Source organism: Aulostomus chinensis, chromosome 15, assembly GCF_037954235.1.
Source record: "Aulostomus chinensis isolate RoL2024-O1b breed Wild chromosome 15, RoL_Achi_v1.0, whole genome shotgun sequence".
In the NCBI taxonomy this organism is placed as follows: domain Eukaryota; kingdom Metazoa; phylum Chordata; class Actinopteri; order Syngnathiformes; family Aulostomidae; genus Aulostomus; species Aulostomus chinensis.
Genome location: NC_141334.1, coordinates 17,880,232 through 17,951,270, shown reverse-complemented (window position 1 = coordinate 17,951,270; position 71,039 = coordinate 17,880,232). Strand labels below are relative to the sequence as shown.

The window sequence follows — 71,039 nt, the reverse complement described above, 5'->3', positions numbered from 1 at the left end:
GGGACACCCTCTCTCCTGAAGTCTGCACCATGGTGTCCTCCGACAGGATCAAATATATCCGGACCATAAGGCTTTCAGAGGAAGGTCAGTGGCTATTTGACTTACATTTAGGAACATAAACACATGAATGACAGTATTCCTGTTCCTTGTGCACTACAATTAAGAGAAGTGTTGGTCGTTGAGATTTGACCTCAGAAGATGTTACATTTCCTGTTCTATGAAGCACATATATTTCTGTTAGTTTCCATCTTTCAGTGCAGTACACTTGACAAGTTACGCCCCCAAAAACCCACAAGATGTGAGTTCTCGTAAAAAAACAACATTTTTCTATCTATCTATAAATGTTGCCTTCAACATAAAAGCAGAATCACAGACTCATGAAAATTAAGTATTAGGAACTTAGTTGACTTTGTTCGAAGGAATTGTACAAGACACCAACAAACGGAACGGCTGAAAGGTCCAAGCAGGCAGGAAGAAGCTCTTAAAAAAACTATTGAACAATCTTTGTGACAGAGGGGCAGAACCAAGGGGCAGCAGCCTCACATTATAATACATAACATTATGCTGTTATGCTATTGATGTACTTGTAACACACCTTTCTAAATGAAGAGTAAAGCTATCAAACATCTGAATTAATTTCCTTTTTGTAAAGTATGTCTAGGTGACACAGTGCAGTGTGCTACTCATGACTTGCAGGTCTACATTGTAAACTCTTGATCGTGGGGTAGAATCAAGATCATGTCTGCAGGAAGGCAGGAGGTCAGGTGGCGAGCAAAGGAGGGAACACAGGACAACTGGTGGCTCGGAAAAGGAGAGCAGGGTCTGAAATAACGGCAGATGTTAGGAAAACCAACAAACTGATCACTCATCAAAGATTCATGAGTTTGATGAGTACTGACAGAAAAGGTTCCCTGTACATGTCCTCATATTGTTCCAATGAAAACCAAGCACACTCACAGCTAAAGGGGTTGTAACACAGGCAACAGTCAAGGCTCCACAAGAGGTGAGAAAAATGACAGTGTCGGAAGCTGTGGGAGCGGTGGAACGTGGGCCGATGGAGCAAAGGTGAGGGCGCATCCTAATGTTGGGAGGTACATCTCCAAATGACCACTGTGTGGAGATGTGTTGAATGTTTCTCAAGAGAGAAACATACATTTCTACTTTTGTTTTGAAGTGAGAAGGAAGAACTATACATGTTTCTCCCAAACAAGATGGAGAGACGGGTGATAGAAAAATCCGGTTCTCGACCTGGACCTGTTCTGAAATGCACCTTTTTGGCATTCATTCATCGTCTTCTGCTTATTCCTTACTATAGTAAGGGTCGTGGGGGGGTGGAGCCTATACCAGCAGCCTTCAGATGAGAGGCAGGGTTCACCCTGGACAGGTCACCAGTCCATCACAGGACCAACACATAGAGACAGACAACCATTCACTCTCACAGTCACACCTACGGTCAATTTAGAGTATCAATCAGCCTCGTTCTCTCTTGATGTCTTTGGACTGTGGGAGGCAGCTGGAGTACCAGAGAGAACCCACACAGGAACAGGGGGAACATGCAGACTCACACAGGAAGATCCCTGATGGAGCCGGGACTCGAACCTGGAACCCTCTTGCTGTGAGGCGACAGTGCTGACCACTGCACCACCGTGCAGCCCATTACATGTTCCATACACTACTAATTTACTCACTCTTTGTCTTTGTCCATGCTAACAGTTTTGAACGTACATATTCCCCTGAGTGAATTTACATGCAACAGGGAGAATGCCTTCCTCCCACACGTTCAGACGTGGTTTTCTTTATTTAATATGGGATTTTGACAGCTCCCTTCTCCTTTTTTTAACGGAACTCCGTTCCGGCCATGAATATTTTACCAGAACTGCGTTACGGCTCACTTTCACCCCTGTATATATATGTGTGTGTGTGTGTGTGTGTGTGTGTGTGTGTATGGATGTGTTGATTCAGAGTCCGTCGGTCACATGACATGGTACCTACTTGGAAAATCAATTTATTTAGCATTCAAAATTCCTTTAAAATAAAGGGATCATGAAATTATGAAAGAAGAGGTTTGTTGTCGACTTATTTAGCGATGTTATCTAGAATTGAATTGCAGTCTCAAGGAATATCACATTAATATATAGAAGAGGAGATTAAACTCCAATACACAGGTTTGTTTCCGTGGTCCAGTCTTCTCATATCTACATGACTTGAAACAATAAAGTGAGATGTGACGGTTTCGTGAATCATGGCGAAACATCAGCATGCAGCAGCCCCTCATAAAGCTCTGCAATTTTCCATCGCTGGGGTCGCTTGTATGCAGTGACAAAAGTGAAGGAGAATCGGATGAAGCCCCTGGGAAAGATTGTTCAAGTGTAAAGTCAGTAAAGTAACTGCCAGACCACCTGGAGGAGCAACGTTTCATGAGTTTTTTTATTATGTTGATTTGTTTTGAAGAAAAAATGAATACGTTCCTGGATTTGAGCAGGGCCCCCACACTGCCCAGTGTTCGGGTCCTAACCAGGAAATATTTTAACTTCCCAATCAGGCACTGAGCTGAAACTGCTTCCTTGACTGGGCGGTGATTTGGTACCAGAAAAATCCCAAACAAAGCATTTGTTGATGACTAGAAATAAAAAGTGTGAACCCAATAGACCCAAGCAATCCAAGCTTCAGAAGGTATTTGCAGCATCAAATGATATAAGATGGGCATATTTCTAAAGTTACATGAAAAATACATGAATGCTTATTAAAAATCTTACTACTGCATGGAGGAAATTATGTCATATTTGGAAGCATGGACACCGCAGGGAGTTGAACCCCATTCCAGTCGTATGGAAGTACCTCTACCAGTGTCTTTTGCTTTTTTATGACATTTGGGGAAAGAAAACCTTCATTAGCAACAGCATTTGATGTTAATATGCAAATGTCTATTCTGGTGTAGGAGGAACTCACAAGTGTGTTAAAGCTACATAGAAAGGTGTGTGTTTTGTTGTTGAATGTCATTAAAATGGATGGAAATATGCTGTTGCAATGAAGGAAAAAAGAACCCCTGGAGTGCTAAAGGAGAAGATTTTGGAGGACTAAGTTCTTGTAGGTTTAACGTGTTTAAAACATTTCTGGTTTAATATAAAAAGATGAAATAGAAGTCAAAGGTTCTATTCATCACCTTCTGCTACTGATTGTGCTAAGCTAACTAGCAGTGAGCTGGTCTCTACTGCAGGACACAAATGTGTCTGTCTTCTTGTCCTGCTCTTTTGATGAAGGGCCATAAAGTGTATTTTCTAAAATGTTGCCATGTTACATGCAGGTGTGTATTTAGCTTGTTGCCATAGTAACATGCTAAACGTTACTTACCTGAAGAGACCTGCTCCACCAAGGCTACACCCAGATATAAAGGCTGGTCTACCTTGGTCTCTTTGCATCGGTCTCATGAGTGAACAGGGTCAAGCATCGGCAGAAGGACCCTGACGTTGCCTGACCACACCCCTGCACAAGATCTTGCTGCCACCCGAGGAGAAGAGAGGGATGAGGAGGTGGGGGGGCTCTCACGCTTGACTAGGTAGGAGAAAGACAATGCAGGGTTGAGTTTATTCCCTCATCATCCAGCATCCTCATCTCATTAAAAACATCATTCAAACAACCAACACTCCGTCCATCAATCAAATCCACACTTTAGTTAGGAGTTCCTACCTGGAGGTCCTCTGTCCCGACTTCCTCTGTCCCCATCATCAGCCACCAACACCAGTGACCTCTGGGTCTCTGAGGTCGTGGACTCTCCGTGTCCCGTCCCAGTCTGCCTCCTCCTGTGCTCCTCTCTCCACCCAGAGGTGGGCTGTACCCGTCACCTCTGGGTCTGTGAGGGACTGGATCCTGCTGGGTTGATGTCTACAGCTGCCGGTGAGCAGCTGAGACCAGCAGCTTCATCAGGATCTTCATCCCATCGCTGTCACTCAGGTGAACCTTCACAAACACCACATTCAACGTAAATGGACAAACATCAACACTGGACTTTGAAGACATGAACTTTTACTGTCAACTACAAAGAGATGCATGTCACACATTTCCTGCTGCCATCACCACATCGGGTTTACTTACGCCATCTCTGCACCACAGCTCACGGCGTTGCAGGGGGAAGTGCTCAGCAACAGGCACGTACTTCACACCTGAAATAAACATCACAATCACTAATCATTAGAATGCCTGCACAGATCGTAGAGACACTTTTGGTTCTGCAAAAGCTGATAATGTGTTTTTGAAAGATGGCTCAAAAAACAATGTAACTATGGAAATGTGACTTCCACAAACTGTAACCAGCAAAAGGCAGTAAATCATCAAATACCAGTAAGTTTGATTTCCTAGATACGTGCAGGTGTTTTTGGATGAACACATCAACTGTCACATGCAACTATTAACAAAGACTTCCTATTGATCCAGAAAAGTAACATGATTCAGTTCCACTAATCAGACACAAAGAACCCAAATCCCTCAACCAAGAAAAATCACAAATAAAAAAGTAGCACAATTTACAAACGCACTCACCCATTCGTGCAGCCACGTGCTGAAACTCCCGGCGCAGAGCTTCCTGGTGAGCCACGTCAATGTTGAGACGTGGAGGGAAGTCAAGAACAAAGACCTAAAAAAACAGCAGATGAAATCAAACTGCTCATCGTACACATTTAAATATTCTCTATGCATGTCTAAAAGTGTGTACAACCTACCACATTTAACCCTATGATAAATGACTAAAAACAAACAAACAAACATTAAAACCATCTACGTACATTCCTCCAGCGCCTGCAGACGGAGGTCAGGAGCAAGCCGAAGTCTGCTCCTGCCTGGCTGATGGTCCTGCTCCTCGTCAAATTGTTGCTAGGAGCCAGGAGGCAGACGACCTCGGGTGAACGGGGCACCACAGCGTGGAGGACCTCAGTCCTCAGCTCAGCGGCGCTGGCCCCTGGTGTTGACATCACACCGAAGGCCAGTCTTCCCTCAGGCATCCTAACGAAACCATCAACGACTCCTCGCAGGTGGGAGTCTCCAACGATCAGTCCAAACTGAAACAAAAACAACCAGTTGCTTGGAAAAATAAACACTAAATCATGTTGACTTGGACTGATTTCATTTCAATTCCACATCACTTCTACCTTCTGGTGTGGAGACTCCACTGGAAGGATCAGCTTGTGGCTTTTTCCCGTCAGCTCTGAAACTGGCCATTTCTGGACAGCGTGCCGGTAGCCAGTACCGTAGCCTATCAGGAACCAGTGGAAACACACAGATTTAACTAGGAGACATTCTTGGTAAACCAGGGCTTCTACAAACAGGGAGTATAACAGGCACCTTAAATAAAAGCAATGTTCCATGGAGTCGCTGGTACATACGTGCATCATGGTGGAAGCGAGGCTCCTGTGGCTCCCAGGTCACAGTTGACCAGGTTGTAGCCCGAGAGCGATGGCCACGGCCACGAGGCATCTAGAAGAAGAAGCCCTGACATGAAATAACTCAAGCAATCACAAAAAACTTGTTGATGCGTTTACATACTTGGTCCAAACCAAGGAGCCACAAGAAGCTACGTGACAATCACCTCAATCAAATCAATATTCATGAACCTGCATTTTAATATCATTCCTTCTGAAATTCTTCATGATCGCGCTTGTAGTGCTGCTTCAGTCACAAATTACTACATGCCATCAACAAGTCACGCTCCTGCATGTCTGTGCAAAAAATATCCCTGATTACAGATGGTTGTTTTAGAGAAATCTGCAGAGTTTCACCAGGAGCCACACATCAGCAAATCAACGGCAAGAAAGAGGCTCATCATCGAAAAGGCAACGCAATGTAGGCCCGGTAATCTACTGAGACCAAGTAGGATTCTATAGCATTGAGAAGGGTTTAAAAACAACATCCTGCTGGCACAACATGCTTGTACATTTTGGTGAATTAACTTTGTATTCATTCAATAATATTAACTTCAAACACAGGGGTACACTGAAGAGCAAACACACTCACCAAAGTCAGAACAAACCCCAACCAGCATTAACTTGCATTAATGTTTGCGTTCTACATACATTCCTCTCTGTTATTGACTCCGTTGATAGACGAAGTCAAGCAGTGTTGTCCATTATTTAACTCTACAGAAGTTCACATCTGTCCTCCCGCTGCCAGCCAACGAGAGAGAAGCGCTTCTCCCTCCATGCGCGCTTTAGGAAGCTGGAACTGCAGAGGCTAGCTAGTTAGCTTCGCGCAGGTTAGCGTTAGCGCTGGAGTTAGCACAATGGTTGATGTGAAGTTCCAAAACCAGTCGGTGCCTCTGTTGTTGTATAAGAGTTCGAATACATACATTTCTTAAATCTTTTCAGCCTCTTGAAGTGGATAAAAGTTTTGCTTTACTGGGCGCTTTTTTAGTTTGAAGGTGCTCGGTCAATCACACAGTAAAATAGCTCTCATTGTGTCTGATTATAAAATTGCATGAACACGACGCTAAAATGGAATCCTAATAAATGCAAGAAAAAATCGTTGAAGAAGAAGCTGTTTTTCGACAGTTGTTGAAGGCGCGACAACACTCACTACTGGCATTCACAGTGCTAAGCTAACCGACAGCTAATAGACTTTAGCAGGTGTCTCTGGGTATATGTCTCCTTGTTTGCTGGTAGGAGAGACAATAAATATATATTTCTCTCCAAAAATACTTTGAATGGCTTCATTATGCTAATAATTCTTCACACAAACATTTAGGGAGCTCTACACACTGGATGAGATCCAAGATTTGCACAAGCTTCTCAATTTGTTAGCCACTTACCTTGTTCAGAAAGGGTTTGGTGCTGAAGAGAGGAAGAAATAGCAAAGAATGTCTCTGTCTCTCTCAATCGTGTTCAACCAAGGTTGTAGCAAAGAAGTAGGACACTTCCCGAGCTTATATATAGCAGCTGAGTTCATAAACAAACAACTGATGTCATAGCCAATAGGTATCAAGAATCCCCGGCAGCATCCGGTGGTTTGGGCGGGGCTTACCTCCAGGGGGCGGGGCCAGAAATATGGCAGGAAGTATACATTTGAACAAATATGAATCTGGAAATTAAATGAAAATTCTGTTTTTCCCCAAGTCAGAAGTTTACACAAACAAAAAATATATAAATAAATATTTTATAGAGTTTTTTTAAAGGAATTTCTAGTTAATTATTCAATATCATTTATTCCTCATTGCACTGCTTTTTATAGAATAACAAAGCACAGTAAATGGATGAATGAGAGCCATTGCAGAAGCAAAGAGTGTAGATTTAATAAATTAAATATTCTGCATTAATTTTAATATCTAGACACTAGGACATGTCTTTCAAAATCCTTTTAATACCTCTGTCAGTGACGTAGAGTTCATTCTCCAAAACATCTGTTCACACATAAAAATAACTTATACGTGAACATGAAATCAAAGTTAAAATTTATAAGTTTTGTAGGTGAATTTTTAAGTATATTTTTTAGTGATTTAGAGTTAATTATTCAATATTTTCTATTCCTTATCACACTGCATGTCATAGAATAACTTAGTAAAGTTAATTAATGAAGGAGGACCATTAATTAATAATAGCATTAATAAATTAAAAATTAAAATTTATTTTAAAAAATCCAGGTAACAGAAAATGATTTATGAAAAAGTCTTTTTGATACCTTTGCCAGTGACTGGGTCATTCACTGCAACATCCGTTTCACATCAAAGTGAACATTAATTTTTACTTAAATTTATCTGAAGCCTTGTTGGTCAGTAGTCAATAAATGGATATTACAGTAAATTATTAATAATCCAAAAGAATTTTTCTCAAAGCCACATTTAATTTCAGACCGTAGGCTTGGGATTTGAGATGGTTTTATATTTTCTTAATGATCTTTCCTCAAGTGGAAAGTTGAGAATGAGAATCTCCAGTCCTGGAAAAGTTGAGGAAAATAGTCTTCCCAATAATCTTCCAATAAAGCATAAAATTTCACTATAATTTTACGTTCACTTATAAGTTATTCTTATGTGTAAACAAATGTTTTGGAGAATGAACTCTACGTCACTAACAGTGGTATTAAAAGGATTTTGAAATACATGTCCTAGTGTCTAGGTTTTTTAAATGAATTCAAAATATTGAATTTATTGATTCTAAACTCTCTGCCTCTGCGATGGCTCTCATTCATCCAATTACGGTGCTTGCTTATTCTAAAAAAAGCAGTGCAATAAGAAATAAATAATCTTGAATAGAATAATGAACTCCAAATTGCTAAAAAATCTCTTTCTCTGTCTTTCACACTCTCTCTCTCTTTATATATTGTTACGTCCCCTAGGGGCCTCTTGGGCCCCCATAGCCCCACCCTTCCCGCGCGACCCCTGGAAATGCTCTGACAACTGCTTTTTACAGTAACTGCCCACTGCAGTGCTAACAACAGGGAACAGGCAGACATGCAAAAACAGATCATCAGTATCACTCAATGATTCATTCTTCTTGCAGGCTCTCACTGGCAGACTCCTCAGAGACAGTCTCTCCCTGGAACTCACTCTCATCAATGAGTGGCTCTGAGTCTGAATCTTCCATGGGCAGGGGCGGATCCAGAGTTTTTCGGGGGGGGGGCGGGGCAGGGGGTACCAACACTTACTCTGGGGTGGCCAGCCTCACCTTTCCGGACGCGGTGCTGCCAAAAATTTTTGGGGGGGGTTTAAACCCCTCAGTACCCCTGAAATGCACAGTAAACTACATTTTGGCACAGTTATACTGATCCGGATGGTCTCTCCCTTGGTGCACCTGGACGTATTGATTGACATACAGTACGACTATTTTATTAAATTAATTAGCTAGATTTTTATTTCATTTATACTTCTTAAGGCATAACATGTAGATTATCAAAGGCATACTATGAAATATACTACAATGCCATCAGTTTAATTTAATTTTGTAATTAAAAGTCAGAAAATTCGCAAAACAAACTACATTTTAAAACATTTTTTCCATGCCTGTAAGTTCACCTGAGCGAGGTTGGTCCGACTCCTTATTGGTGTTTTCTTCCACACCTGATCCGGATGGTCTCTCCCTTGGTGCATCTGGAAGTATTGATTGACAAACAGTCCTACTATTTTATTAAATTGATATTTAAGTTGTATTTTCTACACTTGCACTACTGTATAAAGTGCAGATGTTAAACAAAGGCATGCAATTAAAAAGAATACAGTGCACACATCAGTTTTATTTAGTAATTAAAAGTAAGTAATTTAACAGTAAAATAATTCAGAATAACAAAGAGTAATATGGGGTAAGTATTACAAGATTTCACGTCATTTTCACCTGGAGGTCCATCGGTGCTGTCCCCGTTTTCAAGCTGTGGCGTCTCAGTCCCCCTCCTCTTGAAAAAACTTATAATGTCTCCTTGTTTTCTTTTCATTGTGGCCCCAAGACAGAGTGTCAGAGGGACCAGTCACCTGGCCAAGAAAATACTAATAGTGGCTGCTTGGCTAGGCTACTGCTACTGGTAAAAACAGACACTGAATGAATTGGTACAGTAAGGTCACTACGTTAGTTTTCAGAATCAAAACCTTGTTAACTTATAACTCAATGAGTCATAAGTTGACAATCAAAACCTTGTTAACTCATTGAGTCATGAGTTAACAAGGTTTTGATTTTGAAAACTAACGTAGTGACCTTACTGTACCTTCTTCTCTGTTGAGAGAGTGAAATGAACAGAGTTGTAGTGTATGACAACTCCGTTCATTTCATGGGGTCGCTTATGGCGGCTCTTCTACATGGACTTGTATGGAGAATGGGGACAACTCTCCGTGACAACCACAGCTGTTTTCTTCCCCCTCAACATCGCTTCTACTTGATGGTTCTGCTCTGAGAAAATGAAACGGTGTTGCCAGATTAAGAGAGAGAAACCTGCAAGCAGGTACGGAAACCTGCCCAATCGACAACATGAGCGCAGAGCCGCTTAAATAAAGTAGATTTGGCAACACCACTTGGAGCGCTACAGAGGATGATTGACGACAACCCGAGCCAATGGAAATGGGGTAGCACACGGGGTGGCCAATAATATTATAGGGGGGGGCGGGTGCCACCCTGTGTCACCCCTGACCCACCGCCACAGTCCGTGGGTCTAATTTTGCTAACTTTTTCTCTTGCTTCTTCAACTCTGTCACATTTTCGCTTAAACATGTCACTTATTCTACGTTGCATTGAGCCAAAGCAGGTCGCCAGCAGCCTACAGTAGGTCTTTGATTTTGCCCTCTGTTTTGTTTTCTTTCTCTTTTTTTCTTTCCGTGAAAGCAGAACGCGTGTGGTTTTAACCAATCAAAACTAACAATGCTGGTAACGTGACCCACGTGTCTGTCTGTCAGCCAACCAGAAACGCCTCGCATGTGGAGATGCGCTCATGGGCACGACTCCGTGTCAAGGCGGTTTCAAGCTGAACGCGAAAGACGCAGGCTGCGCGGGGGAAGTCCATTCACTGTGAATGTGGGCGCGCTGTGACGTCACATGAGCGCAAACCAAGCCCAGCAACTTGATAGCGCTGCGCGTGCTTGCGCCCCACCCCGGGCAGCGCGCCGCGTCTGCCGCGTTCAGAGTGAAACCGCCTTCAGACGTTGTTTTCTTTTTTTAATATGGGATTTTACAGCTCCCTTCTCCTCCTTTTTTTAATGGAACTCCGTTCCGGCCGTGAATATTTTACCGGAACTGCGTTCCGGCTCACTTTCACCCCTGGTTCTACCGATTTTGGATATCATATTTAAACCCCCCTCCCAACTTTACAAATGTAATTGCCCTATTTAGCCACAAGAGGGCTGCGTTGTACACTACAACTCTATCAAAGTACAGTTTAACTGTAATTAACATAAAAAAGGTTGAAAAAAAAGGAATTGTAGATCACTACACAAGTGTTTTCCAGTTTTTTCTTTGACCTCCATCATAGCAGGAGGGACGCATCCTTACACCCACTAGATAACTCTCGTCAGTATGAAAGGAAGCTGACTCGTCTCTCAAATCTCACACGCACGCCAAAGATATTGGGCAAATTGTGTCACAGGATCTTTAAACAGTCAAGTCAGTTTTGTCTGTGTCGCGTCAAATCACAGCAAAAGTTCTCTCAAGACTCTGACAAGTAGAGCAGACAGAACAGAGTAGAAACTCTTTATTGTCATTATAAACAGGACAATGAGATTTGATGAGCATCTCCATTAAGGTGTACACATAATTGGCACAATATAAAATACTGTACAGTATAAATATAAAAACACAGTAAAAGACACAAACAGAAAAACAGAACATTATGAGCACAGATTTGAGTCCAAAAGGGCGACTGAGAGAGCATTAAATGATAGCGGTAGCTGATGTCAGGTGGTGCAGTGGTCAGTGCAGTTTACATCAGAGCAAACTGGAGGTCAGCATGGTGACAGCTTTGGGGAAGAAGCTGTCCCTGAGTCTGTTTGGGTTCAGAGTTGCGGGGGGCTGGAGCCTATCCCAGCGTCTACGGAGTTCGGAGGAGCGCCATATCCTCTCTAGTTTTTGAGGTTTTTTTTATTTTAAGCTGCGTGGTTTCAGAATTGTTCCAAGGTGCTTGTTTCCTTGGATTCATAGTCTTCTTTTTTAATGGGGAAGGAGAGTCCAAAGTTGTTCCAAGGATGCCTGTTGCTCTGTCAATAAAAGGATCACTTTGGGAGGGACGAAGGTACACAACATGGTCCACTGTTAGGATGGAACATGACAATGAATTTAGCACCAATAGAATCGCTTCCCTAAAGCGACGGCGTGATCAGACATCTGGAAACTACATTTTTCCTTGGTGAAATGTAGTCAATTATTTCGGTGGTCAGATAAAAGTTCTGAGTTCTGTGGAAATACAACCAGATGTTCGTCTTTCAAAGAGCAGAGGCGCTCCCATTCTTCTGAGGACTCTCCACACAATCATTTCCACACTTGGTAAAAATAGATAATAACAATAATAAATGATAAAAACCTCTATCAAACATATGTCCAGCATCATTTCTGCTCCCTGACACTCCTCTACCACTTCTACTGGACCGTCACAGTTGAAGCACCAACTGATTTAGCTTTTAAATCTCTACATAACATCTAATATTTTAAAGTCCAGCTGGTGAACCTGAGTCGCCTTGGACAGTCGACCCATCAGCTGCTCACCACAACTGTTTATCATGGAATACAGAGTGTCCATGTCATCCTCCACCGTGTGAAATTTTCTTCATCATCATGACAATCTAACAGTTATCAGGTTAAAACATGAAATTCACGACTGAATGAGGAAACAGAAGTTGGAAAGTTTCATCAGAACTTCTTGGCTCTTTAACTTGTGAGTGAAAGGCTGCCAAAGAACAAAGGACACCTCCCTTTTACAGCAGTAACAGAGGAAACAACCACAGCTGTCACGACCCCTGTCTCCTGTTCCTGTTGTACTCCGTGGTCGTGTCCTGTCCTCCTGTGCTCCTCCCTGTGATGACCTCACCTGTTTCACCTGTGTTGATTGCACCACCTGTGTCTCCTTTCCTCCAACCTATTTAACCTCTGTTTCTGTTTGTCTGTGTTGGATCGTTGTTGCTGTCAGCGGTCTCAGTCTCATGGTGTCTCCCTCCACGTAGTGATGGGTCGATGAGGCGTCATGAAGCGGTTCGACACATTGACGCACTGTGTTGAAACTGTGTCACTGAATACTGACACCTGCTGGACTTTACACATCCCTGCAGGCAACCGACCTGACAGACTGAACTGACACTGATTTGATGACCGACCAGGTCCTAGGATATACAATCATATTTTAAACATTTCAAACTTTTGTTCAGGTTGAGATGAATTACCAATTAATTTATAATAGAACCCATTTATTATTGAGGGGCAATCATGATCAAACTTTAAAAACTAAATGTCATAACTCGCATTATTTCAAAGTTTTATTCAGGTTGAGGTACCAATTAGTTTATGCACCTTTCTACACTGACTTGTTAGAGGTGGGAATCACCAGAGGTCCTTGATACAACACCACGATACCCAAGCCACTACATTACTGCCATTTTCAATATTTTGCGATGAGAGTATTGTGATACGATATCTTGCAGCATGATGTGATTTATTACCCTTTTTCAACTTGAAATTATATCTAAAGGAAAACTATCTGAATTCATCTGTTTTATAATGTAAAAGAAATTGAAGTGAGATGAACAAATTGAACTTCATCATTTTATTTAGCTGACTTGACAGTGTTTTTACAGTCCAACTTCAATGAATACAAATGTGGGAGGCCTGGGCCGTATTATCAGCTATCACAAGCATTTTGAACAATACAACTTGAACCAAACAAAATGCAGCTCCTCCACCAGATGGGGAATTTTGTGAAGTGAATCACTGTTAAATTGACAAAAAATAAAATCAAACATTGGCATCCTCTCAAAGTACAATGTGAGGCTGTTTGCTGCTGGCCTTGGGGCCGACCAGGTTCAAGGACACTGAATGTCTGATTGTCAGAATTCCTGCTCAACATAACTTGATGTCAGAGTGGTCCTCTGTGCTGTGACAAATGATGAACTGGACTGAGCCGGACCGCGTCTGTAGGATCACAAGTACTGTCAACAATGCAACTTGACCAAAAAAAAAAAAAAGAAGAAGCTGCTTCAGCAGCTGTAAATTACTGTTAAATTGAAAAATAAAATAAAACATGCACTTTTACATTAAAATACAGTAAATAAACTGTGCTGCTGTTTGCTGCCAGCCGTGGAGCTCAAAGTTCAAAGGCATTTGGCCACTGAACGAACGTCTGCATTCTTGCTCAGAAGGAGGAGCTGATCAACACGTCCTGATGTCAGAGCGCTCCTTTGTGCTGTGCCAGTGTCTCCAGCAGTTGAGAGGACTCTTTCTGCTGGGACGCTAGGACCTCGGATATGGAGGTTTCTTTTTGCCAGCATGGCCAGTAAAGGATAGACGTGCTCCTTTACTTTCCACCAGTTCAGTGGGTCTCCTCCACGCCCCAGCGGTGTGACCCCCTGGTGTCTCTTCACCTCCTCTACAGCTATGGCAGATCATTTTTGAGTGTGGCTCCTCCAACAGCTCCATAAGTCTGACCAAGCAAGTCTACCAGCCCACAGGATGCCTTCCTCATCTTGGCTGGTATGGCAGAGGGTCTGGGACCATCAGGTTCCTCCTGATGTTCCTGGGCTTCTTGTTTCTGATGGTCTGCTGCCTCTTTTGTTCCTGTAAATCACACAATACATATCTTAATATATGCAGCAAACAAGTTTGAAGACATAAATGAGCTAGACAGTGGTACTTTTATCTCATCGTAATACATTGACAGTTCATTTCTATTTCCTTAAATCTTCATTACTATTAGACTACAGAGGAGAGGTTTTGTTTTTTTTTCCAGGATGGAAAACATTCAAGGATTTTTTTAAACGTTTGTTTGCCTGAAGGGTTCCAGCCTCAGCAACCAGATTTCCTCTGTGGACAGGAACGGTCGGCCACTTCCATGGACTTCAAGGCCCGGCATTCCCAATGTCCGTGTCATTCAGGGCAAATTGATCCGTGCTGTTGTTCCTCACATTGGGGGATGGCTGCTGCACGTATGACGGGCTGTTGGTCGAGGAACCGCTGGAGCCTTTCATCAGCTCTGTTCCATCGCGTGCTGCCATCAGTCTTGAGCTCATCTACAGGCACTTCCCACTTCTTTTTCTGATTCTCTCCAGAGTGGTTTGCCACCGTGCGTCTGTCGAGAAGAGCCAGTGCTGCGACGCAGTCTCCCTGGAAGCCCGGCTGCGGCTGACAGGTTTGTCGCCCCTTGAGAGGCCAAGGTGAAGGAGTGAGCGAAGAACTTCACATGCAGGTATCCTGCTGACTGCATGACAACGATCATGTTGGACCCGTTGTCTGCCTCAACTACAAAGTTTTTTCCGCAATCCCCCACTTGTGTGCCGCTTTTGGAAGCAGGTTTACGATGTTTGCGCCAGTGTGACTTTTATGTGCGGCTCGTTTCTCCAATCCTCCGTGATAAGATGTGCGGTTAAAGTCACGTGTGAATCAACTGCCCGCGACGTCCACGCATCACACGTTCATGCAACTCTTTGTGCTGTTCGTGAAGTCTCCTGAACCTCAATCTTAACTTCTCTGTGCAGTTTGGGAAGCGGTGTGTCGGTGACATAGGGTGGCCATACGTCCGGATTTAGGCCGGACAGTCCGGAATTTAAATGCCTTGTCCGGCGTCCTGTGCAGCCTCAAGCCGGACGCTTATTTGTCCTCCTTTTTGGAGTTGCACTTGAAGGAAACGCTGCAAATCATCCAATGATGTAAGACTTTCAGTGATTGGTTTAAAATATGATTGGCTAAAAGCGGTGTCACTCAATTCCCTGATTTCTCATTGGTTGAAAATGTAAACAAGCCGCCCCCTGTTCCCATGTGTTAGCCGCTATGTCGTCTTGTTTCTAAATGTTAGCACGCCGAAAAGACGGACCTCATTCAACGCGGAATGGTCAAAGGAGCTTACATTCATAAGCAAAAGTAGCAAAGACGATCTGATGTGTCGCTGTGATGTGGACGTCAGCACACGTGCTGGAGCGGTATCTGAAACTGTTTTCCAAAGCAGATGGACCACTTGTGAATCTCAGGAAGGTCAGCTCCTACATTTTCTCCATCCCATGCAGCAACGCACACACAGAACGAGTCTTCTCAATGATGGCATCTGCATGGAGAAACGAGAGGAATCGTCTGGATGTGGACAGCGTTAAAGCAGAGCTCCAAGTTTGTGTCAACTTCACCTTTCCCTGCACAAGCATGTACCAGAAGTTCATTGGAAACAAAAAACTCTTGGATGCTGCCAGAAAAGGCCAGAAGTATTTCAGATAGAGGATCAATTATTTGGTGAGTACAATATTATCATCTTTTGTTTGTTACTTGTGTACTATATTTAATTAAACAAATATACACTTAACACTTGTAATGCAACATTTTGATTCTATGCATGGGCTTTATAGTTAAGAAAGGAACTTCTGCATGGGCTTTATGAAATGAATATGTACTAGATTTAAAACAATACAGATTTTTGAAGGTTGATAACAGTATTTTTGCTATGGTTTTAGTTGCAGTGCAGGCTTGGCTATGATGAACCTGAAGGTGCTGTTGTCTCCTGAGCTGCTGCAGCAGCTGAAGGTGGATTTTGCTGAGGGCTGAGGCCATAATAAAGAACAGGAAACTGAGAACAGGATACTGAGGACAAATCAGTTAAAATACAGGTGGACTGCTGCACTCACACATACATAAACACAAATATGTTACATTTTTTTACACATTTTTCAGGTCGATATTCACCTGTTACATGGTGTTTTTTCTCAGTCTTTTGTTGTTTACATAAAACAAATGTTCTTTATGGTTGTTAAGACCTGGGATGTGTATTTTTTGCATTAATTAATTTATTTTTTATGTCAATTTAATGCCAAATATGCTTTCAAAACATGTGCACTTGAGGATTTTTACTTATTTAAGAACTGGAATGTATTTTTTTTAACATTTATTTATTTTTATGTAAATTTATTATTTGCACATTTCAGACCATACATGTTCTGCTGTTCTGGCACTGCACTTTGAATGATGAATGTATTGAATAAATTCAAATAGTGTGAACAAAGACCTTTCACCTTTCACTTACACACAGACATACATCATGATATATGTTAGATAAAATTGTCTTGTGATGAACAGCGTACCTCAGAATCACTGTGGTATTGTAAATTATATTGTAGTGGGTAGTACACTAGAGTTGTATGTTGCGATTTTTCTTTTCTCACTAAATGCCGCAAAGTGTCCTCCTTTTTGGTGTTGTGGAAATGGCCACACGGCCTACGGTGACATCGCGCTGGGACGGAGTCACAGAGCAGGGCTCTAGCGTCTTTAGCATGTAGCCGAAGCCTTCGTTTTCCACAACAATTTAAGGCATGAATGTTTTCTTCTCCCCTTCCGCCCTTCGACTTCAACCCCCCCCCCCCTTCCCATATGAAGACAGCAGCAGCATGTAGTTGACTGAATAATTGATGTTATGTCCAGCATTGAAACGTTTTTTTAATAATAATGATAAAAGATCCATACTTACCTGTATCGACACAGCGTCGTCACGTAAAATATCGCGATACTATGCTGAATGCCCCGCCCCCCCATGTCTTCGCCATGATATTTTTGCCATATCTTATAGTTCTCTGACCAGTGTGTAGACCCTCAAGTCCTCACAAATACATTATTTTTTGAAATGGGGGAACATCATAATAAATCTTTAAAAACAGAAATTAAAGGCTCAATTGCCACCACTCCTCCTGGGGTGGTTTTATACCTGATACTTCCCACCAGAATTTTAGAACTGAAGAAGCTTCTTGGATGAGAGGCAAAACGTCTTCACGAGTCCAGTTGCCTAGTTTGACCTTTTTTTGAGGATTCAAATGACAACATCTATACATTCTAGTCAGTCGGTGTTTTGCTGACATTTGCTACTCTACAACACAACAAACCACATAGGGTCAGATTTGGAATAGCAGTAATTAGAGATAATTCATGTGGTCCTACTCATTGGAAAATATTCCATAATGTTTTCACACTAACAATAGCAACAGAAACCTGTCAGAGGCTAAAGATTCTAACTTTAGCTAGCGAAGTTAGAGAACGTTAGCTTAGCTGTCCAGTAGAAAAATGGTGATCAACATGGCTTCTCAACCTGCTTGGACCACCTTAGAAATGCTGAACCAACACCCTGACCCTTGTTTTGCTCTTTGTCGGTCAATTGGAGAAATATTTTAGCAAAATTAGACAGTTTTTATGAGGGCCATTTTTTTGTTTCCATTAACACTGGGAGACAGCTATTAGATTTTAAGATCTGGGGACAAAGCGAGTATTTGTAGATTCCCATTTTGGCTCTGGAAAAAACAACCTACCGAACCACTTACCTGTTCATGATTAGAAAACAGAGAGCTATTAACAGTGTGAATTACAACATTTCAATTTAACAAAATTCTAATTTCATTTCGTCATAGAATTTTTTTCCATCTGACATTTATGCAGCTTTGCTGTATCTAAATTCGATGAAATTCTCCTTAATTTCTGACTCATCATACAGGCAAGCCTAGTTAAACCTCCAGAGTCGTTGCTCCAGAGTGTTCCACCGTGGTACCTGCCAACCAATCAACCCCATCAGTGTGAACTAATCACCCCAGGGCCAGAGTGGACACACCAATGGAGATCCTTGTGTTCGAACATGGTGTTGAACAAACTGTGACTCGCACAGAAGTACAACAACTTAACACCACTTGGTTTAGGTCAGGCCTGATGTTCCTCTTAATTATGCCTCTCCAGGTCACTCCGTCATTGGCCACGTCAGTATTGAAGTCCCCCACTAGGACAATGGAGTCCTCAGTTGGGGGGCACAGAGCAACAAACACCACCCACTTCCATATGTTTGAAGGTAGAAAACAGGAATTACATCATGACTCCTTTATAATTAAACAATCCAATACAAAATGATGAATATCAGGGTTTTTTTTTTTATAAATAACAATTTACAAAATTCACATACATTCACAAACACTGAACTATTAATGGACATCGGACACCAAATGAAAAGTTCCATGTTGTCCTTCTGGTCAAAGATGAAGAAAATGGGGCCCTGACTTTGTCCCCTCCCCTTCGTTCCCCTCATATGTGGCCAGGTCAGGCCAGGTGTTGTCTCCCTCCATCTTTGGTATCCTGGGTTGGACTGTGAGCCCCAGGAAGAGGTGTCTGCTGGGCTCAGCTCCACAAAGGCCTGGTGAAAGTCCTCCATCACTGGTGCTTCCTTTTTTAGAAATGAAATACAATGGAAATTCATGAAGACAACCTTCTAATAATGATAATAGACTGGATCTGTTCTGGTTGTCACATACACATCTCAGCAGTCCAGTCCAAAAGGGGGAAATTAGGTAGATTATTCATTCAGACATATTCAAACTTTCACAGGTCCAGCCCTAAAATCTCTTACCTGGTCCTTTTAGTGAAGAGGTTTTCCATGTCCGTCTCTCTGAGCTGCCTCCCAGACCAGGACCCTTGAGCCTGCTGCAGGTGTTGAGCCAAAGCTCTCACAGCTAAAACAGGGTCCTGGGTTTCCTGAGACTTGGGACATGGCTGGAACTTTTCAGAAGCTCGATCTCCTTCTTCAGGTCGAGCAACTGTTTCCTGTGAGCAGAGGGTTTCACCTTCATCCTCTCTTGCTCTTGTCGAGCCTGGATTTGTGCCAGCCTCAACGCAGATGCTGCCTCAGCACGTTCGGCTTCCTTCAGCCGCGCTTCTCCGTGCTGATACATTTCAGCAGCCTCCTGGCTAAGTTTCTCCCCCTCCTTGGCTTTTTTCATGACCTCCAGGGCCATGTTTGTCACGCTCTCTTTCTCTCTGTCCAGCTCCTCTCTCTGTTGCTTCAGAGTCTCTCTCTCCTGTGCCACAACCATCTCCTTCTCTCTCAGCTCTTCAGCACGACGCCTCAGTCCCTCTTGTTCCTGTGCCACTCTGCTGGCCTCTTGTTCAGCCTTCTGACGTCTTTCCTTTTCCTTGGCATGGAAGTTCTTCCAGTCTTCTGCCAGCTTCCTCTTCTCCTCTGCCCAGTCTTGCATCACTGTCCTGTACTCTGCTGTCACTTCTCCAAGCTGCTGCTCACTTTCACACAGCTGAGCTTTCACTTTTTCCAACTGGGCGGAGACATCGTTGCAGGTCTCACGCAGTTGTGTGTTGCTCTGGGCTGCCGACTCCTCAAGACACTTCACATTAGCCTTGTGTGTCATTTCCAAGACTTCTACGTCCTTTCTATGCTGCTGCTGGACACTCTGGAGCAACGTCTGGCTCTGGTCTCGCTCCAGTTGCAGAGCTTTTACCAGTTCCTCCAGCTGGAGGATACGAGCCTGATCCACTTGTCGCTGTTCAGTCAGTTCCGTGAGCTTCGACTGCATCAGCTGCTGTTGTTCTAACAGCTGCTGCAGATTGAAACAGCTTTGTCCTGGAACTGCTCCCTGGGCGTTCTTTCCTGTGGCAGGAGAGGCGTGATTGGTTGGGCTGGGTTGTTGGTGGTTGTTGAGGAAAGGAAGAGGCTTTGTTTGTTTGGCCGTGTGTGTGGAGGTCTCCTGGAGGAACTCTCCGGCATCGCTGGCAAGGAATTCTTCCAGCCGGTGTCTTGTATTGCGGGATCGAGTAGAGGTGTTGTGTCTTGGTGCTTTGTCTTGGCCGACAGTCTTCCGGCAGGGAACGATCCCTGCAGGGGTAGCAGGGGACTGACCAGGTCCACTTGTAGGGTTGTCATTTGACAGAGTCTTCTCTGAGCCACCCTGACTCCATTTTCCTGGCAGTTTTTCTTCATCCTTAAATAAACTATGAATGAACTCATCTGAAGCTGTCAGACTTTCAGATCCCTTCTGGTTGTTCGTAGCAGGCTTGTTGGGGCTCATCTGGAAGCCACTTCGTCCAGTATTCTGAAAATAAGTTAAAGAAGGACAATAAACACTCACTGCTTGAACAGACTGCATAAATATTATTTGTAACGAGTATATTTCACTTAAAGTACACTTCAATAAACGAGATGTTAGCGAGAACAAATAGGATGTTGCTTTTTCTCCAGGTATCTTTGTCTGTCTGCTAACATGGGGGTGTAAATGGGTCAGAATTACCGGGCGCAGCTGCCCTGGCAGATTCAGCTTGTCTTCTCCGTCCTCTCTCACTTGTCCTCTGGAGACCTCTGGCTTTGTTTGTTTGGCCGTGTGTGTGGAGGTCTCCTGGAGGAACTCTCTGGCATCGCTGGCAAGGAATTCTTCCAGTCGGTCTCTTTTGTTGAGGGATCGAGTGGAGGTGCTGGGTCTTGGTTCTTTGTCTTGGCTGAACACACTGTCATCATCCATCTTAAATCTGACAGTCTTCCGGCGGGGAAGGATCCCTGCAGGGGTTGCAGGGGACTGACCAGGTCCAGTTGTGGGGTTGTCGTTTGTCAGGGTCTTCTCTGAGCCACCCTGACTCCATTTTCCGTTTCCTGGTTCTGCTATTTTTTCATCATCCTTAAACAAATTATGAACAAACTCATCTAAGGATGATAGACTTTCAGATCCTTTGTTCTTGTCCTTCATAGCAGGCTTGTTGCTGCTCAGCTGGAAGCCATTTAATGCAGTATCCTGAAATGAATTAAATAATGTAAGTTAACAGTAATAACATAAAAAGAACTGTATTCTTTGTGTGTGTGTGTGTGTGTGTGTGTGTGTGTGTGTGTATGGGTCAGTAATTACCGGGCACTGCTTCACTGTCAGATTCTTCAGCTGAGGCTTGATTGTCTGCTGTTGTCCAGCAAAAACCTCTTCGGTTTTCTTCCCTCTGTCAGGGGTGGGTTGCTGGTGGGTGTGGCTTAATGGACCCACATGTTCTCCCAGGCCTTGAGCCTTGTCCTTGAGGCCTGGCCTGTCAGCGCTGGCTGACTTGTCTTCCTGAGGCTGTTTCTTAAGGCTTTTGAAGACCTTCTGTTTCACGTGGCTCTCAGGTTTTGTGGACCTTGTGGAATTCTCATTCTCAGGTCGAGTGGAAGTGTTGGCTTTTGAACCTGAAACACGAAACAGCCTATCAAGTAATTCTTTATTGGGACCTCCAGGTCCTCTCTTCTTGCTGCCTTTGGACATGTTGAAACTTTGAATCAGTTGCCTTCAAAGTTGTGTGAGGAACTGTTGATCCTGCATTTCTGGATCCGTTGTCTCATACATGACATCACAACATCAGAGGTTTTGCTGTCACCTGCCAAGTCAGTCTGTGATGTCGTCTGTCATTTTTCTTCACTGACAAATCACTGCCAGTGATGAGTCAGCAAATTCTGACACAGATGTCTCACCGTTTTGGTGAAGTAATGCAGCGTTTTAAATAACGGAGTTGAAGCAGTAACTGATTTACTTTTTTTGGTCCCTTTTTCTCTCTCTTGATCCTCTGATGGTTTTGATAAACGCCAGTAAAGTTTCTCTTCGGTCTCTGACGTCCTCGACCCTGGAGTGCAGATCCAGGCTCATTCATTTTTCCCTGTCCCAACTGTGTGACACCATCATACCAGTTTATCTCAAGCTTTAATGTTGCTGGACCACATGTGAACACATAAATCTGACATTGAACAAGCCGTCCCCAGTGTAATTATATGTGTGAATAATATGTGACAATAACTTTCTTTAACACCTTTAACAAGTGGAGTCTGCGTATCTTCCCTGTGCCTGCAGTGAATGAAGTGATTTATGAGAGTGGTAAATATAATCTATGCAAACTGTATAAAATTAACTCGATTATTGTAGTCAGCCAAGGAATTACAAAGTTATGGGTAAATTTGACCTCTTCACGAATATTAACAATTGTTCGTGGAAAAATAGGGGAAAATATCCCCCAAAGTCACGAGTGCTGTGCTCCAAATTGCGCATGTGTCAGACTGCGTTTTTTTCAGCGAGCAGGACAGAGACCTGACTGATACCTTCCTGTTGCTCCCGCTGCTGTCGAGCTGCAGAAGTGAAGGTAGCTATTTCCATACGGCTATTGCTGTGGATAGCGTGAATGCAAGTGGTACATCATGAAATGATGAAATATGCCTCTTCACTTGTGTTCGGCGTGCATCTGTGTTACGTGCCATGACTTGAAGCGAACGTTTGAATCCGTCCCTGGCGGCACCATGGCTGGTTTGCCCGGACAAGTCGCTGCATGGAGAAACAAACATAACTCAGGGCTCTCAAGTTTTGTGAGATTTTACCGGCCACGACGGGGATTTTGTTGAGGTGGGGATGGATGTCTGACAAACGACGCATAAATTCATTCAAACTAAAATATTTATTGACTTTTTACTGTGTGTTCACACCTAACGCGAATTCGCACGAACAGTTTCCATTCAAAGTCTATGCAAATGCGCGAATGATGCGAATTTTCAGTCGAGCAGGTGCGAATGAGGTTGCGAATTCACGAGGCGAAATATTAGCCATTTGCGCAAGTTGAAAATATTGAACTTTGGCGAAAAATTCGCGTCAAGACAGCCAATCAGCTTCGAGGATGTCCCAATGTCTGCTGACTGTGACTAACAAGATGGCGGACAAGCTGATTGTGGCAATGTGTGGAAAACCAGGTGCTATATGACACTACGTATCAAAATGACAAGAACCAGTTGAATAAATTGGTGTCCATTCGTGAAATTCTGTCACCGATCCTAGCTGGCAGGTTGTCAAACTGGCCAGTCGTCATCCAAAAATACCGCTTGAAGCGGCGGTTATCCACACGGAGCCCCTGGAGGAGCTCGGTTCACTGAGCGGTGAAGTTCACCGAGCTGAGCTCGCCTCTACATGGTGTTGATAACCCAGATACCACAGCGTTTAGTTTTCCGACGTATTTCTGCCTTCCACGGCAGGTACAACGCAACAGTTCTGTGAATATTCATGGTGAAATGACGGAAAGAAACGTTGCAGGAAATACTTGTTACTTGGGCAGGAGAGCAAATTAGCGTATTTGCGTGAATGACGCGATGCGAAATTCACATTCGCATTTGGTGTGAAAACGGCGTTACATTTCACATGAGCATTTTGCTGCTTGTGTATGTGTGTTAATTCAGTGTGTGTGTGTGTGTGTTAATTGTAAGAGTTTGTGGCTTGCTTTGAGGCCTTTAGGTCAGGGGTTGGTGGCTCCTGCTTGTAACACTGGCTCTAAACCAACCATTTCTTGGTCTTGTTTAGACCAACCATGGAGAACACCCTCCCAGCATCAGCATTTTAATGTGGGAGGACAAGCACAGATGTGGCGATCTTTGAAAGCCTTCCATACTGCCTCAAACCGCTCACCTTTAAAAAAAACTAACCAAGAGTGTCTATTGCTCCAATGCTTAGCTTTTCTTATGTTTTATTGATTATACACATGGTGTTGCATAATATTTCTCCCCTTGCTCTTTGTTGAGGAAGTACTCCCCCACAACTCCTCAACATTGATGGTGGCAGGTTCTTTGGGCATGGGGATGTCCATGAGCTGGTCGTCCAGGAACTCCTCGCTCACTTTATCCTGTTCCTGTGGCCCATGGAACGGAAGTAGTTCCAGAAATTTAAAAAAAAAAAAATAAATCACCATGTGTGAAGAATGAATGAATTTTTTTTGTGACCATGATAAAAATTGAACTGAATACTTAACGTATTAAATATGTGAAATCCTGGAAAATGTGGAGACCCTTGCCTGTCTACAAAGTAGAGGCATCTTCCTCGCCACACTCATTCCTCTGCTGGACATCAACAAATCCAGCATGTCTCAGAAGGGCCTCATTGAAGGGGGGTTCTTGAGTCCATACTCCACTGCCCGTACTAACTGTAACTAACCCAAACCCTAAAAAAACTTAAAAACAACTTTATTTCATTCGATTTTATTCATTAACAACATCTCTTCACACATTTCATACACACTCATTCCACAACCATGTCATTGATGTTTATTGCTCCAGAAAACACATTGGCAATCTTGGATGGCTTTGATGAACGCCAATGGGGACACAGAGGCATTTTTTAGGATGGATGACATCCATGTGGCTGTCCGTCCTGCCTATCTGGATGACAGTCACGACATGTCGTTCAAATACGACACCGATGGAGTGGTTTTGGAGATAAATAAACTCCATATGCTTCAGGCAAGACTCCACTTCCTCTTTCTACCTGAGTTTTTGCCACAGGGCTCTCAGAGACAATGGCCAGTGTTAAAAAAGCATATTCACTTACAAGAGTATTCGGCTAGAGTGCTTAAAGAGTGGAAAAATGCGCATGGGGTCCTGTTGGCCTACGTTGATGGGGGTAAATCTTTCCTTATCTGAATCAGTACGAGTTATTGATATTAACTTTTATTGGTAATTATCAGGTCTTACCTACGAGCAATTAAGAGATAATTTTTACCCAATTTTATTAAGTAGCTGTTGAATATACACATAAATGTGTGGTAAATTTGAATTTAAATGTCCAAAGGCGACAAGAAGAGAGGACCTGGAGGTCCCAATAAAGAATTACTAGATAGGCTGTTTCGTGTTTCAGGTTCAAAATCCAAATCTTCCACTCGACCTGAGAATGAGAATTCCACAACAAGCCTGCTATGAACGACCAGAAAGGATCTGAAAGTCTGTCAGCTTCAGATGAGTTCATTCATGGTTTATTTAAGGATGATGGAAAAACTGCCAGGAAAATGGAGTCAGGGTGGCTCAGAGAAGACTCTGTCAAACGACAACCCCACAAATGGACCTGGTCAGTCCCCTGCTACCCCTGCGGGGATCGTTCCCCGCAGGAAGACTGTCAGATTTAAGATGGATAATGACAGTGTGTTCGGCCAAGAGAAAACACCAAGACCCAACACCCCTACTCGATCCCGCAATACAAGAGACCGGCTGGAGGAATTCCTTGCCAGCGATGCCAGACAGTTCCTCCAGGAGACCTCCACACACACGGCCAAACAATCAAAGCCAGAGGTCTCCAGAGGACAAGTGACAGAGGACGGAGAAGACAAGCTGTTTGGAGCTGACAGACCAGGCCTCAAGGGTCATGAGGAGAGAGAGGACAAATAGACAGCAAGAATATTTGGACCGAAAAATACGCCGTCCAAGAGAGAGGACAACACTCTTCCGTTCCTCAACAACCACCAACAACACAGCCCAACCAATCATGCCTCTCCTGCCACAGGAAAGAACACCCAGGGAGCAGTTCCAGGACAAAGCTGTTTAAATCTGCAGCAGCTGTTAGAACAACAGCAGCTGATGCAGTCAAAGCTCACGGAACTGACTGAACAGCGACAAGTGGATCAGGCTCGTATCCTCCAGCTGGAGGAACTGGTAAAAGCTCTGCAACTGGAGCGAGACCAGAGCCAGACGTTGCTCCAGAGTGTCCAGCAGCAGCATAGAAAGGACGTAGAAGTCTTGGAAATGACACACAAGGCTAATGTGAAGTGTCTTGAGGAGTCGGCAGCCCAGAGCAACACACAACTGCGTGAGACCTGCAACGATGTCTCCGCCCAGTTGGAAAAAGTGAAAGCTCAGCTGTGTGAAAGTGAGCAGCAGCTTGGAGAAGTGACAGCAGAGTACAGGACAGTGATGCAAGACTGGGCAGAGGAGAAGAGGAAGCTGGCAGAAGACTGGAAGAACTTCCATGCCAAGGAAAAGGAAAGACGTCAGAAGGCTGAACAAGAGGCCAGCAGAGTGGCACAGGAACAAGAGGGACTGAGGCGTCGTGCTGAAGAGCTGAGAGAGAAGGAGATGGTTGTGGCACAGGAGAGAGAGACTCTGAAGCAACAGAGAGAGGAGCTGGACAGAGAGAAAGAGAGCGTGACAAACATGGCCCTGGAGGTCATGAAAAAAGCCAAGGAGGGGGAGAAACTAAGCCAGGAGGCTGCTGAAATGTATCAGCACGGAGAAGCGCGGCTGAAGGAAGCCGAACGTGCTGAGGCAGCATCTGCGTTGAGGCTGGCACAAATCCAGGCTCGACAAGAGCAAGAGAGGATGAAGGTGAAACCCTCTGCTCACAGGAAACAGTTGCTCGACCTGAAGAAGGAGATCGAGCTTCTGAAAAGTTCCAGCCATGTCCCAAGTCTCAGGAAACCCAGGACCCTGTTTTAGCTGTGAGAGCTTTGGCTCAACACCTGCAGCAGGCTCAAGGGTCCTGGTCTGGGAGGCAGCTCAGAGAGACGGACATGGAAAACCTCTTCACTAAAAGGACCAGGTAAGAGATTTTAAGGCTGGACCTGTGAAAGTTTGAATATGTCTGAATGAATAATCTACCTAATTTCCCCCTTTTGGACTGGACTGCTGAGATGTGTATGTGACAACCAGAACAGATCCAGTCTATTATCATTATTAGAAGGTTGTCTTCATGAATTTCCATTGTATTTCATTTCTAAAAAAGGAAGCACCAGTGATGGAGGACTTTCACCAGGCCTTTGTGGAGCTGAGCCCAGCAGACACCTCTTCCTGGGGCTCACAGTCCAACCCAGGATACCAAAGATGGAGCCAGACAACACCTGGCCTGACGTGGCCACATATGAGGGGAACGAAGGGGAGGGGACAAAGTCAGGGCCCCATTTTCTTCATCTTTGACCAGAAGGACAACATGGAACTTTTCATTTGGTGTCCGATGTCCATTAATAGTTCAGTGTTTGTGAATGTATGTGAAATTTTGTAAATTGTTATTTATTAAAAAAAAACAACCCTGATATTCATCATTTTGTATTGGATTGTTTAATTATAAAGGAGTCATGATGTAATTCCTGTTTTCTACCTTCAAACATATGGAAGTGGTTGTGTTTGTTGATGGGGGTCTATATTCTCAACACAGCTCTGAGTGGTTCGTGCTGATCCAGAGTCAGTATTTATTAGATCAGCTTCTCCACTCCAAAAGATCCTCAGATTTTTTTTTTCCACTGAAGAAATGTGATTTAGTAGAAATCACTTGTTTGATCTGAGCCTCAAAACATACATGACATCAATCGTACTCATGAAGTACTGATATCAGTTCAGTTGTTTCTTAAGAATAGAAAACTCTTGAACAGGGGACCTGCATGGATCAAAACCAATCCGTGCATCCAACATTTTAATATTTGTGAAACCAATGCAAAGAAAACCAAGCACTTTCAAGGGGATGTGAACGTAACGTGGACGGCGACTGTTTCTGCACTGATGTCTTTTTTTTTGGACACTTTTTGATGTGAAAACATTTTAGACCTTTTGGGTAAAACATGAACTTTGCCTGACACCCACGAATGTATTTGTGAAACTTTTATTCTATTTGTGAAAATGCCAAAGGGGATATTCCTCCATTTCTGTTGTATTCCTAGACCTCATAAAACCAGGTCCAGATGAAAAACCACTGCACCTAGACTTGTCAAATCTGGACTGGATTATCCTGCAGAGGTGGTAGACTCATTAAAAGACAGTCTCTGATTCGTGAAACCTTTATTTGATGTGTGAAAATGCAATAAAATCACATTTCACTGCTTTTTTCAGGCATATAGACCACATTAGACCAGATCTAGATGAAAAACCACTGAACCCAGACTTGTCAAATCTGGACTGGATTATCCTGCAGAGGTGGCAGACTCATAAAAAGAAAGTCTATGATTTGTGAAACCTTTATTTGATTTATGAGATTGCAATAAATCCACATTTTACTGCTTTTTTCCTCATCTGGTCCACATTAGACCACGTCCAGATGAAAACCACTGCACCTAGACTTGTCAAATCTGGACTGGATTATCCTGCAGAGGTGGCAGACTCATAAAAAGACAGTCTCTGATTCGTGAAACCTTTATTTGTGAAAATGCAAGAAAGTCACATTTCACTGCTTTTTTTCCTCATCTAGTCTCCGTTAGACCAGGTCCAGATGAAAAACCACTGCACCTAGACTTTTCAAATCAGGACTGGATTATCCTGCAGAGGTGGTAGACAAATATAAAGACAGTTTCTGATTTGTGAAACCTGTATTTGATTTTTGAAAATGCAATAAATCCACATTTTACTGCTTTTTTTCCTCATCTAGTCCACATTAGACCAGGTCCAGATGAAAAACCACTGCACCTAGACTTGTCAAATCTGGACTGGATTATCCTGCAGAGGTGGTAGACAAATATAAAGACAGTCTCTGATTTGTGAAACCTTTATTTGATTTGTGAAAATGCAAAATCACATTTCACTGCTTTTTCTTTCATCTGGTAGGGTTGCGTCTCTTACCCGTACAATTTAGAGAATGACTCATCTCCACAGATCATGTTCTGATAATATGAACACGTTGAAGCATCCCGCAGCAGGAGCCAACGACCTGAGCCTTTGATTTGAGGGTTGTTACAGTGTTTTTTCTGTTTGCTTCTGCTTCTTCATTTGATACGTAGTTACAGTTACCTTGGTTTTGGCTGCATGACCTCACAGGCTTCCAGACTCCTAAGTGTCCTCTTTAAGTTAACAGTGCACTAAACATTTTGAAGAATAAAACTTTTTGGGGCGATCCATAATGACCCGTACTTCTTTTTCTTTTCTTTTTTAAGACATTAAATAACTTGGACAAACAATTTAATTAGCACTTGGATTATTGGGGGGGGGGGGGGAATTAAATATGTGTGGGTGCAGCCCCTCGGCAGAATCCTGGGTGCTATGGTCGCGTATATATGCGTGTATATGCTATGGTCGCGTATATATATATATATATATATATATATATATATATATATATATATATATATATATATATTAGTGGTGTCAACAATAATCGATTCGGCGATGCATCGTAATGCGGGGCATGGCCGATTCAGCATCGATGCGGCAATGTGCCTGAATCGATTATGTCGCTATTTGTTTTCGGGCCTCGAGAGAACAATAAAGTTGTCAAGTTTCAATTACTTCTGGTGGCATTTCCGGAGCAACGTCGCGATGTAGCCACATGCTCAGCGGCGGCGCTAGCTAGCGCAACAGCAGCACTGTAAGCATGGCTGAAGCGCGGAGAGATGACCGCGAAAGGCAGGTGATTAAAAACGCACCCAAAGTTTGGAAAGCGGACATATGGGCACACTTCGGATTCTATTAAGTTGATGGGAAACTAGACAAGACTTATGCGGTGTGTAAAACCTGCCACATGAAGATTAAGCACGTTGGAAATACAACTAACTTCACGAACCATGTTGATGGTTGGCATCCTGAGTTGGCTTCAACAACAACACATAAAGTCGACACATCCCAGCCAAGAAGTGACGAGTCACTGGTGTCAACATTGCCACACAACTCCGAGAGAGCCAAGAGGATCACACGATCGGTGGCGCGCTTCATAGCGAAGGATCTACGACCCTATTCTGTTGTGGAAAATGCGGGTTTTCGCCACATGCTTAAAACAATTGAGCCCCGGTATAAGCTACCGACAAGAGCTACCTTCACCGATTCTGTGCTTCCCGCATTGTACAAAGAAACCAAAGAAAAGGTAATGGAATCCATGTCTAAAGCCAGTCGTGTAGCAGTTACAACTGATGCCTGGACTTCAGTAGCAACAGATTCCCATGGAACCATTACTGCACATTATGTTAGCGAAGATTGGCAGATTGTATCACACGTGTTCCAGACAAGAGCAGTTTACGAGAGCCACACTAGTGCTCATATGGCGAGTCTACTCTTGGATGTTGTGGAGGAATGGCAGCTAACAGATAAAAGTGTTGTGCTGGTGACGGACAACGCCGCTAATATGATAAGTGCTGCTGAAATTGGGAAGTTCCCTCATGTTAAGTGCTTCGCGCACACGTTGAACCTCGCTGCACAGCGGGCGCTTCAATTACCGACGGTCTCCAGGCTTCTGGGGAGAGTCCAACGTATCTCGGCATACTTCCACCGCAGCACAAAGGCAAAGCACCTATTTGAAGAAAACCAGCGAATCGTTCTTAAACTGACACGTCCTCTTAAACTGATAACCGATGTCACCACAAGGTGGAATAGTGCTCATGATATGATGGAGAGGTTTTTGCAACTGCAAGCTGCAGTGCATGCCACCCTGCTGTCACCTGCCCTCAGTGTAGAAGAAAGTGACATCGTGACTCTCAGCAGAGCAGATCTGGCTAACGTGGAGGAAGCAGTGAAGACATTAAAACCATTGAAGGATGCCACTGTTTTTATGTCAGAGGAGAGCAGTCCTACAGTCAGCCTCATTGCACCAGTATATGCCCAACTCCTCCAGAGCATGTCAGACACTATTGGAGACCAACCACTGATCCGCGATGTGAAGAATGCCATCAAAACAGATCTCCTTAAGAGGTACAACAGTGGGGCAGAGAAGAAAATTCTTCACACATCCTCTGCCCTTGATCCTCGCTTTAAGGGGTTACCTTTCCTGACAGAGGAGGAGAGGTTGGATGTCTACGCAGGAGTGACTTCAGAAGCTGCATCCCTGGAGGTAATTTATATTCTTCTTGTAAAACTCACATAATAAATGTAATAATAAATGTTAAATAAGAAGCTACATAGTCAGCAAAATGTTAAGACTGAGAAAAATAGTTATCTGTTGTGATGTTAGCATTGGCTGAGAAAGTGCTGCTAACTGCTGTTTTTTGCTCTTATTTATTTGTTCAAACACAGTATGAGAAGAGACATAAGACAGAAGTAGATGAAGCGGCTCGTGAAACAGAAAGTTCAGGAATCAAGGAAGAGTTGCTGTCTGTGGATGATGTGTCCGACTCAGCAGGCCCCTCTGCTCCCAGAAGAAGGGCCTCATCGCTGCTTTTGAGTTTGCTGGGACCTGCTTTCAATGACATCGGTGAACCTGCATTCAATGACATCGGTGAACCTGCAGTACAAAGTAAGACTGTCGATGCCAGTGCTGAGGAGGAAATGGACTTGTACTGTAGATCCCCATCTGTGCCTCTCTCTGAGGATCCCTTGGAGTGGTGGCATCGCCATATGGGCACATTTCCTCTCCTCTCTAGGTTGGCAAAGATATACTTGTGCGTCCCAGGGACAAGTGTGTCAGCAGAGAGAGTGTTCTCCACTGCAGGAGATGTTATCACTGCAAAAAGAAGCACTCTCAAACCGGACCATGTTGATCAGCTTGTGTTCTTACACAAGAACCTTGAAATTCCCAAATGCTGAACTCTGAGAAGTTTTGATGCAGGCTCAGGTCAAACTATAGATTTTCTCACTCTGAAACAGATTGTTGATGATGTACTTAGAAGAAGTTATTTGAACAAATTTGTTAGTAGGCTAAGCCTACTCAATCAATTTTTGGTTTACTTTACAAGGCATTTCACATCTTGATATTTTGTTGTATGCAACTGATGTGATTGCCAGATAGGATTCTCATCTCAGGTATATAATTTCCATTTTCATAAAGCTGCTAAGCTTCTGTTTTGTTAAGAAATGTTGCACTTGACTTTACTACTTGAAATAAATTTTCAAAGTAATAAGTGGTTACTGTGTTTAACTGAATATTTTTATTGCTGGGTGCCTGTTGTTACGGTAGTGTAAGTGTAATTACTGATTCATGTTTGCACAGGAGTTCAGGAAGTGCCTTGTCTTAAAGCTGCTATTTTACTGTGTGTGAAAAAGCACTTATGGTCAGTAGAATTTTGATGCATTGCAATGCATCGCAATGCATTGTAGAATCGAATCGAATCGTTACCTGCTGAATCGTAATCGAATCGAATCGAATCGTGAGGGCAGTGCCAATGCACACCCCTAATATATATATATATTTACATACATACATACATATATACAGTGTATATATATATATATATATATATATATATATATAGTATCTATATATATAGTATCTATATATATACATACAGTATCTATATATATATACAGTATATATGTATTTATATATATATATATACACAGTATATATGTATATATATGTGTGTGTATTCACACATATACATGGCATATATATGGTAATGAAGGGGGGGCACAGAAAAATTCAATATTTGATAAATACTGACAGCACTCAGATAAATACTGATCAGCCCCTCCCTGCAAAAAAAAGTTTGCATGTGAGCACTGTTTTCTACTCCAAGTTACCATTATAAATACATGTTTCTTTCATTACTAAGGCTTCAAATTAAGAAGAGGTCAGAGACACGGCCTTCCAGATTTATGGACAGAGTCAGGAGGACAGGACCAAATCCTCACTGAACTGTCAGCTTTTGAAAATCTTACTCAAAAGATACATTGGAATCACCCCAGGTGGGAAATGTGGGCAGGAAAAATATTCAAGGACAAGAATTAAAAAAAAAGAAATGGCTGTACACTGTATGGCACAGTGACGGAAGGTTCATTAGAACAAGGGTGTTGTTGAGGCAGAAAGAAAGGAATACATGTACTTCTCTATACTATGAAAATGATCAGTGTGATACAAGGGAGCACAAGCAGTTGGTATGAACAGAAAGTGACTCTGGTGAAAAGGCAACTGAGGAAAAAAAGAGGGTGAGGAAACAAGTGACAGACTCTGAGATGAAGGAAAGACTTGAAGAAAATTAACAAGAAGATGAAGAAAAAGGGGGCTGCACGGTGGTGCAGTGGTCAGCACTGTGGCCTCACAGCAAGAAGGTTCCGGGTTTGAGTCCCGGCTCCAGCACGGGATCTTTCTGTGTGGAGTCTCCATGTTCTCCCTGTTCCTGCGTGGGTTCTCTCTGGTACTCCAGCTTCCTCCCACAGTCCAAAGACATCAAGAGAGGACGAGGCTGATTGATACTCTAAACTGACCGTAGGTGTGACTGTGAGTGTGAATGGTTGTTCGTCTCTCTATGTTGGCCCTGCGATGGACTGGCGACCTGTCCAGGGTGAACCCCGCCTCTCGCCCGTTGACGCTGGGATAGGCTCCACCCCCCGCGACCTTTAATGTGTAGGAATAAGCGGAAGATGACGATGGATGGATGGATGAGGAAAAAAGATACAGAGTCTGAGATGAAGGACAGACTTGAAGAAAATTAACGGGAAGATGAGGAAAAAAGACAGAGTCTGAGATGAAGGACAGACTTGAAGAAAAGGAACAGTATGAAACTGAAGCAGTTCAAGAGGAGACCCATGTGGATCCCAGTGTTGTAAAAAGCATCAATAATGACGGTGCCTGTTAGTAGAGATGTTGTGAAACCACTGGAAATGGAGGAAGGCATAAAGAAAACACACGAAGAAACAATGGTTGTGACTGAAACCAGTGGAGATGAAATGTCTGAGTGCATTCAAACTGACAGCATTTTGTTTGTGGATGACACCTTATTTTGTATTTGTTGACGGCCAAATGATCCTAATGAGCCGTCTGCCCAATGGAGCCTGCAAAGACTGGTGTCACCCTGTTTGTGTTGGCTTCCAAAGTATTCAAGACATTGCTGCCATATCCCCATGGCACTGTCCTTCATGTACCACAGATACCCAAACCTCAGAGTTTGGAGATAAGGACCAGGTGAAGAGACAGTTATCTTTTGGAAAAGAATTGCCCTCTTGCCCCCAAGAGTTCAGTGTAAGCCTGACAAGAACGGAGTGGGCAGCAATTCAGCCAGCTGACAGAGGAGGACACAGAACCTTGAAGGAAGGCTGGCTGATGTTATGAGCCACAAAATAGGCTCTGTAAACAAGTTTGGTGTCCTGTCCTTCAAGACTAATAAATAAAATGCAGTCCAAGTCCAAAAACTGAAAGTGTCTGTTGGAGGGGTAAGGCTGTCTGCAAGTTTTCTGGTTGTACAACTTACTTCCTGTCCATAGAAGAAGACCCTGATGATACAGAAGGTGATATACCTGTAAATGTCAACGTCCAGGGAACAATTAAACACAGTTGCCATGAACAACACACCCGACACTGTCGCCTACCTGAACGCCTCACACTCAAAGGACTGCCTGGTCAATGGTCTCCCATGCTGGTCCATACAAAGCAACTGGTATCCACGGATGAAGACAAACTTCTAGCAGGAAATCTAAATGATGTGAAGTCTGTCCCAGTGCTACAAAAGATCCATCCATCCATTGTCTTCCACTTATTCCTATTAAGGGTAAATTCTTGTGGCTAAACACCATTGGGCGCTTCAAAGGGACCTCATGGGATGCGTATGGACAGAGGAAGACATGGTTGCACGTCCTCTTGAATTCCTCACGACAGCAGAAATCCTGCAACGGTGCAAGAATGCAGCTTGTCCTGTCGTGAGAAGAAGAGTCAACTGTGTTGACGTGGTGTAAGGATTTTTTTAATCTGGAGAATTAAAATGTATACATGTGTTTTGTAAATCAAATGACTGGACTTAATTTATTCTAAAACACCAAATACAGTCCTCATATGTTAACAAATATAGAGACTGGTCATATTTAATGTCATCTACATAGCTTACAAGCGTTTTGTTTATTTGTTTCAAGGTGTGAGGACTTCCCTACTCTACAGGTGGATATTGACAGGTGGATGACTGCATCCCTTCCAGCTCCTAGTAAAAGGTCATTCTCCAGTCTGCAAACTGGTGTTTCATTCCTACAAATCCTTCTCAAATGCAGTTCCACAGATCTACTCCCTATTAATCAGTTTACTAGTGTTTATTCTGTTCTACCTTTCATCTCAACAGAGGTCCTGTCCCGTGCACTGAAAGGACAGTGCAGCGTGTCTTTGTGAATGGACAGCCATGTCTTCTACTGGTCTCAGTGATACACAAAGACAAGCTCAGTCACAAGCTGCATCCTACAACTTTGTCACTCCTGGTGACAATTCTTGGTGGGAAGTAAGTACTGGAAAGACTTTAAAGTTTACTGTGTCACACTTAGGATTATATTAGTATTATATACAATAATTTATTGTCACTGGTTTGACTTATTTATGTATTTATTTTTGTTATGTTTGAATTAATTTGTGACTGTTCATCCCATTTTTCCACTCTACTCTCACCATCCACAAAGGTACGAGCCAGCTGCAGTGACGTACCGTCTGGGAACAAGAAATCCCTTTGTGGCATTCCACAAACGAGGCCCTGAGAAAGGCTGGCATTTTTTTGATGCCCTTGAAGAACTCGTCAAGCCTGGCAAGGGAGAACTTGTCAATGTTGACACATTTATGAGGAAGAAACTTAAGGCTGAGTGTAATGTCAGCCACATTGTCATGATCAGGGTAAGCATGGACCGCTAATTGTGGCATCAGACTGTCTTGACTTCTAAAACTGTTTTTCCTTTAATTTCCTCTCCTTTTTCCAACATAAAATAACAACATTCATATCTATTGGTTCACAATGAAGAATTCTAACTATAACGACTGTTGATCAGATTTGCTCAGCTTATTGCTTCTACCATCTTCAAACTCTGGTGACATTCACTTATGGAGAAATTTGGTTTTAGTAGAAAAATAATTGGTATTTCTCTCGCTTCAGGACAAAGCAGCAGAAGCAGTTGAAGCCAGGTGGCAAAAAAAGGAAGAGCTTGTAACCTTCATTGTGGACCACAGTGGTGTAGATCAGTGGTCCCCAAACTACGGCCCGCAGGCCGGACACAGCCCGCCTCCACATTTGGCCCGGCCCCCTGAACAATACCAGCGACGCATTTTGATTTTTTTTCCATATGTGTGTATTTGTATTTGATAATAAAATTGATAGAGAGCTAGGAAGTATTTTCATTGTTAACTATTAAGATGTGTTCACACCAAACGTGACGTGAATTTTCACGTTGCTTTGTTCGCACGAATTTGATCGCTGGATCAATATGTTTATATTCGCGTCATTTGCCAACAAAGCGACACGACAATTCGCATTGCCGTTTGGTGTGAACACAGTCAGTCAGTCACTATTTCATACACGCATAGAACGTGACATTCTCTTCCACCCTTCTGCAGTCTGTGCCCCTATCTGGCAACCCCCAGAAAAGAATCCTAGACCCAGAGAGGGTGATTTGGTAGTGTCATCATATATTTCCTGACTTTTTTTCTGTGAAGAACCCATTTTATTTGGTAGTGTGGCTTTCTGGAAAACAATACATTTTTACGTTTAGGCACCCCTGCGATCTTTTTCTGTTACAAACTGGCCCCCCATCAGAGAAGGGAAAAGTTATGTGGCCCTCACAGAAAAAAGTTTGGGGACCCCTGGTGGAGATGATAAACTAAAGGGAAGTCTCTACTTGACATGTAATAAATTTACCATTCCTATGGAACATTTTTGCAACAAAAAATGATCAAATTACAGGGAAACACTTAACCTGATCCGTTTAAAAAGTGAAGGATCACCTTGTGATGTAAAGTCATGTGATGTATTTAACACCCATGAACCAATTATGGAATCAGAGAATTAGAGATGCTGACTGTCTTGAGGAAAGCCTTCTTCTTTTCAGAAGCCCCACTTTTCTTTGAAAGGCCGGTGGGTCCCAAACATCTTTGATGATGATAGGCAGCTGGACAGCATTGTGAAGGACCTGTCAGACTTCCTTGACAGCTGGGACACCCTCTCTCCTGAAGTCTGCACCATGGTGTCCTCCAACAGGATCAAATATATCTGGACCATAAGGCTTTCAGAGGAAGGTCAGTGGCTATTTGACTTACATTTAGGAACATAAACACATGAATGACAGTATTCCTGTTCCTTGTGCACTACAATTAAGAGAAGTGTTGGTAGTTGAGATTTGACCTCAGAAGATGTTACATTTCCTGTTCTATGAAGCACATATATTTCTGTTAGTTTCCATCTTTCAGTGCAGTACACTTGACAAGTTACGCCCCCAAAAACCCACAAGATGTGAGTTCTCGTAAAAAAACAACATTTTTCTATCTATCTATAAATGTTGCCTTCAACATAAAAGCAGAATCACAGACTCATGAAAATTAAGTATTAGGAACTTAGTTGACTTTGTTCGAAGGAATTGTACAAGACACCAACAAACGGAACGGCTGAAAGGTCCAAGCAGGCAGGAAGAAGCTCTTAAAAAAACTATTGAACAATCTTTGTGACAGAGGGGCAGAACCAAGGGGCAGCAGCCTCACATTATAATACATAACATTATGCTGTTATGCTATTGATGTACTTGTAACACACCTTTCTAAATGAAGAGTAAAGCTATCAAACATCTGAATTAATTTCCTTTTTGTAAAGTATGTCTAGGTGACACAGTGCAGTGTGTTACTCATGACTTGCAGGTCTACATTGTATGAAAAACATTGTAGAAACATTGAATGTTTCTCAAGAGAGAAACATACATTTCTACTTTTGTTTTGAAGTGAGAAGGAAGAACTATACATGTTTCTCCCAAACAAGATGGAGAGACGGGTGATAGAAAAATCCGGTTCTCGACCTGGACCTGTTCTGAAATGCGCCTTTTTGGCATTCATTCATTCATTCATCGTCTTCCGCTTATCCCTTACTATAGTAAGGGTCGTGGGGGGGTGGAGCCTATACCAGCAGCCTTCAGATGAGAGGCAGGGTTCACCCTGGACAGGTCACCAGTCCATCACAGGACCAACACATAGAGACAGACAACCATTCACTCTCACAGTCACACCTACGGTCAATTTAGAGTATCAATCAGCCTCGTCCTCTCTTGATGTCTTTGGACTGTGGGAGGAAGCTGGAGTACCAGAGAGAACCCAGCAGGAACAGGGAGAACATGGAGACTCCACACAGGAAGATCCCTGATGGAGCCGGGACTCGAACCTGGAACCCTCTTGCTGTGAGGCGACAGTGCTGACCACTGCACCACCGTGCTGCCCATTACATGTTCCATACACTACTAATTTACTCACTCTTTGTCTTTGTCCATGCTAACAGTTTTGAACGTACATATTCCCCTGAGTGAATTTACATGCAACAGGGAGAATGCCTTCCTCCCACACGTTCAGACGTGGTTTTCTTTATTTAATATGGGATTTTGACAGCTCCCTTCTCCTTTTTTTAACGGAACTCCGTTCCGGCCATGAATATTTTACCAGAACTGCGTTACGGCTCACTTTCACCCCTGTATATATATGTGTGTGTGTGTGTGTGTGTGTGTGTGTGTGTATGGATGTGTTGATTCAGAGTCCGTCGGTCACATGACATGGTACCTACTTGGAAAATCAATTTATTTAGCATTCAAAATTCCTTTAAAATAAAGGGATCATGAAATTATGAAAGAAGAGGTTTGTTGTCGACTTATTTAGCGATGTTATCTAGAATTGAATTGCAGTCTCAAGGAATATCACATTAATATATAGAAGAGGAGATTAAACTCCAATACACAGGTTTGTTTCCGTGGTCCAGTCTTCTCATATCTACATGACTTGAAACAATAAAGTGAGATGTGACGGTTTCGTGAATCATGGCGAAACATCAGCATGCAGCAGCCCCTCATAAAGCTCTGCAATTTTCCATCGCTGGGGTCGCTTGTATGCAGTGACAAAAGTGAAGGAGAATCGGATGAAGCCCCTGGGAAAGATTGTTCAAGTGTAAAGTCAGTAAAGTAACTGCCAGACCACCTGGAGGAGCAACGTTTCATGAGTTTTTTTATTATGTTGATTTGTTTTGAAGAAAAAATGAATACGTTCCTGGATTTGAGCAGGGCCCCCACACTGCCCAGTGCTCGGGTCCTAACCAGGAAATATTTTAACTTCCCAATCAGGCACTGAGCTGAAACTGCTTCCTTGACTGGGCGGTGATTTGGTACCAGAAAAATCCCAAACAAAGCATTTGTTGATGACTAGAAATAAAAAGTGTGAACCCAATAGACCCAAGCAATCCAAGCTTCAGAAGGTATTTGCAGCATCAAATGATATAAGATGGGCATATTTCTAAAGTTACATGAAAAATACATGAATGCTTATTAAAAATCTTACTACTGCATGGAGGAAATAATGTCATATTTGGAAGCATGGACACCGCAGGGAGTTGAACCCCATTCCAGTCGTGTGGAAGTACCTCTACCAGTGTCTTTTGCTTTTTTATGACATTTGGGGAAAGAAAACCTTCATTAGCAACAGCATTTGATGTTAATATGCAAATGTCTGTTCTGGTGTAGGAGGAACTCACAAGTGTGTTAAAGCTACATAGAATGGTGTGTGTTTTGTTGTTGAATGTCATTAAAATGGATGGAAATATGCTGTTGCAATGAAGGAAAAAAGAACCCCTGGAGTGCTAAAGGAGAAGATTTTGGAGGACTAAGTTCTTGTAGGTTTAATGTGTTTAAACATTTCTGGTTTAATATAAAAAGATGAAATAGAAGTCAAAGGTTCTATTCATCCCCTTCTGCTACTGATTGTGCTAAGCTAACTAGCAGTGAGCTGGTCTCTACTGCAGGACACAAATGTGTCTGTCTTCTTGTCCTGCTCTTTTGATGAAGGGCCATAAAGTGTATTTTCTAAAATGTTGCCATGTTACATGCAGGTGTGTATTTAGCTTGTTGCCATAGTAACATGCTAAACGTTACTTACCTGAAGAGACCTGCTCCACCAAGGCTACACCCAGATATAAAGGCTGGTCTACCTTGGTCTCTTTGCATCGGTCTCATGAGTGAACAGGGTCAAGCATCGGCAGAAGGACCCTGACGTTGCCTGACCACACCCCCGCACAAGATCTTGCTGCCACCCGAGGAGAAGAGAGGGATGAGGAGGTGGGGGGGCTCTCACGCTTGACTAGGGAGGAGAAAGACAATGCAGGGTTGAGTTTATTCCCTCATCATCCAGCATCCTCATCTCATTAAAAACATCATTCAAACAACCAACACTCCATCCATCAATCAAATCCACACTTTAGTTAGGAGTTCCTACCTGGAGGTCCTCTGTCCCGACTTCCTCTGTCCCCGTCATCAGCCACCAACACCAGTGACCTCTGGGTCTCTGAGGTCGTGGACTCTCCGTGTCCCGTCCCAGTCTGCCTCCTCCTGTGCTCCTCTCTCCACCCAGAGGTGGGCTGTACCCGTCACCTCTGGGTCTGTGAGGGACTGGATCCTGCTGGGTTGATGTCTACAGCTGCCGGTGAGCAGCTGAGACCAGCAGCTTCATCAGGATCTTCATCCCATCGCTGTCACTCAGGTGAACCTTCACAAACACCACATTCAACGTAAATGGACAAAAATCAACACTGGACTTTGAAGACATGAACTTTTACTGTCAACTACAAAGAGATGCATGTCACACATTTCCTGCTGCCATCACAACATCGGGTTTACTTACACCATCTCTGCACCACAGCTCACGGCGTTGCAGGGGGAAGTGCTCAGCAACAGGCACGTACTTCACACCTGAAATAAACATCACAATCACTAATCATTAGAATGCCTGCACAGATCGTAGAGACACTTTTGGTTCTGCAAAAGCTGATAATGTGTTTTTGAAAGATGGCTCAAAAAACAATGTAACTATGGAAATGTGACTTCCACAAACTGTAACCAGCAAAAGGCAGTAAATCATCAAATACCAGTAAGTTTGATTTCCTAGATACGTGCAGGTGTTTCTGGATGAACACATCAACTGTCACATGCAACTATTAACAAAGACTTCCTATTGATCCAGAAAAGTAACATGATTCAGTTCCACTAATCAGACACAAAGAACCCAAATCCCTCAACCAAGAAAAATCACAAATAAAAAAGTAGCCCAATTTACAAACGCACTCACCCATTCGTGCAGCCACGTGCTGAAACTCCCGGCGCAGAGCTTCCTGGTGAGCCACGTCAATGTTGAGACGTGGAGGGAAGTCAAGAACAAAGACCTAAAAAAACAGCAGATGAAATCAAACTGCTCATCGTACACATTTAAATATTCTCTATGCATGTCTAAAAGTGTGTACAACCTACCACATTTAACCCTATGATAAATGACTAAAAACAAACAAACAAACATTAAAAGCATCGACGTACATTCCTCCAGCGCCTGCAGACGGAGGTCAGGAGCAAGCCGAAGTCTGCTCCTGCCTGGCTGATGGTCCTGCTCCTCGTCAAATTGTTGCTAGGAGCCAGGAGGCAGACGACCTCGGGTGAACGGGGCACCACAGCGTGGAGGACCTCAGTCCTCAGCTCAGCGGCGCTGGCCCCTGGTGTTGACATCACACCGAAGGCCAGTCTTCCCTCAGGCATCCTAACGAAACCATCAACGACTCCTCGCAGGTGGGAGTCTCCAACGATCAGTCCAAACTGAAACAAAACAACCAGTTGCTTGGAAAAATAAACACTAAATCATGTTGACTTGGACTGATTTCATTTCAATTCCACATCACTTCTACCTTCTGGTGTGGAGACTCCACTGGAAGGATCAGCTTGTGGCTTTTTCCCGTCAGCTCTGAAACTGGCCATTTCTGGACAGCGTGCCGGTAGCCAGTACCGTAGCCTGTCAGGAACCAGTGGAAACACACAGATTTAACTAGGAGACATTCTTGGTAAACCAGGGCTTCTACAAACAGGGAGTATAACAGGCACCTTAAATAAAAGCAATGTTCCATGGAGTCGCTGGTACATACGTGCATCATGGTGGAAGCGAGGCTCCTGTGGCTCCCAGGTCACAGTTGACCAGGTTGTAGCCCGAGAGCGATGGCCACGGCCACGAGGCATCTAGAAGAAGAAGCCCTGACATGAAATAACTCAAGCAATCACAAAAAACTTGTTGATGCGTTTACATACTTGGTCCAAACCAAGGAGCCACAAGAAGCTACGTGACAATCACCTCAATCAAATCAATATTCATGAACCTGCATTTTAATATTATTCCTTCTGAAATTCTTCATGATCGCGCTTGTAGTGCTGCTTCTTTCACAAATTACTACATGCCATCAACAAGTCACGCTCCTGCATGTCTGTGCAAAAAATATCCCTGATTACAGATGGTTGTTTTAGAGAAATCTGCAGAGTTTCACCAGGAGCCACACATCAGCAAATCAACGGCAAGAAAGAGGCTCATCATCGAAAAGGCAACGCAATGTAGGCCCGGTAATCTACTGAGACCAAGTAGGATTCTACAGCATTGAGAAGGGTTTAAAAACAACATCCTGCTGGCACAACATGCTTGTACATTTTGGTGAATTAACTTTGTATTCATTCAATAATATTAACTTCAAACACAGGGGTACACTGAAGAGCAAACACACTCACCAAAGTCAGAACAAACCCCAACCAGCATTAACTTGCATTAATGTTTGCGTTCTACATACATTCCTCTCTGTTATTGACTCCGTTGATAGACGAAGTCAAGCAGTGTTGCCCATTATTTAACTCTACAGAAGTTCACATCTGTCCTCCCGCTGCCAGCCAACGAGAGAGAAGCGCTTCTCCCTCCATGCGCGCTTTAGGAAGCTGGAACTGCAGAGGCTAGCTAGTTAGCTTCGCGCAGGTTAGCGTTAGCGCTGGAGTTAGCACAATGGTTGATGTGAAGTTGTTCCAAAACCAGTCGGTGCCTCTGTTGTTGTATAAGAGTTCGAATACATACATTTCTTAAATCTTTTCAGCCTCTTGAAGTGGATAAAAGTTTTGCTTTACTGGGCGCTGTTTTAGTTTGAAGGTGCTCGGTCAATCACACAGTAAAATAGCTCTCATTGTGTCTGATTATAAAATTGCATGAACACGACGCTAAAATGGAATCCTAATAAATGCAAGAAAAAATCGTTGAAGAAGAGGCTGTTTTTCAACAGTTGTTGAAGGCGCGACAACACTCACTACTGGCATTCACAGTGCTAAGCTAACCGACAGCTAATAGACTTTAGCAGGTGTCTCTGGCTATATGTCTCCTTGTTTGCTGGTAGGAGAGACAATAAATATATATTTCTCTCCAAAAATACTTTGAATGGCTTCATTATGCTAATAATTCTTCACACAAACATTTAGGGAGCTCTACACACTGGATGAGATCCAAGATTTGCACAAGCTTCTCAATTTGTTAGCCACTTACCTTGTTCAGAAAGGGTTTGGTGCTGAAGAGAGGAAGAAATAGCAAAGAATGTCTCTGTCTCTCTCAATCGTGTTCAACCAAGGTTGAAGCAAAGAAGTAGGACACTTCCCGAGCTTATATATAGCAGCTGAGTTCATAAACAAACAACTAATGTCATAGCCAATAGGTATCAAGAATCCCCGGCAGCATCCGGTGGTTTGGGCGGGGCTTACCTCCAGGGGGCGGGGCCAGAAACATGGCAGGAAGTATACATTTAAACAAATATGAATCTGGAAATTAAATGAAAATTCTGTTTTTCCCCAAGTCAGAAGTTTACACAAACAAAAAATATATAAATAAATATTTTATAGAGTTTTTTTTAAGGAATTTCTAGTTAATTATTCAATATCATTTATTCCTCATTGCACTGCTTTTTATAGAATAACAAAGCACAGTAAATGGATGAATGAGAGCCATTGCAGAAGCAAAGAGTGTAGAATTAATAAATTAAATATTCTGCATTCATTTTAAAATCTAGACACTGGGACATGTCTTTCAAAATCCTTTTAATACCTCTGTCAGTGACGTAGAGTTCATTCTCCAAAACATCTGTTCACACATAAAAATAACTTATACGTGAACATGAAATCAAAGTTAAAATTTATAAGTTTTGTAGGTGAATTTTTAAGTATATTTTTTAGTGATTTAGAGTTAATTATTCAATATTTTCTATTCCTTATCACACTGCATGTCATAGAATAACTTAGTAAAGTAAATTAATGAAGGAGGACCATTAATTAATAATAGCATTAATAAATTAAAAATGAAAATTTATTTTAAAAAATCCAGGTAACAGAAAATGATTTATGAAAAAGTCTTTTTGATACCTTTGCCAGTGACTGGGTCATTCACTGCAACATCCGTTTCACATCAAAGTGAACATTAATTTTTACTTAAATTTATCTGAAGCCTTGTTGGTCAGTAGTCAATAAATGGATATTACAGTAAATTATTAATAATCCAAAAGAATTTTTCTCAAAGCCACATTTAATTTCAGACCGTAGGCTTGGGATTTGAGATGGTTTTATATTTTCTTAATGATCTTTCCTCAAGTGGAAAGTTGAGAATGAGAATCTCCAGTCCTGGAAAAGTTTAGGAAAATAGTCTTCCCAATAATCTTCCAATAAAGCATAAAATTTCACTATAATTTTACGTTCACTTATAAGTTATTCTTATGTGTAAACAAATGTTTTGGAGAATGAACTCTACGTCACTAACAGTGGTATTAAAAGGATTTTGAAATACATGTCCTAGTGTCTAGGTTTTTAAAATGAATTCAAAATATTGAATTTATTGATTCTAAACTCTCTGCCTCTGCGATGGCTCTCATTCATCCAATTACGGTGCTTGCTTATTCTAAAAAAAGCAGTGCAATAAGAAATAAATAATCTTGAACAGAATAATGAACTCCAAATTGCTAAAAAATCTCTTTCTCTGTCTTTCACACTCTCTCTCTCTTTATATATTGTTACGTCCCCTAGGGGCCTCTTGGGCCCCCATAGCCCCACCCTTCCCGCGCGACCCCTGGAAATGCTCTGACAACTGCTTTTTACAGTAACTGCCCACTGCAGTGCTAACAACAGGGAACAGGCAGACATGCAAAAACAGATCATCAGTATCACTCAATGATTCATTCTTCTTGCAGGCTCTCACTGGCAGACTCCTCAGAGACAGTCTCTCCCTGGAACTCACTCTCATCAATGAGTGGCTCTGAGTCTGAATCTTCCATGGGCAGGGGCGGATCCAGAGTTTTTCGGGGGGGGGCGGGGCAGGGGGTACCAACACTTACTCTGGGGTGGCCAGCGTCACCTTTCCGGACGCGGTGCTGCCAAAAATTTTTGGGGGGGTTTAAACCCCTCAGTCCCCCTGAAATGCACAGTAAACTACATTTTGGCACAGTTATACTGATCCGGATGGTCTCTCCCTTGGTGCACCTGGACGTATTGATTGACATACAGTACGACTATTTTATTAAATTAATTAGCTAGATTTTTATTTCATTTATACTTCTTAAGGCATAACATGTAGATTATCAAAGGCATACTATGAAATATACTACAATGCCATCAGTTTAATTTAATTTTGTAATTAAAAGTCAGAAAATTCGCAGAACAAACTACATTTTAAAACATTTTTTCCATGCCTGTAAGTTCACCTGAGCGAGGTTGGTCCGACTCCTTATTGGTGTTTTCTTCCACACCTGATCCGGATGGTCTCTCCCTTGGTGCATCTGGAAGTATTGATTGACAAACAGTCCTACTATTTTATTAAATTGATATTTAAGTTGTATTTTCTACACTTGCACTATTGTATAAAGTGCAGATGTTAAACAAAGGCATGCAATTAAAAAGAATACAGTGCACACATCAGTTTTATTTAGTAATTAAAAGTAAGTAATTTAACAGTAAAATAATTCAGAATAACAAAGAGTAATATGGGGTAAGTATGACAAGATTTCACGTCATTTTCACCTGGAGGTCCATCGGTGCTGTCCCCGTTTTCAAGCTGTGGCGTCTCAGTCCCCCTCCTCTTGAAAAAACTTATAATGTCTCCTTGTTTTCTTTTCATCGTGGCCCCAAGACAGAGTGTCAGAGGGACCAGTCACCTGGCCAAGAAAATACTAATAGTGGCTACTTGGCTAGGCTACTGCTACTGGTAAAAACAGACACTGAATGAATTGGTACAGTAAGGTCACTACGTTAGTTTTCAGAATCAAAACCTTGTTAACTTATAACTCAATGAGTCATAAGTTGACAATCAAAACCTTGTTAACTCATTGAGTCATGAGTTAACAAGGTTTTGATTTTGAAAACTAACGTAGTGACCTTACTGTACCTTCTTCTCTGTTGAGAGAGTGAAATGAACGGAGTTGTAGTGTATGACAACTCCGTTCATTTCATGGGGTCGCTTATGGCGGCTCTTCTACATGGACTTATAGGAGGGACGCATCCTTACACCCACTAGATAACTCTCGTCAGTATGAAAGGAAGCTGACTCGTCTCTCAAATCTCACACGCACGCCAAAGATATTGGGCAAATTGTGTCACAGGATCTTTAAACAGTCAAGCCAGTTTTGTCTGTGTCGCGTCAAATCACAGCAAAAGTTCTCTCAAGACTCTGACAAGTAGAGCAGACAGAACAGAGTAGAAACCCTTTATTGTCATTATAAACAGGACAATGAGATTTGATGAGCATCTCCATTAAGGTGTACACATAATTGGCACAATATAAAATACTGTACAGTATAAATATTAAAACACAGTAAAAGACACAAACAGAAAAACAGAACATTATGAGCACAGATTTGAGTCCAAAAGGGCGACTGAGAGAGCATTAAATGATAGCGGTAGCTGATGTCAGGTGGTGCAGTGGTCAGTGCAGTTTACATCAGAGCAAACTGGAGGTCAGCATGGTGACAGCTTTGGGGAAGAAGCTGTCCCTGAGTCTGTTTGGGTTCAGAGTTGCGGGGGGCTGGAGCCTATCCCAGCGTCTACGGAGTTCGGAGGAGCGCCATATCCTCTCTAGTTTTTGAGGTTTTTTTTATTTTAAGCTGCGTGGTTTCAGAATTGTTCCAAGGTGCTTGTTTCCTTGGATTCATAGTCTTCTTTTTTAATGGGGAAGTAGAGTCCAAAGTTGTTCCAAGGATGCCTGTTGCTCTGTCAATAAAAGGATCACTTTGGGAGGGACGAAGGTCCACAACACGGTCCACTGTTAGGATGGAACATGACAATGAATTTAGCACCAATAGAATCGCTTCCCTAAAGCGACGGCGTGATCAGACATCTGGAAACTACATTTTTCCTTGGTGAAATGTAGTCAATTATTTCGGTGGTCAGATAAAAGTTCTGAGTTCTGTGGAAATACAACCAGATGTTCGTCTTTCAAAGAGCAGAGGCGCTCCCATTCTTCTGAGGACTCTCCACACAATCATTTCCACACTTGGTAAAAATAGATAATAACAATAATAAATGATAAAAACCTCTATCAAACATATGTCCAGCATCATTTCTGCTCCCTGACACTCCTCTACCACTTCTACTGGACCGTCACAGTTGAAGCACCAACTGATTTAGCTTTTAAATCTCTACATAACATCTAATATTTTAAAGTCCAGCTGGTGAACCTGAGTCGCCTTGGACAGTCGACCCATCAGCTGCTCACCACAACTGTTTATCATGGAATACAGAGTGTCCATGTCATCCTCCACCATGTGACATTTTCTTCATCATCATGACAATCTAACAGTTATCAGGTTAAAACATGAAATTCACGACTGAATGAGGAAACAGAAGTTGGAAAGTTTCATCAGAACTTCTTGGCTCTTTAACTTGTGAGTGAAAGGCTGCCAAAGAACAAAGGACACCTCCCTTTTACAGCAGTAACAGAGGAAACAACCACAGCTGTCACGACCCCTGTCTCCTGTTCCTGTTGTACTCCGTGGTCGTGTCCTGTCCTCCTGTGCTCCTCCCTGTGATGACCTCACCTGTTTCACCTGTGTTGATTGCACCACCTGTGTCTCCTTTCCTCCAACCTATTTAACCTCTGTTTCTGTTTGTCTGTGTTGGATCGTTGTTGCTGTCAGCGGTCTCAGTCTCATGGTGTCTCCCTCCACGTAGTGATGGGTCGATGAGGCGTCATGAAGCGGTTCGGCACATTGACGCACTGTGTTGAAACTGTGTCACTGAATACTGACACCTGCTGGACTTTACACATCCCTGCAGGCAACCGACCTGACAGACAGAACTGACACCGGTTCGATGACCGACCAGGTCCAAGGATATACAATCATATTTTAAACATTTCAAACTTTTGTTCAGGTTGAGATGAATTAGCAATTAATTTATAATAGAACCCATTTATTATTGAGGGGCAATCATGATCAAACTTTAAAAACTAAATGTCATAACTAGCATTATTTCAAAGTTTTATTCAGGTTGAGGTACCAATTAGTTTATGCACCTTTCTACACTGACTTGTTAGAGGTGGGAATCACCAGAGGTCCTTGATACAACACCACGATACCCAAGCCACTACATTACTGCCATTTTCAATATTTTGCGATGAGAGTATTGTGATACGATATCTTGCAGCATGATGTGATTTATTACCCTTTTTCAACTTGAAATTATATCTAAAGGAAAACTATCTGAATTCATCTGTTTTATAATGTAAAAGAAATTGAAGTGAGATGAACAAATTGAACTTCATCATTTTATTTAGCTGACTTGACAGTGTTTTTACAGTCCAACTTCAATGAATACAAATGTGGGAGGCCTGGGCCGTATTATCAGCTATCACAAGCATTTTGAACAATACAACTTGAACCAAACAAAATGCAGCTCCTCCACCAGATGGGGAATTTTGTGAAGTGAATCACTGTTAAATTGACAAAAAATAAAATCAAACATTGGCATCCTCTCAAAGTACAATGTGAGGCTGTTTGCTGCTGGCCTTGGGGCCGACCAGGTTCAAGGACACTGAATGTCTGATTGTCAGAATTCCTGCTCAACATAACCTGATGTCAGAGTGGTCCTCTGTGCTGTGACAAATGATGAACTGGACTGAGCCGGACCGCGTCTGTAGGATCACAAGTACTGTCAACAATGCAACTTGACCAAAAAAAAAAAAAAGAAGAAGCTGCTTCAGCAGCTGTAAATTACTGTTAAATTGAAAAATAAAATAAAACATGCACTTTTACATTAAAATACAGTAAATAAACTGTGCTGCTGTTTGCTGCCAGCCGTGGAGCTCAAAGTTCAAAGGCATTTGGCCACTGAACGAACGTCTGCATTCTTGCTCAGAAGGAGGAGCTGATCAACACGTCCTGATGTCAGAGCGCTCCTTTGTGCTGTGCCAGTGTCTCCAGCAGTTGAGAGGACTCTTTCTGCTGGGACGCTAGGACCTCGGATATGGAGGTTTCTTTTTGCCAGCATGGCCAGTAAAGGATAGACGTGCTCCTTTACTTTCCACCAGTTCAGTGGGTCTCCTCCACGCCCCAGCGGTGTGACCCCCTGGTGTCTCTTCACCTCCTCTACAGCTATGGCAGATCATTTTTGAGTGTGGCTCCTCCAACAGCTCCATAAGTCTGACCAAGCAAGTCTACCAGCCCACAGGATGCCTTCCTCATCTTGGCTGGTATGGCAGAGGGTCTGGGACCATCAGGTTCCTCCTGATATTCCTGGGCTTCTTGTTTCTGATGGTCTGCTGCCTCTTTTGTTCCTGTAAATCACACAATACATATCTTAATATATGCAGCAAACAAGTTTGAAGACATAAATGAGCTAGACAGTGGTACTTTTATCTCATCGTAATACATTGACAGTTCATTTCTATTTCCTTAAATCTTCATTACTATTAGACTACAGAGGAGAGGTTTTGTTTTTTTTTCCAGGATGGAAAACATTCAAGGATTTTTTTAAACGTTTGTTTGCCTGAAGGGTTCCAGCCTCAGCAACCAGATTTCCTCTGTGGACAGGAACGGTCGGCCACTTCCATGGACTTCAAGGCCCGGCATTCCCAATGTCCGTGTCATTCAGGGCAAATTGATCCGTGCTGTTGTTCCTCACATTGGGGGATGGCTGCTGCACGTATGACGGGCTGTTGGTCGAGGAACCGCTGGAGCCTTTCATCAGCTCTGTTCCATCGCGTGCTGCCATCAGTCTTGAGCTCATCTACAGGCACTTCCCACTTCTTTTTCTGATTCTCTCCAGAGTGGTTTGCCACCGTGCGTCTGTCGAGAAGAGCCAGTGCTGCGACGCAGTCTCCCTGGAAGCCCGGCTGCGGCTGACAGGTTTGTCGCCCCTTGAGAGGCCAAGGTGAAGGAGTGAGCGAAGAACTTCACATGCAGGTATCCTGCTGACTGCATGACAACGATCATGTTGGACCCGTTGTCTGCCTCAACTACAAAGTTTTTTCCGCAATCCCCCACTTGTGTGCCGCGTTTGGAAGCAGGTTTACGATGTTTGCGCCAGTGTGACTTTTATGTGCGGCTCGTTTCTCCAATCCTCCGTGATAAGATGTGCGGTTACAGTCACGTGTGAATCAACTGCCCGCGACGTCCACGCATCACACGTTCATGCAACTCTTTGTGCTGTTCGTGAAGTCTCCTGAACCTCAATCTTAACTTCTCTGTGCAGTTTGGGAAGCGGTGTGTCGGTGACATAGGGTGGCCATACGTCCGGATTTAGGCCGGACAGTCCGGAATTTAAATGCCTTGTCCGGCGTCCTGTGCAGCCTCAAGCCGGACGCTTATTTGTCCTCCTTTTTGGAGTTGCACTTGAAGGAAACGCTGCAAATCATCCAATGATGTAAGACTTTCAGTGATTGGTTTAAAATATGATTGGCTAAAAGCGGTGTCACTCAATTCCCTGATTTCTCATTGGTTGAAAATGTAAACAAGCCGCCCCCTGTTCCCATGTGTTAGCCGCTATGTCGTCTTGTTTCTAAATGTTAGCACGCCGAAAAGACGGACCTCATTCAACGCGGAATGGTCAAAGGAGCTTACATTCATAAGCAAAAGTAGCAAAGACGATCTGATGTGTCGCTGTGATGTGGACGTCAGCACACGTGCTGGAGCGGTATCTGAAACTGTTTTCCAAAGCAGATGGACCACTTGTGAATCTCAGGAAGGTCAGCTCCTACATTTTCTCCATCCCATGCAGCAACGCACACACAGAACGAGTCTTCTCAATGATGGCATCTGCATGGAGAAACGAGAGGAATCGTCTGGATGTGGACAGCGTTAAAGCAGAGCTCCAAGTTTGTGTCAACTTCACCTTTCCCTGCACAAGCATGTACCAGAAGTTCCTTGGAAACAAAAAACTCTTGGATGCTGCCAGAAAAGGCCAGAAGTATTTCAGATAGAGGATCAATTATTTGGTGAGTACAATATTATCATCTTTTGTTTGTTACTTGTGTACTATATTTAATTAAACAAATATACACTTAACACTTGTAATGCAACATTTTGATTCTATGCATGGGCTTTATAGTTAAGAAAGGAACTTCTGCATGGGCTTTATGAAATGAATATGTACTAGATTTAAAACAATACAGATTTTTGAAGGTTGATAACAGTATTTTTGCTATGGTTTTAGTTGCAGTGCAGGCTTGGCTATGATGAACCTGAAGGTGCTGTTGTCTCCTGAGCTGCTGCAGCAGCTGAAGGTGGATTTTGCTGAGGGCTGAGGCCATAATGAAGAACAGGAAACTGAGAACAGGATACTGAGGACAAATCAGTTAAAATACAGGTGGACTGCTGCACTCACACATACATAAACACAAATATGTTACATTTTTTTACACATTTTTCAGGTCGATATTCACCTGTTACATGGTGTTTTTTCTCAGTCTTTTGTTGTTTACATAAAACAAATGTTCTTTATGGTTGTTAAGACCTGGGATGTGTATTTTTTGCATTAATTAATTTATTTTTTATGTCAATTTAATGCCAAATATGCTTTCAAAACATGTGCACTTGAGGATTTTTACTTATTTAAGAACTGGAATGTATTTTTTTTAACATTTATTTATTTTTATGTAAATTTATTATTTGCACATTTCAGACCATACATGTTCTGCTGTTCTGGCACTGCACTTTGAATGATGAATGTATTGAATAAATTCAAATAGTGTGAACAAAGACCTTTCACCTTTCACTTACACACAGACATACATCATGATATATGATAGATAAAATTGTCTTGTGATGAACAGCGTACCTCAGAATCACTGTGGTATTGTAAATTATATTGTAGTGGGTAGTACACTAGAGTTGTATGTTGCGATTTTTCTTTTCTCACTAAATGCCGCAAAGTGTCCTCCTTTTTGGTGTTGTGGAAATGGCCACACGGCCTACGGTGACATCGCGCTGGGACGGAGTCACAGAGCAGGGCTCTAGCGTCTTTAGCATGTAGCCGAAGCCTTCGTTTTCCACAACAATTTAAGGCATGAATGTTTTCTTCTCCCCTTCCGCCCTTCGACTTCAACCCCCCCCCCTTCCCATATGAAGACAGCAGCAGCATGTAGTTGACTGAATAATTGATGTTATGTCCAGCATTGAAACGTTTTTTTAATAATAATGATAAAAGATCCATACTTACCTGTATCGACACAGCGTTGTCACGTAAAATATCGCGATACTATGCTGAATGTCCCGCCCCCCATGTCTTCGCCATGATATTTTTGCCATATCTTATAGTTCTCTGACCAGTGTGTCGACCCTCAAGTCCTCACAAATACATTATTTTTTGAAATGGGGGAACATCATAATAAATCTTTAAAAACAGAAATTAAAGGCTCAATTGCCACCACTCCTCCTGGGGTGGTTTTATACCTGATACTTCCCACCAGAATTTTAGAACTGAAGAAGCTTCTTGGATGAGAGGCAAAACGTCTTCACGAGTCCAGTTGCCTAGTTTGACCTTTTTTTGAGGATTCAAATGACAACATCTATACATTCTAGTCAGTCGGTGTTTTGCTGACATTTGCTACTCTACAACACAACAAACCACATAGGGTCAGAGTTGGAATAGCAGTAATTAGAGATAATTCATGTGGTCCTACTCATTGGAAAATGTTCCATAATGTGTTCACACTAACAATAGCAACAGAAACCTGTCAGAGGCTAAAGATTCTAACTTTAGCTAGCGAAGTTAGAGAACGTTAGCTTAGCTGTCCAGTAGAAAAATGGTGATCAACATGGCTTCTCAACCTGCTTGGACCACCTTAGAAATGCTGAACCAACACCCTGACCCTTGTTTTGCTCTTTGTCGGTCAATTGGAGAAATATTTTAGCAAAATTAGACAGTTTTTATGAGGGCCATTTTTTTGTTTCCATTAACACTGGGAGACAGCTATTAGATTTTAAGATCTGGGGACAAAGCAAGTATTTGTAGATTCCCATTTTTGCGCTGGAAAAAACAACCTACCGAACCACTTACCTGTTCATGATTAGAAAACAGAGAGCTATTAACAGTGTGAATTACAACATTTCAATTTAACAAAATTCTAATTTCATTTCGTCATAGAATTTTTTTCCATCTGACATTTATGCAGCTTTGCTGTATCTAAATTCGATGAAATTCTCCTTAATTTCTGACTCATCATACAGGCAAGCCTAGTTAAACCTCCAGAGTCGTTGCTCCAGAGTGTTCCACCGTGGTACCTGCCAACCAATCAACCCCATCAGTGTGAACTAATCACCCCAGGGCCAGAGTGGACACACCAATGGAGATCCTTGTGTTCGAACATGGTGTTGAACAAACTGTGACTCGCACAGAAGTACAACAACTTAACACCACTTGGTTTAGGTCAGGCCTGATGTTCCTCTTAATTATGCCTCTCCAGGTCACTCCGTCATTGGCCACGTCAGTATTGAAGTCCCCCACTAGGACAATGGAGTCCTCAGTTGGGGGGCACAGAGCAACAAACACCACCCACTTCCATATGTTTGAAGGTAGAAAACAGGAATTACATCATGACTCCTTTATAATTAAACAATCCAATACAAAATGATGAATATCAGGGTTTTTTTTTTATAAATTACTATTTACAAAATTCACATACATTCACAAACACTGAACTATTAATGGACATCGGACACCAAATGAAAAGTTCCATGTTGTCCTTCTGGTCAAAGATGAAGAAAATGGGGCCCTGACTTTGTCCCCTCCCCTTCGTTCCCCTCATATGTGGCCAGGTCAGGCCAGGTGTTGTCTCCCTCCATCTTTGGTATCCTGGGTTGGACTGTGAGCCCCAGGAAGAGGTGTCTGCTGGGCTCAGCTCCACAAAGGCCTGGTGAAAGTCCTCCATCACTGGTGCTTCCTTTTTTAGAAATGAAATACAATGGAAATTCATGAAGACAACCTTCTAATAATGATAATAGACTGGATCTGTTCTGGTTGTCACATACACATCTCAGCAGTCCAGTCCAAAAGGGGGAAATTAGGTAGATTATTCATTCAGACATATTCAAACTTTCACAGGTCCAGCCTTAAAATCTCTTACCTGGTCCTTTTAGTGAAGAGGTTTTCCATGTCCGTCTCTCTGAGCTGCCTCCCAGACCAGGACCCTTGAGCCTGCTGCAGGTGTTGAGCCAAAGCTCTCACAGCTAAAACAGGGTCCTGGGTTTCCTGAGACTTGGGACATGGCTGGAACTTTTCAGAAGCTCGATCTCCTTCTTCAGGTCGAGCAACTGTTTCCTGTGAGCAGAGGGTTTCACCTTCATCCTCTCTTGCTCTTGTCGAGCCTGGATTTGTGCCAGCCTCAACGCAGATGCTGCCTCAGCACGTTCGGCTTCCTTCAGCCGCGCTTCTCCGTGCTGATACATTTCAGCAGCCTCCTGGCTAAGTTTCTCCCCCTCCTTGGCTTTTGTCATGACCGCCAGGGCCATGTTTGTCACGCTCTCTTTCTGTCTGTCCAGCTCCTCTCTCTGTTGCTTCAGAGTCTCTCTCTCCTGTGCCACAACCATCTCCTTCTCTCTCAGCTCTTCAGCACGACGCCTCAGTCCCTCTTGTTCCTGTGCCACTCTGCTGGCCTCTTGTTCAGCCTTCTGGCGTCTTTCCTTTTCCTTGGCATGGAAGTTCTTCCAGTCTTCTGCCAGCTTCCTCTTCTCCTCTGCCCAGTCTTGCATCACTGTCCTGTACTCTGCTGTCACTTCTCCAAGCTGCTGCTCACTTTCACACAGCTGAGCTTTCACTTTTTCCAAGTGGGCGGAGACATCGTTGCAGGTCTCACGCAGTTGTGTGTTGCTCTGGGCTGCCGACTCCTCAAGACACTTCACATTAGCCTTGTGTGTCATTTCCAAGACTTCTACGTCCTTTCTATGCTGCTGCTGGACACTCTGGAGCAACGTCTGGCTCTGGTCTCGCTCCAGTTGCAGAGCTTTTACCAGTTCCTCCAGCTGGAGGATACGAGCCTGATCCACTTGTCGCTGTTCAGTCAGTTCCGTGAGCTTCGACTGCATCAGCTGCTGTTGTTCTAACAGCTGCTGCAGATTGAAACAGCTTTGTCCTGGAACTGCTCCCTGGGCGTTCTTTCCTGTGGCAGGAGAGGCGTGATTGGTTGGGCTGGGTTGTTGGTGGTTGTTGAGGAAAGGAAGAGGCTTTGATTGTTTGGTCGTGTGTGTGGAGGTCTCCTGGAGGAACTCTCCGGCATCGCTGGCAAGGAATTCTTCCAGCCGGTGTCTTGTATTGCGGGATCGAGTAGAGGTGTTGTGTCTTGGTGCTTTGTCTTGGCCGACAGTCTTCCGGCGGGGAACGATCCCTGCAGGGGTAGCAGGGGACTGACCAGGTCCACTTGTGGGGTTGTCATTTGACAGGGTCTTCTCTGAGCCACCCTGACTCCATTTTCCTGGCAGTTTTTCTTCATCCTTAAATAAACTATGAATGAACTCATCTGAAGCTGTCAGACTTTCAGATCCCTTCTGGTTGTTCGTAGCAGGCTTGTTGGGGCTCATCTGGAAGCCACTTCGTCCAGTATTCTGAAAATAAGTTAAAGAAGGACAATAAACACTCACTGCTTGAACAGACTGCATAAATATTATTTGTAACGAGTATATTTCACTTCAAGTACACTTCAATAAACGAGATGTTAGTGAGAACAAATAGAATGTTGCTTTTTCTCCAGGTATCTTTGTCTGTCTGCTAACATGGGGGTTTAAATGGGTCAGAATTACCGGGCGCAGCTGCCCTGGCAGATTCAGCTCGTCTTCTCCGTCCTCTCTCACTTGTCCTCTGGAGACCTCTGGCTTTGTTTGTTTGGCCGTGTGTGTGGAGGTCTCCTGGAGGAACTCTCTGGCATCGCTGGCAAGGAATTCTTCCAGTCGGTCTCTTTTGTTGAGGGATCGAGTGGAGGTGCTGGGTCTTGGTTCTTTGTCTTGGCCGAACACACTGTCATCATCCATCTTAAATCTGACAGTCTTCCGGCGGGGAAGGGTCCCTGCAGGGGTTGCAGGGGACTGACCAGGTCCAGTTGTGGGGTTGTCGTTTGTCAGGGTCTTCTCTGAGCCACCCTGACTCCATTTTCCGTTTCCTGGTTCTGCTATTTTTTCATCATCCTTAAACAAATTATGAACGAACTCATCTAAGGATGATAGACTTTCAGATCCTTTGTTCTTGTCCTTCATAGCAGGCTTGTTGCTGCTCAGCTGGAAGCCATTTAATGCAGTATCCTGAAATGAATTAAATAATGTAAGTTAACAGTAATAACATAAAAAGAACTGTATTCTTTGTGTGTGTGTGTGTGTGTGTGTGTGTGTGTGTGTGTGTGTGTGTGTGTGTGTGTGTGTGTGTGTGTGTGTATGGGTCAGTAATTACCGGGCACTGCTTCACTGTCAGATTCTTCAGCTGAGGCTTGATAGTCTGCTGTTGTCCAGCAAAAACCTCTTCGGTTTTCTTCCCTCTGTCAGGGGTGGGTTGCTGGTGGGTGTGGATTAATGGACCCACATGTTCTCCCAGGCCTTGAGCCTTGTCCTTGAGGCCTGGCCTGTCAGCGCTGGCTGACTTGTCTTCCTGAGGCTGTTTCTTAAGGCTTTTGAAGACCTTCTGTTTCACGTGGCTCTCAGGTTTTGTGGACCTTGTGGAATTCTCATTCTCAGGTCGAGTGGAAGTGTTGGCTTTTGAACCTGAAACACGAAACAGCCTATCAAGTAATTCTTTATTGGGACCTCCAGGTCCTCTCTTCTTGCTGCCTTTGGACATGTTGAAACTTTGAATCAGTTGCCTTCAAAGTTGTGTGAGGAACTGTTGATCCTGCATTTCTGGATCCGTTGTCTCATACATGACATCACAACATCAGAGGTTTTGCTGTCACCTGCCAAGTCAGTCTGTGATGTCGTCTGTCATTTTTCTTCACTGACAAATCACTGCCAGTGATGAGTCAGCAAATTCTGACACAGATGTCTCACCGTTTTGGTGAAGTAATGCAGCGTTTTAAATAACGGAGTTGAAGCAGTAACTGATGTACTTTTTTTGGTCCCTTTTTCTCTCTCTTGATCCTCTGATGGTTTTGATAAACGCCAGTAAAGTTTCTCTTCGGTCTCTGACGTCCTCGACCCTGGAGTGCAGATCCAGGTTCCCTCTTCATCACTCTTACACAGTAAAATGCATCTGAACAACTTTGTCTACAAAACAGTGAATTACCTCACGTCAGACAGTCATTCTGCGTGATGTGACTCAGGACATTACACACGTTTCCCAGCCACTCTTTTTATCAACTGTGATCCAATTCAGTTGCTGAAACACAGGAAGTCCAATGTGAGTGTGTGAAGGAAGCTTTAACACACTGTAATTAGTAGCTTTGTCTCTGATGCACTGTGATGGACCACCAGCTTCTTCTTCCATTCAATTGCTGCTGAGAACAGAAAGATGTTATTTCCCATTAAAGACTTCAGTTTGAATGGACGACATCCATGGAGTTTATTCTGGTCAAATAACACACACTGTAATTTCTTTGTTTCTGATGTGCTGTGGTGTTCCAAGTGTGTCGCCATGGCGTACCAGCAGGTGGCTGCATAGTCAAAGTGGCCTTGAGCAGGTTGAGAGACCTGAGTGACCACCAGATCCTTCACCAGACGGTGGGGCTCCAATGTCAAGTTTGAGTTCAAGCACCCTGACCCTTCACCTTTGACTATCGGAACTTTACCCCCCTGTTCAGACTCAAACTGCTCAGTTTGGTTTTTAACCTTTTGTGTCTTGAATTTGTGTTTTTTTATTTTGGCTCAAATCACAGAATATCAAGCAGTTGTGTTCGTGGTGTGTTCACAGTGATTGATTAATTTTTCATGTCATTGTCAGGTTATTTTGTAGATTTTACAACTATCAGAAGAATTGTTGTTTTTCCAGTCATTTCAGTTTCAGGAAATTCTTTTCTTGTATTCATTGAAAGATAAAAGAGTTTCGGTAAATAACCTTTTTTTCTGTGTTATTATGAAATGTTGTGTTTCGATTGATGATGTGATACATGAATGTAATCAATTTGTAATCAAGTCTATGTAAAAAAAATGAAGTTGTTGGGAACAAATGAAGGGCTCTGAATATTTGAAAAACACATCATCCATTTTTAATGTTCTGTTCTTTCCCAGGAGGACATTTTAATCCATTCATCTTCAATAAGAAACAATTTTTAAAATTAACATCTTTTTGTTTAGTTAAATCAAATTCATCCATCCATCCATTTTCATCTTCCGCTTATTCCTACACATTAAGGGTCGCGGGGGGGCTGGAGTCTCTCCCAGCAGCCTTCAGGTGAGAGGCGGGGTTCACCCTGGACAGGTCACCAGTCCATCACAGGACCAACACATAGAGACAGACAACCATTCACACTCTCAGTCACACCTACGGTCAATTTTGAGTATCAATCAGCCTCGTCCCCTCTTGATGTCTTTGGACTGTGGGAGGAAGCTGGAGTACCAGAGAGAACCCACACAGGAACAGGGAGAACATGGAGACTCCACACAGAAAGATCCTTTGATGGAGCCGGGACTCGAACCAGGAACCTTCTTGCTGTGAGGCGACAGTGCTGACCACTGCACCACCGTGCTGCTTTTGATCAAATCCATATATCTATATATGAAAAGGCTTCATTCAAAATAGGAAATTGTGCTTTCATTCAAATCTTAAAAACTCTTTCCATGGACATGAATAAACTGAGGTAAGTTATTTATTTTCATTGGTTCAAGCTTTAAGTTATGAAAACAAGATATGTTACACATTTAGAATCTGAAATGTTTTTAGGGCAAAAAGAAATGCAGGAACTTGTGTCGACAGGGAAACTCAATGTGTTCTTGTGGAGAAATAAAACCCGTTCAGTTAAAAGCAAATCCCAGAGTCCGCCGGAGTCTCTGGCTGCAACATAATCAGTCCCAAACTCTTTGTTCACACGATAAAATGCTTCTCCTTTGTCAAAGTGACGTCATTTGGTCTGGACAGAATGAGGGCCTGCAGTCTTGTTCATGCTGACCTCAAGAGTTCAGTGAAAAATCTTGAAAATGGCTTAGACAGGGATGCTTTCATGGAGTGTTTTCAGATTCAGCAAAAGCAGGATGTGGACAATCCCAGCTCCAAGATGAAACAAAGTGGCATTCAATATGTTGCCATGTCTCCTTTTGTTGTTCACACTTATTCTGCATCACAGCTGCAGATTCTTCATGAACCACAGAAGAAGAAGAATTGTTTGTTATACATGGATGCAACTGGCAGTGTAGTTGCAAAACCTCACCCCTCCAGCCAGTCAGTACTGAACTATGCAGTTTGTGCACCATGTCAGTCTACAACCAAAACTGTGGTTCCTGTGGCAGAAATGCTGACCTCAGATCAAAGTACTGCAACCATTCCACACTGGCTGACTTGCCTGCGTCGAGACTACAAGCTGTTCAGGAAACACTTGAAGCCACAAAAAGTTGAAACTCATTTCAGTCGGGCCCTGATCCATGCAGTTGTTCAGGCGTTTAACCCTGTCAGCATTCAGGAGTATCTGCAGCTTTGTTTTCAGGTGTGCCAAGAGTGCAAATGACTGTGATACACCTCTGTGCTGCTCACATGCTTAAGCTCATGGGTATGAAACTGAGCAAAGTGCAATGCAGAAAAGAAATCAACCATTTTTTTCTGTACTGCTTTGCCCTTCTCCAAAAGGCCTCAGATTTTTGTGTGATCTTGTCCATTGTTAAGTCTGTAGTGTTGTTTTTTTCCTCAAGGACTGAGACAAAAGTGTGCCTGGAACATCGATCATTTTTCCTTGAATTTCCTCTCCCTTTTCCAACATAAAATAACAACATTCATGTCTATAGGTTCACGATGGCGTGTTCATTTTGCTGTACGTGAGTGATTTTGTTAATATTTGTTACGTAGGTTAGTGTGGTTAGATTTTTTTTTTCTGTCCTGTGGGGGGTTGTTGCGGTGTTCCTCTTGGCACACTGTCTTAAGGTGGGGGGTGTTATGTCCCCTAGGGGCCTCTTGGGGTTGCTATAATGTTTTTCCTTAGCTGGACCTAATGTGGAACCTGGAACACCCCTGGCGCCTGCCTTTAAATGGGCCGCTCCCTCTTGCTCTCGTGGTCTTTCTTTGTCTCCTATTTGGTCCCTTGCGGTCACCCTGTTTTTAACCTCCCTCTGCTTGCTCCCTCACAGGACCCCAGGTTCCTCAGTCTTTAGTTTGGTTATGTTGGTTTCATCTTATACTTCGTTCCACACCCTTCAACACTCGCACCCACACTCAGTCTCATACATGCACACCTACACTACTGATCTTACTGATGACTCATTTGCATATTGTGTGTACTTTAGTTTGCATTATTTTTGATTTGATCTCATTTGGTTTGATTGGTCCAATTTGGTTAATAAAGTTATTCTTTGTTAAATCGTATCCATGGTGTCGTTCTCCTTTTGTTGTGTGACCTTTGAGCCAGGTCATAACAGCAAATATGTTTGGAAAAGTGCTCTTCAGATACAGGGTTTTGTTATCATGATCAAAGGAAACACTGTGTACTCGCTTATTCCGATACCATAGTGGTTAAGTTTGTTAGTTTGCGAGTAAAGCAAGTTTCATTGTTTAAAGTTTTCAAGCCCCATTTGTCCACTGTGGACAGAGAGCCACTATTGGGGAATTCTGCTCTGTTGCTGTCAGTGGAACTGATGAAACAGGCTGACTGGAGACAAGGCTCAGACCACCACTGTGGACTTGCTGTCCAAGAAGAATAAACTTCATATTACATGCATCGAGGTTTCATTATTTCCATAATTCCGATGTTTCAGACCATTCTTTCCAGTGATGAGAAGCCCCACTTTTCTTTGAAAGGCCGGTGGGTCCCAATCATCTTTGATGATGATAGGCAGCTGGACAGCATTGTGAAGGACCTGTCAGACTTCCTTGACAGCTGGGACACCCTCTCTCCTGAAGTCTGCACCATGGTGTCCTCCAACAGGATCAAATATATCCGGACCATAAGGCTTTCAGAGGAAGGTCAGTGGCTATTTGACTTACATTTAGGAACATAAACACATGAATGACAGTATTCCTGTTCCTTGTGCACTACAATTAAGAGAAGTGTTGGTAGTTGAGATTTGACCTCAGAAGATGTTACATTTCCTGTTCTATGAAGCACATATATTTCTGTTAGTTTCCATCTTTCAGTGCAGTACACTTGACAAGTTACGCCCCCAAAAACCCACAAGATGTGAGTTCTCGTAAAAAAACATTTTTCTATCATTTTTCTTTAATAAATAGTAACTACATGTGGTCGAAGAAAAATGATAAAATAAAAGGAGGAGTGATATCACATTGGAACAGAAAAAAGAGCGAAGGAAAATAGGAAATAACAAATCCATTGATTGAAGTGAGAGAACTGCAGGAATGTGGAACAGAGGAGAAAGAGAAGGTGGAGAGAGTAAGATGATGGAAAACTATAAATGTTGCCTTCAACATAAAAGCAGAATCACAGACTCATGAAAATTAAGTATTAGGAACTTAGTTGACTTTGTTCGAAGGAATTGTACAAGACACCAACAAACGGAACGGCTAAAAGGTCCAAGCAGGCAGGAAGAAGCTCTTAAAAAAACTATTGAACAATCTTTGTGACAGAGGGGCAGAACCAAGAGGCAGCAGCCTCACATTATAATACATAACATTATGCTGTTATGCTATTGATGTACTTGTAACACACCTTTCTAAATGAAGAGTAAAGCTATCAAACATCTGAATTAATTTCCTTTTTGTAAAGTATGTCTAGGTGACACAGTGCAGTGTGCTACTCATGACTTGCAGGTCTACATTGTAAACTCTTGATCGTGGGGTAGAATCAAGATCATGTCTGCAGGAAGGCAGGAGGTCAGGTGGCGAGCAAAGGAGGGAACACAGGACAACTGGTGGCTCGGAAAAGGAGAGCAGGGTCTGAAATAACGGCAGATGTTAGGAAAACCAACAAACTGATCACTCATCAAAGATTCATGAGTTTGATGAGTACTGACAGAAAAGGTTCCCTGTACATGTCCTCATATTGTTCCAATGAAAACCAAGCACACTCACAGCTAAAGGGGTTGTAACACAGGCAACAGTCAAGGCTCCACAAGAGGTGAGAAAAATGACAGTGTCGGAAGCTGTGGGAGCGGTGGAACGTGGGCCGATGGAGCAAAGGTGAGGGCGCATCCTAATGTTGGGAGGTACATCTCCAAATGACCACTGTCTGAAGATGTGTTGAATGTTTCTCAAGAGAGAAACATACATTTCTACTTTTGTTTTGAAGTGAGAAGGAAGAACGATACATGTTTCTCCCAAACAAGATGGAGAGACGGGTGATAGAAAAATCCGGTTCTCGACCTGGACCTGTTCTGAAATGCACCTTTTTGGCATTCATTCATTGTCTTCCGCTTGTCCCTTACTATAGTAAGGGTCGTGGGGGGGGGGGGGGGGGGGGGGGCTGGAGCCTATACCAGCAGCCTTCAGATGAGAGGCAGGGTTCACCCTGGACAGGTCACCAGTCCATCACAGGACCAACACATAGACACAAACAACCCTTCACACTCACAGTTACACCTACGGCCAATTTAGAGTATCAATCAGCCTCGTCCTCTCTTGATGTCTTTGGACTGTGGGAGGCAGCTGGAGTACCAGAGAGAACCCAGCAGGAACAGGGAGAACATGGAGACTCCACACAGGAAGATCCCTGATGGAGCCGGGACTCGAACCTGGAACCCTCTTGCTGTGAGGCGACAGTGCTGACCACTGCACCACCGTGCAGCCCATTACATGTTCCATACACTACTAATTTACTCACTCTTTGTCTTTGTCCATGCTAACAGTTTTGAACGTACATATTCCCCTGAGTGAATTTACATGCAACAGGGAGAATGCCTTCCTCCCACACGTTCAGACGTGGTTTTCTTTATTTAATATGGGATTTTGACAGCTCCCTTCTCCTTTTTTTAACGGAACTTCGTTCCGGCCATGAATATTTTACCAGAACTGCGTTACGGCTCACTTTCACCCCTGTATATATATGTGTGTGTGTGTGTGTGTGTGTGTGTGTGTGTGTGTGTGTGTGTGTGTGTGTGTGTATGGATGTGTTGATTCAGAGTCCGTCGGTCACATGACATGGTACCTACTTGGAAAATCAATTTATTTAGCATTCAAATTTCCTTTAAAATAAAGGGATCATGAAATTATGAAAGAAGAGGTTTGTTGTCGACTTATTTAGCGATGTTATCTAGAATTGAATTGCAGTCTCAAGGAATATCACATTAATATATAGAAGAGGAGATTAAAATCCAATACACAGGTTTGTTTCCGTGGTCCAGTCTTCTCATATCTACATGACTTGAAACAATAAAGTGAGATGTGACGGTTTCGTGAATCATGGCGAAACATCAGCATGCAGCAGCCCCTCATAAAGCTCTGCAATTTTCCATCGCTGGGGTCGCTTGTATGCAGTGACAAAAGTGAAGGAGAATCGGATGAAGCCCCTGGGAAAGATTGTTCAAGTGTAAAGTCAGTAAAGTAACTGCCAGACCACCTGGAGGAGCAACGTTTCATGAGTTTTTTTATTATGTTGATTTGTTTTGAAGAAAAAATGAATACGTTCCTGGATTTGAGCAGGGCCCCCACACTGCCCAGTGCTCGGGTCCTAACCAGGAAATATTTTAACTTCCCAATCAGGCACTGAGCTGAAACTGCTTCCTTGACTGGGCGGTGATTTGGTACCAGAAAAATCCCAAACAAAGCATTTGTTGATGACTAGAAATAAAAAGTGTGAACCCAATAGACCCAAGCAATCCAAGCTTCAGAAGGTATTTGCAGCATCAAATGATATAAGATGGGCATATTTCTAAAGTTACATGAAAAATACATGAATGCTTATTAAAAATCTTACTACTGCATGGAGGAAATAATGTCATATTTGGAAGCATGGACACCGCAGGGAGTTGAACCCCATTCCAGTCGTATGGAAGTACCTCTACCAGTGTCTTTTGCTTTTTTATGACATTTGGGGAAAGAAAACCTTCATTAGCAACAGCATTTGATGTTAATATGCAAATGTCTGTTCTGGTGTAGGAGGAACTCACAAGTGTGTTAAAGCTACATAGAATGGTGTGTGTTTTGTTGTTGAATGTCATTAAAATGGATGGAAATATGCTGTTGCAATGAAGGAAAAAAGAACCCCTGGAGTGCTAAAGGAGAAGATTTTGGAGGACTAAGTTCTTGTAGGTTTAATGTGTTTAAACATTTCTGGTTTAATATAAAAAGATGAAATAGAAGTCAAAGGTTCTATTCATCCCCTTCTGCTACTGATTGTGCTAAGCTAACTAGCAGTGAGCTGGTCTCTACTGCAGGACACAAATGTGTCTGTCTTCTTGTCCTGCTCTTTTGATGAAGGGCCATAAAGTGTATTTTCTAAAATGTTGCCATGTTACATGCAGGTGTGTATTTAGCTTGTTGCCATAGTAACATGCTAAACGTTACTTACCTGAAGAGACCTGCTCCACCAAGGCTACACCCAGATATAAAGGCTGGTCTACCTTGGTCTCTTTGCATCGGTCTCATGAGTGAACAGGGTCAAGCATCGGCAGAAGGACCCTGACGTTGCCTGACCACACCCCCGCACAAGATCTTGCTGCCACCCGAGGAGAAGAGAGGGATGAGGAGGTGGGGGGGCTCTCACGCTTGACTAGGGAGGAGAAAGACAATGCAGGGTTGAGTTTATTCCCTCATCATCCAGCATCCTCATCTCATTAAAAACATCATTCAAACAACCAACACTCCATCCATCAATCAAATCCACACTTTAGTTAGGAGTTCCTACCTGGAGGTCCTCTGTCCCGACTTCCTCTGTCCCCGTCATCAGCCACCAACACCAGTGACCTCTGGGTCTCTGAGGTCGTGGACTCTCCGTGTCCCGTCCCAGTCTGCCTCCTCCTGTGCTCCTCTCTCCACCCAGAGGTGGGCTGTACCCGTCACCTCTGGGTCTGTGAGGGACTGGATCCTGCTGGGTTGATGTCTACAGCTGCCGGTGAGCAGCTGAGACCAGCAGCTTCATCAGGATCTTCATCCCATCGCTGTCACTCAGGTGAACCTTCACAAACACCACATTCAACGTAAATGGACAAAAATCAACACTGGACTTTGAAGACATGAACTTTTACTGTCAACTACAAAGAGATGCATGTCACACATTTCCTGCTGCCATCACAACATCGGGTTTACTTACACCATCTCTGCACCACAGCTCACGGCGTTGCAGGGGGAAGTGCTCAGCAACAGGCACGTACTTCACACCTGAAATAAACATCACAATCACTAATCATTAGAATGCCTGCACAGATCGTAGAGACACTTTTGGTTCTGCAAAAGCTGATAATGTGTTTTTGAAAGATGGCTCAAAAAACAATGTAACTATGGAAATGTGACTTCCACAAACTGTAACCAGCAAAAGGCAGTAAATCATCAAATACCAGTAAGTTTGATTTCCTAGATACGTGCAGGTGTTTCTGGATGAACACATCAACTGTCACATGCAACTATTAACAAAGACTTCCTATTGATCCAGAAAAGTAACATGATTCAGTTCCACTAATCAGACACAAAGAACCCAAATCCCTCAACCAAGAAAAATCACAAATAAAAAAGTAGCCCAATTTACAAACGCACTCACCCATTCGTGCAGCCACGTGCTGAAACTCCCGGCGCAGAGCTTCCTGGTGAGCCACGTCAATGTTGAGACGTGGAGGGAAGTCAAGAACAAAGACCTAAAAAAACAGCAGATGAAATCAAACTGCTCATCGTACACATTTAAATATTCTCTATGCATGTCTAAAAGTGTGTACAACCTACCACATTTAACCCTATGATAAATGACTAAAAACAAACAAACAAACATTAAAAGCATCGACGTACATTCCTCCAGCGCCTGCAGACGGAGGTCAGGAGCAAGCCGAAGTCTGCTCCTGCCTGGCTGATGGTCCTGCTCCTCGTCAAATTGTTGCTAGGAGCCAGGAGGCAGACGACCTCGGGTGAACGGGGCACCACAGCGTGGAGGACCTCAGTCCTCAGCTCAGCGGCGCTGGCCCCTGGTGTTGACATCACACCGAAGGCCAGTCTTCCCTCAGGCATCCTAACGAAACCATCAACGACTCCTCGCAGGTGGGAGTCTCCAACGATCAGTCCAAACTGAAACAAAACAACCAGTTGCTTGGAAAAATAAACACTAAATCATGTTGACTTGGACTGATTTCATTTCAATTCCACATCACTTCTACCTTCTGGTGTGGAGACTCCACTGGAAGGATCAGCTTGTGGCTTTTTCCCGTCAGCTCTGAAACTGGCCATTTCTGGACAGCGTGCCGGTAGCCAGTACCGTAGCCTGTCAGGAACCAGTGGAAACACACAGATTTAACTAGGAGACATTCTTGGTAAACCAGGGCTTCTACAAACAGGGAGTATAACAGGCACCTTAAATAAAAGCAATGTTCCATGGAGTCGCTGGTACATACGTGCATCATGGTGGAAGCGAGGCTCCTGTGGCTCCCAGGTCACAGTTGACCAGGTTGTAGCCCGAGAGCGATGGCCACGGCCACGAGGCATCTAGAAGAAGAAGCCCTGACATGAAATAACTCAAGCAATCACAAAAAACTTGTTGATGCGTTTACATACTTGGTCCAAACCAAGGAGCCACAAGAAGCTACGTGACAATCACCTCAATCAAATCAATATTCATGAACCTGCATTTTAATATTATTCCTTCTGAAATTCTTCATGATCGCGCTTGTAGTGCTGCTTCTTTCACAAATTACTACATGCCATCAACAAGTCACGCTCCTGCATGTCTGTGCAAAAAATATCCCTGATTACAGATGGTTGTTTTAGAGAAATCTGCAGAGTTTCACCAGGAGCCACACATCAGCAAATCAACGGCAAGAAAGAGGCTCATCATCGAAAAGGCAACGCAATGTAGGCCCGGTAATCTACTGAGACCAAGTAGGATTCTACAGCATTGAGAAGGGTTTAAAAACAACATCCTGCTGGCACAACATGCTTGTACATTTTGGTGAATTAACTTTGTATTCATTCAATAATATTAACTTCAAACACAGGGGTACACTGAAGAGCAAACACACTCACCAAAGTCAGAACAAACCCCAACCAGCATTAACTTGCATTAATGTTTGCGTTCTACATACATTCCTCTCTGTTATTGACTCCGTTGATAGACGAAGTCAAGCAGTGTTGCCCATTATTTAACTCTACAGAAGTTCACATCTGTCCTCCCGCTGCCAGCCAACGAGAGAGAAGCGCTTCTCCCTCCATGCGCGCTTTAGGAAGCTGGAACTGCAGAGGCTAGCTAGTTAGCTTCGCGCAGGTTAGCGTTAGCGCTGGAGTTAGCACAATGGTTGATGTGAAGTTGTTCCAAAACCAGTCGGTGCCTCTGTTGTTGTATAAGAGTTCGAATACATACATTTCTTAAATCTTTTCAGCCTCTTGAAGTGGATAAAAGTTTTGCTTTACTGGGCGCTGTTTTAGTTTGAAGGTGCTCGGTCAATCACACAGTAAAATAGCTCTCATTGTGTCTGATTATAAAATTGCATGAACACGACGCTAAAATGGAATCCTAATAAATGCAAGAAAAAATCGTTGAAGAAGAGGCTGTTTTTCAACAGTTGTTGAAGGCGCGACAACACTCACTACTGGCATTCACAGTGCTAAGCTAACCGACAGCTAATAGACTTTAGCAGGTGTCTCTGGCTATATGTCTCCTTGTTTGCTGGTAGGAGAGACAATAAATATATATTTCTCTCCAAAAATACTTTGAATGGCTTCATTATGCTAATAATTCTTCACACAAACATTTAGGGAGCTCTACACACTGGATGAGATCCAAGATTTGCACAAGCTTCTCAATTTGTTAGCCACTTACCTTGTTCAGAAAGGGTTTGGTGCTGAAGAGAGGAAGAAATAGCAAAGAATGTCTCTGTCTCTCTCAATCGTGTTCAACCAAGGTTGAAGCAAAGAAGTAGGACACTTCCCGAGCTTATATATAGCAGCTGAGTTCATAAACAAACAACTAATGTCATAGCCAATAGGTATCAAGAATCCCCGGCAGCATCCGGTGGTTTGGGCGGGGCTTACCTCCAGGGGGCGGGGCCAGAAACATGGCAGGAAGTATACATTTAAACAAATATGAATCTGGAAATTAAATGAAAATTCTGTTTTTCCCCAAGTCAGAAGTTTACACAAACAAAAAATATATAAATAAATATTTTATAGAGTTTTTTTTAAGGAATTTCTAGTTAATTATTCAATATCATTTATTCCTCATTGCACTGCTTTTTATAGAATAACAAAGCACAGTAAATGGATGAATGAGAGCCATTGCAGAAGCAAAGAGTGTAGAATTAATAAATTAAATATTCTGCATTCATTTTAAAATCTAGACACTGGGACATGTCTTTCAAAATCCTTTTAATACCTCTGTCAGTGACGTAGAGTTCATTCTCCAAAACATCTGTTCACACATAAAAATAACTTATACGTGAACATGAAATCAAAGTTAAAATTTATAAGTTTTGTAGGTGAATTTTTAAGTATATTTTTTAGTGATTTAGAGTTAATTATTCAATATTTTCTATTCCTTATCACACTGCATGTCATAGAATAACTTAGTAAAGTAAATTAATGAAGGAGGACCATTAATTAATAATAGCATTAATAAATTAAAAATTAAAATTTATTTTAAAAAATCCAGGTAACAGAAAATGATTTATGAAAAAGTCTTTTTGATACCTTTGCCAGTGACTGGGTCATTCACTGCAACATCCGTTTCACATCAAAGTGAACATTAATTTTTACTTAAATTTATCTGAAGCCTTGTTGGTCAGTAGTCAATAAATGGATATTACAGTAAATTATTAATAATCCAAAAGAATTTTTCTCAAAGCCACATTTAATTTCAGACCGTAGGCTTGGGATTTGAGATGGTTTTATATTTTCTTAATGATCTTTCCTCAAGTGGAAAGTTGAGAATGAGAATCTCCAGTCCTGGAAAAGTTTAGGAAAATAGTCTTCCCAATAATCTTCCAATAAAGCATAAAATTTCACTATAATTTTACGTTCACTTATAAGTTATTCTTATGTGTAAACAAATGTTTTGGAGAATGAACTCTACGTCACTAACAGTGGTATTAAAAGGATTTTGAAATACATGTCCTAGTGTCTAGGTTTTTTAAATGAATTCAAAATATTGAATTTATTGATTCTAAACTCTCTGCCTCTGCGATGGCTCTCATTCATCCAATTACGGTGCTTGCTTATTCTAAAAAAAGCAGTGCAATAAGAAATAAATAATCTTGAACAGAATAATGAACTCCAAATTGCTAAAAAATCTCTTTCTCTGTCTTTCACACTCTCTCTCTCTTTATATATTGTTACGTCCCCTAGGGGCCTCTTGGGCCCCCATAGCCCCACCCTTCCCGCGCGACCCCTGGAAATGCTCTGACAACTGCTTTTTACAGTAACTGCCCACTGCAGTGCTAACAACAGGGAACAGGCAGACATGCAAAAACAGATCATCAGTATCACTCAATGATTCATTCTTCTTGCAGGCTCTCACTGGCAGACTCCTCAGAGACAGTCTCTCCCTGGAACTCACTCTCATCAATGAGTGGCTCTGAGTCTGAATCTTCCATGGGCAGGGGCGGATCCAGAGTTTTTCGGGGGGGGGGGCGGGGCAGGGGGTACCAACACTTACTCTGGGGTGGCCAGCGTCACCTTTCCGGACGCGGTGCTGCCAAAAATTTTTGGGGGGGTTTAAACCCCTCAGTACCCCTGAAATGCACAGTAAACTACATTTTGGCACAGTTATACTGATCCGGATGGTCTCTCCCTTGGTGCACCTGGACGTATTGATTGACATACAGTACGACTATTTTATTAAATTAATTAGCTAGATTTTTATTTCATTTATACTTCTTAAGGCATAACATGTAGATTATCAAAGGCATACTATGAAATATACTACAATGCCATCAGTTTAATTTAATTTTGTAATTAAAAGTCAGAAAATTCGCAGAACAAACTACATTTTAAAACATTTTTTCCATGCCTGTAAGTTCACCTGAGCGAGGTTGGTCCGACTCCTTATTGGTGTTTTCTTCCACACCTGATCCGGATGGTCTCTCCCTTGGTGCATCTGGAAGTATTGATTGACAAACAGTCCTACTATTTTATTAAATTGATATTTAAGTTGTATTTTCTACACTTGCACTACTGTATAAAGTGCAGATGTTAAACAAAGGCATGCAATTAAAAAGAATACAGTGCACACATCAGTTTTATTTAGTAATTAAAAGTAAGTAATTTAACAGTAAAATAATTCAGAATAACAAAGAGTAATATGGGGTAAGTATGACAAGATTTCACGTCATTTTCACCTGGAGGTCCATCGGTGCTGTCCCCGTTTTCAAGCTGTGGCGTCTCAGTCCCCCTCCTCTTGAAAAAACTTATAATGTCTCCTTGTTTTCTTTTCATCGTGGCCCCAAGACAGAGTGTCAGAGGGACCAGTCACCTGGCCAAGAAAATACTAATAGTGGCTACTTGGCTAGGCTACTGCTACTGGTAAAAACAGAGACTGAATGAATTGGTACAGTAAGGTCACTACGTTAGTTTTCAGAATCAAAACCTTGTTAACTTATAACTCAATGAGTCATAAG

The 71,039-nt window shown here is 42.8% G+C and overlaps 4 protein-coding genes and 1 long non-coding RNA gene across 8 annotated transcripts in view; 3 read left to right on the top strand and 2 right to left on the bottom strand.

Annotated features, from left to right (window-relative positions):
- Window positions 1–1,207, top strand: part of LOC147249022 (uncharacterized) — a 2,999-nt gene extending 1,792 nt beyond the window's left edge. The window contains exon 3 of the long non-coding RNA XR_015119528.1: window positions 1–1,207. This exon is cut by the window's left edge and continues 1,052 nt beyond it. This is a non-coding gene — a long non-coding RNA (uncharacterized LOC147249022).
- A 17,288-nt stretch (window positions 1,208–18,495) lies between these two features.
- LOC147249021 (uncharacterized) lies at window positions 18,496–22,002 on the bottom strand. 3 transcript variants are annotated; one of them, XR_015119561.1, is made up of 3 exons: window positions 21,275–22,001; window positions 19,000–21,163; window positions 18,498–18,816 (listed from the first exon to the last, which is right to left on the bottom strand). XR_015119561.1 is itself a non-coding variant. In XM_086227209.1 (3 exons), exons 1-3 carry the CDS (start codon window positions 21,656–21,658, stop codon window positions 19,103–19,105), a joined length of 2,250 nt encoding a protein of 749 aa, XP_086083335.1. In that variant the 5' UTR covers window positions 21,659–21,986; the 3' UTR covers window positions 18,499–19,102. The 3 variants fall into 3 exon arrangements, 2 of the variants coding, with proteins under 2 accessions (XP_086083334.1, XP_086083335.1); XM_086227209.1 differs by having other exon boundaries at window positions 18,499–20,473; window positions 20,669–21,163; window positions 21,275–21,986; XM_086227208.1 differs by having other exon boundaries at window positions 18,496–21,163; window positions 21,275–22,002.
- Window positions 22,003–25,716: 3,714 nt separating this feature from the next.
- Window positions 25,717–27,054, top strand: LOC147249020 (uncharacterized). The gene is made up of 2 exons (XM_086226742.1): window positions 25,717–26,719; window positions 26,903–27,054. Exon 1 carries the CDS (start codon window positions 25,762–25,764, stop codon window positions 26,614–26,616), a length of 855 nt encoding a protein of 284 aa, XP_086082868.1. The 5' UTR covers window positions 25,717–25,761; the 3' UTR covers window positions 26,617–26,719; window positions 26,903–27,054.
- A 2,200-nt stretch (window positions 27,055–29,254) lies between these two features.
- On the top strand, window positions 29,255–40,396 carry LOC147249019 (uncharacterized). The gene is made up of 6 exons (XM_086179119.1): window positions 29,255–29,956; window positions 34,864–34,938; window positions 35,064–35,216; window positions 35,392–35,599; window positions 35,856–36,044; window positions 40,307–40,396. Exons 1-6 carry the CDS (start codon window positions 29,844–29,846, stop codon window positions 40,394–40,396), a joined length of 828 nt encoding a protein of 275 aa, XP_086035245.1. The 5' UTR covers window positions 29,255–29,843.
- Window positions 40,397–53,719: 13,323 nt separating this feature from the next.
- Window positions 53,720–57,107, bottom strand: LOC147249018 (uncharacterized). Of its 2 annotated transcripts, XR_015119529.1 has the most exons (4): window positions 56,668–57,107; window positions 56,028–56,522; window positions 54,359–55,832; window positions 53,720–54,175 (listed from the first exon to the last, which is right to left on the bottom strand). XR_015119529.1 is itself a non-coding variant. In XM_086226966.1 (3 exons), exons 1-3 carry the CDS (start codon window positions 57,049–57,051, stop codon window positions 54,462–54,464), a joined length of 2,250 nt encoding a protein of 749 aa, XP_086083092.1. In that variant the 5' UTR covers window positions 57,052–57,107; the 3' UTR covers window positions 53,720–54,461. The 2 variants fall into 2 exon arrangements, 1 of the variants encoding a protein (XP_086083092.1); XM_086226966.1 differs by having other exon boundaries at window positions 53,720–55,832.
- Window positions 57,108–71,039: the final 13,932 nt, after the last annotated feature.

Bases quoted from the DNA above. Each gene is read 5' to 3' on its own strand.
- LOC147249019 (XM_086179119.1), top strand. From the start codon at position 29,844: ATGCGGGTTTTCGCCACATGCTTAAAACAATTGAGCCCCGGTATAAGC. The intron at 35,217-35,391 runs GTAAGTACTGGA...CCATCCACAAAG, and splicing joins GTGACAATTCTTGGTGGGAA to GTACGAGCCAGCTGCAGTGA. The intron at 35,600-35,855 runs GTAAGCATGGAC...CTCTCGCTTCAG, and splicing joins GCCACATTGTCATGATCAGG to GACAAAGCAGCAGAAGCAGT.
- LOC147249018 (XM_086226966.1), bottom strand. From the start codon at position 57,051: ATGTCCAAAGGCAGCAAGAAGAGAGGACCTGGAGGTCCCAATAAAGAA. The intron at 56,523-56,667 runs GTAATTACTGAC...AATTCATTTCAG, and splicing joins TGACAGTGAAGCAGTGCCCG to GATACTGCATTAAATGGCTT. The intron at 55,833-56,027 runs GTAATTCTGACC...ACTTATTTTCAG, and splicing joins TGCCAGGGCAGCTGCGCCCG to AATACTGGACGAAGTGGCTT.
- LOC147249020 (XM_086226742.1), top strand. From the start codon at position 25,762: ATGCAGTCAAAGCTCACGGAACTGACTGAACAGCGACAAGTGGATCAG.
- LOC147249021 (XM_086227208.1), bottom strand. From the start codon at position 21,658: ATGTCCAAAGGCAGCAAGAAGAGAGGACCTGGAGGTCCCAATAAAGAA. The intron at 21,164-21,274 runs GTAATTACTGAC...AATTCATTTCAG, and splicing joins TGACAGTGAAGCAGTGCCCG to GATACTGCATTAAATGGCTT.